This window comes from Pinus tabuliformis, chromosome 9, assembly GCF_031772625.1.
Source record: "Pinus tabuliformis cultivar Carrire ecotype Pingquan chromosome 9, CPIR1, whole genome shotgun sequence".
Taxonomy (NCBI): domain Eukaryota; kingdom Viridiplantae; phylum Streptophyta; class Pinopsida; order Pinales; family Pinaceae; genus Pinus; species Pinus tabuliformis.
The window spans coordinates 2001632239-2001704327 of record NC_142307.1 but is presented as its reverse complement, the minus strand read 5'-3'; positions in this window follow the sequence as shown (position 1 = coordinate 2001704327).

Sequence of the window (72089 nt, the reverse complement as noted above, 5' to 3'; positions counted from 1 at the left end):
ACAACTTTCAAAGTCATATAATATCCTAGGTGACTTGAATATGGATTAACAACAAATTCCTTCAAGATAAGCTTCTTGAGTTCACTGTTATATGACACATAGATCATGTTCCTAAATCTCACCAAACCATCTACCATGAGATGATAATCCTCATGTTCATCACCTATATCCTACTATTGTAACATGTGCTTAAGTTGTTGGTACCTATCATCCTGTTGTCTATTGAGTAGTAAAAAGGGTCTTTTTAACCTCTATTTACCCTACATTAATCATCAATCTAGGTACGATTTTTTATTTCAAGAGTGTACTCAGTCTGAGGCGGTCACTTGTTCAAGAGTAATGCTAGTAGTATAGTGCTTTTACAAAAGTAAACAAATGTTGGAAACAAACTCTAATTGTAATGGCAAGAAACTTAAATGCTTTGTAACTAGATCATTCACTTAAGAAACTACATCAATCATCAGTCAAGGATGTAGTAATGATAACTCTTTCCTTTGTAAACTGATGTAAATGAAAATCAATCAAAGACAAGATCTCCAATTTGGGAACTAGACAGCAGTAGTCAGTGTTCGCTATAGTTGTAGATCTTTCTGTTCACACCAAAGCAAATGCTGGAAATAACAATTCAATTAACAGAAAAGGAACAAAAACTAATCTATTGAAAAGATCGAACAACAAAGCTTAATCTACAGGAATGAATTAAGCAACAATCTTAACCGAAAGGAATTGAACTTTAACTAATAAAGGAATTTGAACAACAATCTAGAAAGGAACAGTAAGTCTACGAAATATTGAACAACAAACTTAATCAAATGTAAACACACAATGACTGTAGAATCAATAACTTTATTCTAGCATAATAAGTATTAACCATAGTTATAAAGGAACGGAAATTGCAATGATAATGGAACAGTAATTAAAGGAACAATAATCGCAATTGTAAGTGAACTGTAGCTAAATGAACAACAATACCAATCTGTAAATGAACAGTGATGTCAATCTGTAAATGAACAGAAATATCAATCTGTAACAGCATAACAATATTAGATAATGCAATACTATTTCAGAATGAACAACATAACATTTCTAGTTGCAAATAATAGTCTTGCTATTCCAATTACGAATTCGATATAACAGAGCAAGTCATAAATTGTCTAGGAACAGAAGATCACTAAATAAACCAAAAAGGAAATCAAACCACACATGACTTGTAATCGGAAAATAATGATACAGAAAGCAAGTGATCCACTAGGGCCGGGACCTTAGCCACCAGGGACGCACTGTTGCGGTTACTCCAAGATCAGATAACGGAACATCAATGAAGTTTATGCATTAATCATAAAAAAAGAGTTACAGTTTGTTATCACTCAGGTTGTCCTTAAGCTCCGGAAAAGGATACGGCCGAGGTAACCACAGACCAACTTTGGACTACAGGTTCTAGCCAACCTGCAATCAGAGAGGGCTCTCTCTTTTAGATTTAGCTTTGTTGAAAAGGATTTTAGGCTAGGTCTTGAGTCCAGAGGGTTTTTGTTTTGTTTTTGGTGGGAAAATTGGTGTTTTTAGACAGAGAGGCAAGGCATAGTCTGGAAGTTTCAAACCATTGGGCGTGGAGTCGAGGAGGGGGACTGCTGTTGCGTTTTTTCTTGGTCACAACAGAGGGAAAATGGAGCAAGATAGTTGCGCATGAAACAATGTTTCAGTTTTAGGTGATGGAATGAAATGCTAAGTATTGAGAGGCAGTTAAGAATCTCTCAATCAGCTTAACAGATGGAGGTAACAGAGCTCTACCTAGGGGCAGTGAAGAATCCCTAGATAATTGGCCAACACAAGTGAATCGGGGTAAACATGAGCCAGGAGGAATTCATATTCATAACCAATTCAGTCAGAGGAAAACATAAAGAAATAGCAGAAATTGAACATAGAGAGTATTTAAACTAATTCTAGGCTATTCTTTCTTTCTGCTATTTAGATAGTGGTAAACAATAAACAGATGTAAGATGCACTTATTGCTTCAGGTTGTAGCACAATAATTCCATATTCATATCTCAAAAAACATTCATTTACAACAGTTAGTTTTCTCTCCAAGCTTTCAGCAGTCTTTGATTATAGAAAAACTCAGGTATACAATGCGAGTCTCTAGTCAAACTTCTCAATTAACCAACCCTTGAAACAATGTAGAGGGCGGTATATATACGGAAAACTCTCTACAACTGCTTTTATTACAACTTGACCTAAATAGGTCTGAAAGAAAGATGATTACTTAACCTAATCCTATCCAGAAATAAATGCAAAAAAATATCTCAGGCTGCGCTCAGGGCTGTCGTATCAAACTAAGTAAATGATGTAGTCCTTGGCGGCTTGGTGCAGTGTTTTCTGCAATAAATGTGTATGGGTTTCTGCTTTTTTTGCTGTCTGTCTGCATTTAAAGCTTTAACTGTGATTTGAGGGCAAGGATGGGCTTACGCCTCTTGATTTGACTTTCTGGGGGGCTCATCAATGTTCAGGTGCTTCGAGCCCCTAAAAAATCTTCGGCTGATACTCTTTGGCAATAAACCGATGTTGTTCTGACGTGCTATGGGTCTAATCACAAATTAATGGCCGCTGTTCGGCCTCTGTTTCCTTCAAAACTGTTTTCTGCTCCTTTCTGAGTGCTTCGCGAAGAAAAATGTTTCATTCGGTGCCTTTCGGGCTTCTTGGGGGCTGCAAAATGAAACGATTCCCTAAAGATTCCCCATTATGGCATAAAAAATCTAGCGATGACGCGCAAATCGCTCATCAAAAACTGCCTCAGGAACTGACTACGGGGCTCCCAAGTGCGATTTTTGCTCCTTCGCGCCAAAAAAGCGCTGATGACGTCAGCATGACGAGATGTTGTACGACGGGTGATATCAGCAATGACGTCAGCATGATGACGTGGTGGGATGACGTCAGGGGGTGAAGTCATCATGTACGGACGGTGACGTGGCATGTACAGTGGCAGGGTACGGTGGCAGGAGGCCACGTGGCTGGTGACTAGGCAGGGGGGGTGACGCGGCAGGTGACGTGGGGCTTACGTCATAGGGGAGGGCGGTAAGCGGTTTTGGGTGCACCGCCTTAGCGCCTGGGCGGTTTTGGTGGGAGGGGCTCTGCCACACCCAGAGTTGACGCATGGCAGGAGTACAGCGGTAATACTGCCCATCTCCCGGACGCTAAGCTTTGGGCAGTTCGGGGATGGGAGGGCTCGTCAGCCGTAGATCTGTGGGGCGGATGATCCAACGACTGGCGGCGAAGGTGAGTCGGCGGGGGTATACGGGCGGGGAATATGAGCGGAATATTCCAAATTTAATACGGCGCGGCAGTAGGGTTTTAAAACTTAGGTTTAGTGGGTTTGGGGGGTTTATGGAGTTTAAAAACGGGCGGGTTACGATATTTACAGTTAGGACTTAGGAAAGAGGGGTGGAACATGGGTTTTTTACACGCGGGTTTAATGATTTATGTACAAACTTTGGGTTAGGGGTGGAATAGAGGGATTTTTGAGGTTTTTAGGGCTAGGGGAGAGGTTATTAATCTGGCCAGGTGTCAGATTAATCCCTGCTTGGACACGGATGGGCTAAAAGCAGCCCCAGATGGACCATTTTTTCCCGGACTTATAAAGAATATGGCTATATTGCCAGGGAGGGGATATTTACATAGGGGAATTTTATATACAAAGTTGTAGTAGGGGAAGGGGGAAAACTGATAGGGAGTTATATACTAGAGTTAGTAGTTAATATGGAGATGATAAGCAGGTGCCAAGGTCAGGGACCTCAGGCTAATTTTGGGGAAAGGAGTTTGAAAGGAAATAAAATCCTTGAGTGAAGGAAATCTTCACCAAGGCAACTGATATGGAGGATGATGAAACTAAGAGGAATCAAGCAGATCTTGACCTCTTTGGAAAGTTAGTAAGTGACTTGGGAAATTAGAAGAAGGGGGAGTTAGTTATGTCCACCTTTGAGCTCCTTTGCATGAAAACTACCTGCACTGTGATCTGTAAAGATATAACACTTCAAAACACAAAATTTATCATAAATCACCATTCTGCAACCACACAACTACCTACCCTTTTTACAACACCTAGCATTTTTTGTTACTTCAGGAAAGGTGCACTTAGACTTGCAAACCCTGATTTCTTTTTCTCTTCAACTGCCTTCCTATCTAAGAACTACCCTTATTTCTGCCAGGGGCTCAGCTTGAACTGTTGAGCTCCCAAGATTCTCTACTTATCTACACATCTGCCAAGCTTGAACTGTTTGGACAGATTTTCTTTCTCTATTCTACAGCATCAATTTAAACCTAGGGAAACCAAGCTTAGGCTGTTTGGCTTTCCTTTAACTGAGAAATATTTCAAAAATGGAACTTTTGCAACATGGAAAAATGAACATTTTTGGTACTTCCACTGTCAATAATGAAATATGAAACCTGTTGCAACAGGAGGCTAACAGTGGCTCGACTTGGGGATGGCTTTTCCTTGTGAAAAGCCAAGAACAGCAGGTCAGACTGCCTTAGCTTTCAACGGCTTCTGTACTCTAAAAAACTTTCCTTTGCTGGGTACTTTATTGTATATAAAACAACAGGTTTGAAGAGCTTAGGGCCTTCACTTCAGGCATCAACTGCATCAAGCTGCTGTCTAAACAAAAAGCTGAAATCCTACCTACCTACCCTAATCAGCACTTGTTTGCTGGTTAGGTAAAATGAAACAGCGAGTGTAACTATTTTAGCAATTGTAGAAGAAAACAAACTGTTTGACTGATAGTTGATGAAATCAGGAACATTGTCTGGTCAAGTGCTCCCATAATCAAAATTGTGACATATGAAGGTATTTGCTGAATATCTTGGTCTTCATAGAGAAAATGTTTTGACGATTTTGAGTTGAAAATATCCTCCATGTAATCAGCTACAGGATCTATAAAATCATTATGTGGGAGAGTTTCTTCTAGGCCTTCTTTGTATGGTGGAACAGTTGCATCCTTAGTAACAACCTCTGCAGCCAGTACTTCTTTCTTTCTCTTGACAGCGTGATCAACTTTACTCTGTAAGTCAGAAGGTAATACAATTTCCCTATAACTTGGAGAAGGAAGCTTTTGAAAAAAGATTTTAGGATCTTGAAAATCATATGACTGGATTTGAGAATGCAAAAGTTCAATCTCATTTTCATGTTCTTCAACCACTAGGTCCAAAAAACACATTCTGATCTGGGGCTGCTCTATTGTTTTGACTTTTAATAGCACATATCTAACAAAATCTTCATCAAGCTCATATTCTGATAATAACTTTCTGAATTCATTTACAGCTTGTTGAACTTCATCTTTCACACACCCGGTCATCCTGACTGACTGTAAACACTTTGAAAATTTCTCTTACAGGTTTGTTCCTCCAGTGGAGTCTTGATTATGCAGATGGTGTGGAGTCGCCAGGTGGATGATCAACTTTGGAGTGCCTGATCTCTGTCCACCATTAAAGATCAGAACTAGACTTGTAAAAATGGTTGTGAAGGTCTGGTTCTTCCCCAGTGGAGCTTTCTTACCTTCTTCGTGAATTTATCTGAGGACAGGTCCCCAGTTGAGTTGCCATTATGTTATCACTCAGGTTTTCCTTAAGCTCTAGAAAAGGATACGGCCAAGGTAACCACATACCAACTTTGGACTGCAGGTTCTAGCCAACCTGCAATCAGAGAGGGCTCTCTCTTTTAAATTTAGCTTTGTTGAAAAGGATTTTAGGCTAGGTCTTGAGTCCAGAGGGTTTTTGTTTTGTTTTTGGTGGGAAAATTGGTGTTTTCAGACAGAGAGGCAAGGCATAGTCTGGAAGTTTCAAACCATTGGGCGTGGAGTCGAGGAGGGGGACCACTGCTGCGTTTTTTCTTGGTCACAACAGAGGGAAAATGGAGCAAGATAGTTGCGCATGAAACAATGTTTCAATTTTAGGTGATGGAATGAAATGCTAAGTATTGAGAGGCAGTTAAGAATCTCTCAATCAGCTTAACAGATGGAGGTAACAGAGCTCTACCTAGGGGCAGTAAAGAATCCCTAGATAATTGGCCAACACAAGTGAATCGGGGTAAACATGAGCCAGGAGGAATTCATATTCATAACCAATTCATTCAGAGGAAAACATAAAGAAATAACATAAATTGAACATAGAGAGTATTTAAACTAATTATAGGCTATTCTTTCTTTCTGCTATTTAGATAGTGGTAAACAATAAACAGAGGTAAGATGCACTTATTGCTTCAGGCTGCAGCACAAGAATTCCATCTTCATATCTCCAAAAACATACATTTACAACAGTCAGTTTGCTCTCCAAGCTTTCAGCAGTCTTTGATTATAGAAAAACTCAGGTATACAATGCGAGTCTCTAGTCAAAATTCTCAATTAACCAACCCTTGAAACAATGTAGAGGGCAGTATATATAGGGAAAACTCTCTACAACTGCTTTTATTACAACTTGACCAAAATAGGTCTGAAAGAAAGATGATTGCTTAACCTAATCCTATCCAGAAATAAATGTAAAAAAATATCTCGGGCTGCGCTCAGGGCTGCCGTATCAAACTGAGTAAATGATGTAGTCCTTGGCGGCTTGGTGTAGTGTTTTCTGCAATAAATGTGTATGGGTTTCTGCTTTTTTTGCTGTCTGTCTGCATTTAAATTTTTAACTGTGATTTGAGGGCAAGGATGGGCTTACGCCTCTTGATTTGACTTTCTGGGGGGCTCATCAATGTTCAGGTGCTTTGAGCCCCTAAAAAATCTTCGGCTGATACTCTTTGGCAATAAACCGATGCTCTTCTGACGTGCTGTGGGTCTAATCACAAATTAATGGCTGTTGTTCGGCCTCTGTTTCCTTCAAAACTGTTTTCTGCTCCTTTCTGAGTGCTTCGCGAAGAAAAAAGGTTCATTCGGCGCCTTTCAGGCTTCCTGGGGCCTGCAAAATGAAAAGATTCCCTAAAGATTCCCCATTCTTGCCTAAAAAATCTAGTGATGAGGCGCAAATCGCTCATCAAAAGCTGCCTCAAAAACTGATTTTGGGGCTCCGAAGTGCGATTTTTGCTCCTTCGCGCCAAAAAAGTGCTGATGACGTCAGCATGACGGGACGTTGTACGGCGGGTGATGTCAGCAATGACGTCAGTATGATGACGTGGCAGGATGATGTCAGCAGGTGACGTCATCATGTACGGACGGTGACGTGGCATGTACAGTGGCAGGATATGGTGGCAGGAGGCCACATGGCTGGTGACTGGGCAGGGGGGGTGACATGGCAGGTGACGTGGGGCTTACGTCACACGGGAGGGCGGTAAGCGGTTTTTGGCGCACCGCCTTAGCGCCTGGGTGGTTTTGGGGGGAGGGGCTCCGCCACACCCCAGAGCTTGACGCGTGGCGGGAGTACGGCGGTAATACCGCCCATCTTTCGGATGCTAAGCTTCGGGCAGTTCGGGGATGGGAGGGCCCATCAGTCGTAGATCTGCGGGGCGGATGATCCAACGGCTGGCGGCGAAGGTGAGTCGGCAGGGGTATACGGGTGGGGAATATGAGCAGAATATTCCAAATTTAATACGACACGGCGGTATGGTTTTAAAACTTAGGTTTAGTGGGTTTGGGGGGTTTATGGAGTTTAAAAATGGGCGGTTTACGATATTTTCAGTTAGGACTTAGGAAAGAGGGGTGGAACATGGGTTTTTTACGCACAGGTTTAATGATTTATGTACAAACTTTGGGTTAGGGGTGGAATAGAGGGATTTTTGAGGTTTTTAGGGCTAGGGGAGAGGTTATTAATCTGCCCAGGTGTCAGATTAATCCCTGCTTGGACACGGATGGGCTAAAAGCAGCCCCATATGGACCATTTTTTCCCGGACTTATAAAGAATATGGCTATATTTCCCAGGAGGGGATATTTACATAGGGGAATTTTATATACAAAGTTGTAGTAGGGGAAGGGGAAAAATTGATAGGGAGTTGTATACTAGAGTTAGTAGTTAATATGGAGATGATAAGCAGGCACCAAGGTCAGGGACCTCAGGCTAATTTTTGGGAAAAGAGTTTGAAAAGAAATAAAATACTTGAGTGAAGGAGATCTTCACCAAGGCAACTGATATAGAGGATGATGAAACTAAGAGGAATCAAGTAGATCTTGACCTCTTTGGGAAGTTAGTAAGTGACTTGGGAAATTAGAAGAAGGGGGAGTTAGTTATGTCCATCTTTGAGCTCCTTTGCATGAAAACTGCCTGCACTGTGATCTGTAAAGATATAACACTTCAAAACACAAAATTTATCATAAATCACCATTCTGCAACCACACAGCTACCTACCCTTTTTACAACACCTAGCATTTTTTGTTACTTCAGGAAAGGTGCACTTAGACTTGCAAACCCTGATTTCTTTTTCTCTTCAACTGCCTTCCTATCTAAGAACTACCCTTATTTCTGCCAGGGGCTTAGCTTGAACTGTTGAGCTCCCAAGATTCTCTACTTATCTACACATCTGCCAAGCTTGAACTGTTTGGACAGATTTTCTTTCTCTATTCTACAGCAGCAATTTAAACCTAGGGAAACCAAGCTTAGGCTGTTTGGCTTTCCTTTAACTGAGAAATATTTCAAAAATGGAACTTTTGCAACATGGAAAAATGAACATTTTTGGTACTTCCACTGTCAATCATGAAATATGAAACCTGTTGCAACAGGAGGCTAACAGTGACAATATTTTGTGTAATAGATTGCCCCCGAAAGTGCAAAGTCTGTAATAGATAGTATTTGTAATCTAAGAACAGTGAAGTACTTTATCATTTCGAGGATCATCTTGTGGAGAGCCTGGTTGGAACCTGTAAAAACATTCAATACAAAATATATATATGAGATCATATCATTGCTGAGGTAGGCGTTCCCATACTCAGATCAAAAATAACTAGAAAACTAACTAAACTGCTCTGACATAGGAATGATCTTGTAATACATCACAAGTATAGACATATGTAGACACAATATGGGTGCAGCCATGTGTTTGTGAATAGTCCACTGTATAATAAATAACAAAATTCCTCGCAGCCTGGATGGTGGAAACTAGATCCAGGCTCTTCATTTATACTTCCCGAAATAGTACGAATCTATCCATGTGAATGAATGTGTTGAAGTCGAACATGGTAGAAACCACTTGATTACCAGTCAATGATGTAAACTGTGAACAAGTGTGAGAGAAACCACCAGCAATGTTAATGGCTCTCAAATTACTCAGTACAATCCATGAAATGCGAATAGATGCGTTGATGTCGAACATGTCACGGAATCCTTTGATCGAAGGTCAATGATGCAACCTGTCGTCGAAGGTGAGAAACCTGCCATTGAGGCATGTAGATCCCCAAGGTACTGACAATTTCTAGATCATCTTTCTAGATAATGAGCTGAAGTCGATAGAAAGCGATCTGTCGTAGGCAAGCCCACAACACAAAATCATAGATCAAGTTTGAAGAAATATAGTTGCAAGGACTGACTCGAGGATGGTCAAGATGGATGACAGATATTTTGTAGATGAATGGTTTATTTGCACTGACCTCTTAAACACATAATGACACTGCAGATGGTTTGGTGACAATTGACCCAAAGCTAATACCCAAAAAGTGGCTGACGACTTTCAATATGGTTTGATTAACTGTTAGGCAAAGGATTTCCCAACCCAGGTGAACAAAAAGTGTCGTGTTCAAGAGTGGTTAAATGTTTTTCTAAGACACAAAGTATGACAAACAGGTTCATTTTTCTCTCTTTCCCCCACCATTTCTGGCAAGTACCTCTTTATTTTTGAAAAGCTTGAGGAGGATAACATTTGCTTGATTATAAGCTCATCCTTCGGATGAGTCCAACTTAGTTTAAATTCAAACCCTAAGAAGGAGTGGTCCATTCCTATTTGTAATTGAACAAGTCCTTTACTGTTAAATTTTAACGAGTCCAGTATAGGAGAAACTTGGCGTTTTTCAATTTTAGAGAGTCGGAAGAAAAACTTAAGAAAACTCCATAGTTGTCCTTTTTCGTAAATTTGTGTCTCCCAATCTCGAAAAAGTATAAAATAATACTTGAGAGAACCGCTTGACCATTACGATCAAGGAGTAATTTTCATCATTAGTTTCTCTGATCCCAAAATGTAAAAAAGTGACCAAAGACACGTCGTTTTATAACCAATATCGAATTTAAAACAACAAAAATCCGGCAATCTTTTCATGTTTATACAGTCAGAAAAGAGCTGTAAGTGGACCGTCTTTTTAATTCTGTTTTAACGAGATTAAAAATAAAAACTCGGCAATCTTTTCATATTTTAGGAGTCAGAAAAGAGCTTAAAGATGACTAATGTTTTTTTATCGAAAATGATCAATTTTGCCTGAAAAATCTGATATTCTGCACAAAAACTCAAACATTACTCATACCTGTTTAAAATAAATAAAAATGCTTCAAAAGTTACCTCTTTAAAGTGAAAAATAAACAAATTAAAAATTCATTTATTCAAAAAAGCTTATAAAAAGGGCTTTTGTAAATTCATTTTTACCGTTTGACTTCAGAGTGAGAAAGAGAGCTTTTGGGTAAGAAACTTCTCGTGAAGATTGTGGAAAATTCATCTGTTGGAATCGAACATTGTCACCTCCAGGTAATCCACATCACTTTACTCTTGCATTTCAACCGTTTGAATTTTGTTTTTAGGTTTTTATTTTGATTTTTAGGAAGAATTTTGTTTAAAAGTCCGCCCGCGAGGGTCCGCAGATGGAGCATGTGAAACCTGCGAACCCCGATTTTTTCCTACACAAGAAAGAGCTAGGGGCCTACACCTTCTATTTGGGTAGAGTGCGGACCTGCGCACTATCTCTAACTGGAGAGTGCGGTCCCCGCGGCATAGGTTTATAATTCCAAATTCTTCAAATTCCGCCCAAAAACTTTGATTTAAAATGTTCTAATCCGCCTTTTCTTTCAATGTAGGGTATACACCATGCTTAGTTGGCGGGAACGGGAGCACGAAGATGTGGACCTCGCTGCAATCAATCATCAACCTTCAATTGATGCATTAAAGGCATGTGGGTTATTTAAATTCTGGGCCATACCTGGCATGAGGGCCCAAGTAGACTTTCTGCAGTGGCTGGTGGACAAGTGGAATGTGCAGGACTAGTGTTTCATCATTGGTGGCCACTAGCTCGAAATGGAGCCAAAGGACATTTACTTTTTGACTGGTTTGCCTAAGAGAGGTGAAAAATTGACTCTATTCGGGACTAGGCTAGGTGGCGAGTCTGTCGATATCCTCCAGCTAGAGTTTTGTAATGACCAAACCAAGGACAAAGGGATTGACATCAAAACCATCTCCCGTCCTGAACTCAAAGTGATTGCATTTACTGTAACCAAACTCTGTAGAAGCGCATCACTACATATGGCCACCGGATCCCAAATGTGAATGGTAGTAAACTGTTTTTGAGGCACCGTCTTCAACTGGTGCGAAGCTGTGTTGGCTAATGTAAAAGGCCAACTGACTAGAGCAAAGAACAGACAACTGAAAAACTTTAGATATGGTTTCTTAGTTGTGAGCTTTGGTCTAGAGAGGGTCCCAATGTTGGTCCCATAGCATCTTTCCATTGAAGTTGGACTTCCCCAAGAGCCCAAGCTGATGCATTGGGTTGCAGTTATGGCCCGTCATCCTAAGGAGGGTTCAAAGGTTATTCGATTTCCTCCTAAGTATTTTCGTTGGTTAGAGAACCAAGTTTTTGCGATTCTGGATTTTCCTTATGCTGTGATGGATTATAATGGTGACCCAGACATGGATCTTCCACCAGGAGAGCAATGGGATGACTCAGGTAAAATCATTTTCAACATTTTCTAATTTAAATTTTTATTTTTATTTTTATTTTTAAATCGTCCCAAAAATGATAGTAAAAGTTTCAAATGCAGATGTAGGTCCACGGTGACCAGCCACTCTCCAGCCTTATGAGAGGAAAGAGCCAGCTGTAGCAGCACCAGCCCCATGGGACGAATCTACAGAGACCCTGGCCAAATTGGAAAACCATCTAGAGTGTTTGACAGCAGACATTCCAGAGACTAGCATAGATGACATTCCTCTTAGGCTACAGGGCTATGTGATTGGGGTCCCAGGACCTTTCAGGAGGTTCCTTTGTAGGGTGGCCCGTACAATGGTTTCTTATCATGATCATCACCAGTGATAGGATGATCGCCTTTTGTAGACTCATATTACATTTTTTGTACTATCATTTTGCCGATCATAAGGTGTTTTCCAACCTATGATCAAAGACGATGTATATTTGACACACTTCTATGCTATGCTATATCACTATTACTGGCTATCTTGTAAAACATGTTATGGAATATTTTTAAATTTACTTTTTGATTATTGCAAATGTCTACTTAACATTCCAGAAGCAATTGCATATCTGCTAATGTATTTAAATATCTTGGAATATGCTGATATTCAATATAGTCAAATTCACGTTCCAAGAGACGAACTCTCAAAAATAATCTCAATAACACTGGATTTCTAATGGCATAAACTCTATTAAGCTGCAATACAACGAGTTCAGAATCTAACCTCACAATCAAACTTCGAATCCCAAATGAGATGGATTCAGATAATAACTCAATCACTACACTATATTCTACAATGTTGTTCATTGTTTAACCAAGGCTTACCCCATGCATAGATTCCAAATCATCAGAGGGTGAATAGATAACCCAAGCTACGGAAGAAATGTTTAGTGTATTATGACAAGCACTATCAGTGAAACCAATGTATGTTTGAAGAGACGTCGACATCTGTAATATCAAGAGTAAAATCAAGATAAGCAGGAATAATGACAAAAACACTCTCTAAACTAAGCACACTTTTCTAATCTAAAACACACCAGCTAGAAAGAAAACTAATCTAACTAAAATCTCCACACCCAGATTTAAGCATAATATCTTTTCAGGTAAAGACCGTTTCTGGGTTTACCTAAAGAGACACCGTCAAAGTCTACTAATTCATAGGCCCCTTTTGCCAGTTTTTTCTTAACAACATAAGGACCATGCCACATGGGTACGAATTTTCCAACGCCTAAATTATCATTTGCTTGATCGTACAGTAATACTAGGTCTCCTTCCGAAAAATTACGAGGTGTAACATTTCGATCGTACTGAGCTTTAATACGTTTGGCATGAGTTTCGAATGCTAGTGCAGCATCATGTCGATTCTCATCTAGCTGAGCCAAGTACAACAAACATTTCTCCTCTTTGGAAGTGGCTGGAAGTAATTCTATGGCCATTTGCAATGACGGGATTTCGCATTCAATGGGTAACACAGCTTCCAAACTGTAAACTAGTTGGAAAGGAGTGAAACCGGTTGATGTTTTTACTGAGGTTTGATACGCCCAAATCGCTGAAAATAACATGTTATGCCAATTCGACCTATGAATCCCAATGATTCGTCGGATCATAATGACTAGAACTTTGTTGATGGCTTCAACCAAACCATTAGCCTGTGGGTAATATGGAGTAGAACTATCGTGACGTAGGCCAAGTTAATCTGTTAGTTCAGTCATCATGATGTTTTGAAAATGATGCCCATAATCAGTGATAATCACTTGTGGAACACCGAATCTAGTAATTATATGATTGAAAATGAAAATCGCAGTAGTTTTTCCATCTGCCGAAAATGTAGGCATCACCTCAGCCCACTTTGTGAAATAATCTACCTCAAGGATGATATACGCATGCCCCTCGGCCGAGTGAGGGTTACATGTAATAAAATCGATACCCCATTTCACAAAAGGACCGACGACAATTATAGGGTGGAGAGGAGCAGGTGGAGCGGGCATCTTTCGATAAAAAAAATTGGCAATTGTGTCATTTTCGGACCGCGTCAATACAATCTTTAAACAAAGACAACCAGAAATAGCCAACGCGCAATATCTTTTGGGCTGTGGAAAACCCAGACATATGACTGCCACACGCTCCAGAGTGACAATCATTTAGAACCCTTTCAACTTCCGCATGAGTTAAACAACGTCAGAAAATAGAGTCCGCCCCACAACGATAAAGTGTATCTCCAATAATTTTTTATTGTTGGGATTGGAATCATATTTTCCGATGCTGAGATATTGAAATTTCAGGCTGAAAGGATTAGGTTTGGAGATAAACTATGATATCTCCATACCATGGATCAAGAGTGCTGATTAGAAACAAGGATTCGTCTGCAATGGGCTCTTCTGCCACAGTTTCAGTATCAGCAAGCGGGAAGTCACACATCAACTCCACAAAAACTAAAGATTTCTTTGACTTATATTTTTCAAACTCCAAGTCAAATTCCTGTAGGATAACAATCCATTTGGAATACTTGCCCCCTAGCAATTGTTTGGTCAAAATATAGATCATAGGGTTGCAGTCGAAAATTGCAGTAGTTTTGCGTAGTAAAATGTAATGACGAAAACGTTGGAAAGCTTGAATAGATGCCAAGGCCAATTTCTCCACACGTGAATATTTTAACTCAGTCGGATTCAAAGTTCGACTAAGGTAATAAATTACATGTTCACTACCGAATTCATCTTCCCAAACTAACACCATTCCAATGGTGGATTGAGAGGTGGCGAGATATAAGAAGTAGTACTGGTTGTAGTTGGGAGGATGCAATAATGGTGCATGGGTCAACGCGTGTTTAAGTGCATCAAAAGATTTGTCAGCTATGTCATCCCAAAAGAATGGAGTATTCTGTTTCAAAAACCTGGTAAAACCCTTTGTTATCTCGGCGTAGTTAGGAATGAATCAATGTAAAAAGTTTGCTTTCCCTTGCAAACTTTGGAGTTGGCGAAGATTCGAAGGAGGAGGCAATTTGACAATAGCTTCAACCTTCGAGGGATCAACACGAATGTCGGCTTTCGAAACAACAAATCCCAGTAAATGACCTGTTTCTATACAGAAAACACGTTTTTGTGGATTCCACCTAATTCGATAATGCCTACATATCATAAAGATTGCTCGTAAATGAATAAGATGATCAGCTCTATGTAATGAATGAGCAGGTAAATCATCGAGATAAGGCTGCACAATGTGCTTGATTTCATGAAACACGTAAGACATAGCTCTTTGAAAAGTTTCTCCGGCGTTCTTCAGCCCAAAAGGTAATTTGCAGTAAGCAAACGTCCCTCATGGACAAATGAAAGCCTTTTTTGGTTGATCAGCAGGTAGAATGTTGATTTGATTATAACCGGAAAAACCATCCATAAAGGAGAATATTTCGCTATCTGCACAATCATCAATAATTTGATCGATATAGGGAGTTGGATAATTGTCTTTTGGACAGGCTCGATTAATATCCCTATAATCGATACATATTCTTATTGTACCTTGCTTTTTGTTAACAGGAACAATATTTGATACCCAATCCGTTAAGGGAATTGGATAAATGAAACCTGCTTTAAGTAATTTTTCAACTTCTGCTTTAATAGCAGCAGCTTTTCGCGGGTGAATCTGATGCAAACGTTGCCGGACGGGTTTAGCATCCGGGTAAGTTTTGATTTCACGAACAATAATTGCTGAATCAATTCCTGGAATTTCCTCATATGACCAGGCAAACACATCGCGGAATTATTGAAATAGGGCCTTATATGTTTTAAGTTCATTTTCCGTACAAGAGGCACCTATATGAATGTTTTCAACAATTCCAGGTTTAACCGAAATGTCAATAGTAACTGTTCGAGAAATATTTCCCAAATTTAACTCAGAATCAAGATTTTGCAATGGATTCTGTGGTTCCTTGACATAATCAATCATAAAAATAGATGAAAAATCATTTTCAAAACGATCAATCTCAGATAAGAACGAAGATCTATGATGAAGATCTTCCCATGGTAAGTCATCAGCAGACAAAACATTTCACGAATCTACTCATCAGTATGAACAAGTTCAGAAAAATTTGTTGAATCTGAGTTTGATGTTGAAAGTGATTCTTCATGGACCACATTCATTAGGTCAATTTCGGTTGAAGAAGGATCGGAAAACAACTGTACATCCTTATACGCAATTTCATAGGGACTCAAAGGCATAGTATCACCAAATGAATCCATCTCAGATTCGTAAGGTATGATCCAAGGATCATCATAAACAATAGTGTCTGATGAAATCATATGAATGGTTGCAGTAGAAGGCGATACATTAGGAGGAGGAAAGGAAAATATTCCTAGTAAACTAGAATTTTTAACTAATCCTACGCCAACATCCTTATAAGGGATAGTTTTTTTGCCAACATTCTGGATACTTTCAAAAGAGGCTGGGTCAGATGAATAATAAGTTAGCTGGTTTATAGTTACGATCTTTCCATTATGAGGAAACTTTATAAGCCGAAAGACCAATGAAACAACAGCAGTCATAGCGTAAGACCAACTACGACCCAAGAGAAGGTTGTAATCTAGAGGGGCATCAACCACTTCCACATCTAGATTAACAATTTTGCCTTCAACCCCTATAGGTAAATCCTGTAGAATTCCAAAAGGATGGAAACCATGGCCATCAAAAGCCTTTAGAATGTCGGTAATTGATTGAGTGTAGGAGAACCAAGCGATCTCCAACACTGAATCGATATAATACACGTTGAAGCTCCCTCATCAATTACAGTCCTATAACAAGGTCTATTTTTTATTAACACTGGAATCTGGAAAGCCATTTGATGAGGTAAGCGAGGTGTACTATTTTCTAAATCGAAAATTATAAGGTTCGAGTCCTGAATATCAACAGCTCCTATAGCCGACAATAGCAATTTACGCCATGCTGGACATGATTGCAGCACCTCCAAAGCCGACATTGCTGAAGGTGAAATAGCTAAATCTTCAACAATGTTATAGTTCTGAGAAGCTCTCGCATGTGGATTGAAAGCTGACTTTCTAAGTATACCTTTAGCAGGCAGTTTGATTACTAAGTCTGAGTTAGGTTTCTCGATCTGTAGCAGATCGAAACCGGGAGTTGAAGTTGATGGGTTCTGTTATCACTCAGGTTGTCCTTAAGATCCTAAAGGATACGGCCAAGGTAACCACAAACCAATCTTTGGACTGCAGGTGCTAGCCCACCTGCAATCGGAGAGGGCTCTCTCTTTATGATTTAGCTTTGTTGATGATGATTTTAGGCTAGTTATTGGGTTCAAGGGGTTTTGTTTGAGTTTTGGTGGGAAGGATGATGCTTTCAAGTAGAGAGGCAGGGATAGCATGAAAGTTTTAGAACCATTGGGCGTGGAGTCAAGGAGTAGGACTTCTGGTGCATTTTCTTGGTCACAAGAAAGGAATATGGAGCAAGCTAGCTACACATGAAACAATGATTCAAGCTTAAAAGGATGGAATGAGGTCCAAGGAATGAGAGGCAGTTAAGAATCTCTCGTTTAGCTTAGCAGAGGGAAGGTGAATGAGCTCTATCTAGGAACAGTGAAGAATCCCTAGATAACTGTCAAACATGAGTGAATTAGGGGAAATATGAGCCACAGGGAATTCATATTCATTACTAATCCAGACGAAAACATAAAGAAACAGCAGAAATTGAGAATAGAGGGCAATTAAACCAAGTCTAAACTATTCATTCTTTCTGATATTTTAGATGGTATATCAATGGAAAACAAAGTTAGGGAACACTTATTGAGTCATGTTGCAGCACAAGAATTCCGTATTCATCCTTCAACCCTTAAACACACAACAAACAGTCATTCCTCCAAGCTTTTGAGCAGTTTCTGATTAAGTAAAACATTAAGTATACAGAGCGAGTCTCTCTTGGAGCTATACAACCAACCAACCCTCTGAACAGTAAATTAGGGTCGTTTTATAAGAAAAATATCTACAAAAATCAGATCTTAGATAGATCTGCTGTAATAAGTGTGTTTAATCTAACATATGTCTGAAATAAATGCAAGAAAATATCTTCGAGCTGTGCTGGGGGCAGCTATATCAAAAGGAGTTAATGTGTTGTCTTTATGGCTCTGTGCTGGCATTTGGCCATAACTCTGCTTTGATCTCTGACCCATTGGTGTTCGGTGGCTTTAAATGCTTTAACTGCGATCGAAGAACCTTGATGGGCTTTCACCGTTTTCTTTGACTTTGTTGGAGGCCATTCAATGTTCAACTGCTTTGGGAAATGAAGATTTCCATTAAAACATTTAACTGATACTCTTTGTCGCTTCTTTAATATGCTTTGGCACTGAATGTGCGCCTTTTCTATCTTCTAAATGATTTAAACTATCCCATCGACCTTTTATGGCTGCTGTTCGGCCCTCTGCTGCTTTAAGAACTGTCTTTTGCCCCTTTTCTGAATCCTGCGCGAAGAAATTCCTGTGATTTTGCGATTTTAAGCGCCTATTGGTAGCCGGGCCATGAGGGGCTTCCATTTTGACCTATTTTCCTTATCGATGCGCGATTAGCGCTAAGCGCTAATCGCGCATCGAAAACTGCCTTAGATTTTCATTCCGAGCTCTCTTTGCTACAATTTGCGCCCTTTTTGACGATGATGTCAGCATGACGTCAGAGGTGGGTCAAAGTACGGCGGTGACGTGGCAGGGTGATGTCAGCATGGTGACGTCAGCAGTACGGTCGGGTGATGTGGCGGTACGGTGGAGGTGATGATGTGGTAGTACGGTGGCAGCGACGTGGCAATGATGTGGCAAGGACACAGTGGCATGGAGGTGACGCAGGTTGATGACGTCATGGGGGAAACGTGGCGGTGACGTCACACAGGGGAGGGTGGTATCCGCGGTTTCAGGCGCACCGCTTTTGTGCGCAGACGGTTTCAGAGGAGGGGGCTCCGCCACAACCGGGAAGGCGACGCGTGGCAGGAGTACGACGGGAAAACCGCCCATCTCCCGGACGCTAACCCTTGGCATATCGGCGTATGGAAAGACCCGCCCACCGTTGATCTATGGCGTGCGAGATCTGATGGCCGACGGGACAGACAAGGCAGCGGAGGGTTAGGGACGGGGCCCGCGCGTATATAAAACAATATTTATGCCAAAAAGGGGGCTAAAACTTTGGTTAACGCGGGTTTTAAGGGTTCGTAAGTGGGAGTGGGTGGTTATTAATTTGATTGAATATCAAATTAATCCCAGATGGAATGTACGCGTGGAGGATATTAGTGTAAAGTTTATGTGTGGGGGGGGGGGGGGGGGACTGTGGTTGTTAATTCAACCGAATGTCAAAATTAACCCCGGGTTAGGACGCAGAAGGGCTAATGCCAAGCCCCAAATGAACTCATCATTTCCCGAACTTAGGAAATATGGCTATAGTGCCAAAGGGAGGGGCTATTTAATATTTTTGGGGAGTTTTATAGCTTTTTTGTATAATAGGGGATAAGGAAATGATATAGGGAGCTAGATAATAGAGTTAGGAGTTAATATGAAAATGACAAGAAAGCGCTAAGGTAAGGGATCTTAGGCTATTTTTTTTTTTTTAGAGGGGAAAATGACTCAAAGAGTGAATTAATAGTACTCCTAAGCAAAGTGGACCTTTACTTAGGAAAATATAGTGGAAGATGATGAATTCAAGAGTTGTCAAGTAGATCTTGACCTCTTTGGGGAGGTTAGTGAATGATTTGGGAAATAAGAAGAAGGGGAAGTTAGAGATGTCCAGCTTGAGCTCCTCCAAATGAAAAAACTACATCATAACTGTGATATGAAAAGATATAACACTTGAAAGCTGAAATGGATCACACAACTTGATTCTGCAACCACAACACTACTTACCCAGCCTACTTACCTAACATTTTTTCTTTTTTCTTTTTGCATGGGTGCACTTGGACTTGCAGACCCTGATTATCCTTTTTCTTTTTGTTGTTCTCCTATCTAAATCTACAATTATTTCTTCCAAGGGCCCAGATTAAGCAGTTGGGCTCCTTTGTTTCTCTACCTATCTAAAAATTTGTCAAGATTAAGCTGTTTGGGCAGATAATGATTCTCTATATTCTAAAACAAGAAATTGAAACCTAGGGAAGCCAAGATTAAGCTGTTTGGACTTCCCTTAACAGAAAGTTCTTCAAAAATGGTTAACTCATCAAAATTGGAATACAACAGTGGCATTTAGACTGGCACACTTTCATGCCTTCTTCGTTGGCCTTTTTTGGAAATACGGAGCATTGCAGTATGCAAAGTATGACATATTTGGCACTTTCAACTGTCAATCATGAAAGATGAACACTTGTTGCAACAGGAGGCTAACAGTGGCTCCACTTGGGGATGGCTTTTCCTTGTGAAAAGCCAAGAACAGTAGGTCAGACTGCCTTGATCTTCTATTGTTTCTGTACTCTGAAAACTTCCCTTTGCTGGCTACTTTAGTTATGTATATGACAACAGACTTGAAGAGCTTAGGGCCTTCACTTTGGGCTTGAACTGCAGCAAGCTTGCCATCCAATCAAAAAACAAAATCCTACCTACTTACACTAATCAACCTTCTGCTCGTTGGTTAGGTAAAATGAAACAGCCAGTGCAACCACCTAAGCAATTGTAGAAGGAAACGAACTGCTTGATTGACAGTTGGTGAAATCAGAGACATTATTTGGTCATGTGCCCCCATAATCAAATTTGTGACATATAAAGGCCACTGTTGATATTCTTGGCCCTCATAGAGAAAACATATTAAAGATTTTGAGTTGAGAAGATCCTCCATGCAATCTGCTATAAGATCCACAAAAGCATTATGTGGGATATTTTCTTTTGGACCTTCTTGGTCTGATGGAACAGCTACATCCTCAGTAACAAACCCTGCAACCAATACTTCAGCCTTTGTCTTCAAAGCAAGATTATCCTCAATCTGTAAGTCACAAGGTAGTACAATTTCCTCATGACTTGGAGAAGGAATATTTTGGAGGAATTCTTTAGGATCACGAAAATCAAATGACTGAATTTGAAATGCAGAAGTTGAATTTCATTTTCATGTTCTTCCACAACTAAATCAAGGAAATACATCTTGATTTGAGGCTGTCGTATTGTTTTAACCTTTAACAACACCAATCTCAGAAAATTTTCATCAAGCTCATATTCGGATAACAGCTTCCTGAATTCATCTAAAGCTTGATCTATTGCAAGATTTCCCACACACCTAGTCATCCTGTCTTGACTATTAATTCTTTGGCATATGAACTATTTATTTGTAGTCTTGATTAAAAAACTTGAAGCTCTGGATCGTATCTCTCTTTTAGGTTCGATCCTCCAGTGGAGTCTTGATTGAAAATGAAGTGGAGTCGTCAGGTGGATGATTTATCTTTTGGTGTGTCTGATACCTGTCCACCATCATAGATCAGATAACAAGATTTCCTCTTTGAAGCAACCTTCCAAGTTGTTTCTTGGATTTTTCTAAGAAGTTTCTCATTGGAGCTTTCCAACTTGATTTGTGAAACTAACTGAGGATGTTCCCCAGTGGAGTCGCCATTATGTTATCACTCAGGTTGTCCTTAAGCTCCTAAATGATATGGCCGAGGTAACCACAAACCAATCTTTGGACTGCAGGTGCTAGCCCACCCGCAATCGGAGAGGGCTCTCTCTTTATGATTTAGCTTTGTTGATGATGATTTTAGGCTAGTTATTGGGTTCAAGGGGTTTTGTTTGAGTTTTGGTGGGAAGGATGATGCTTTCAAGTAGAGAGGCAGGGATAGCATGAAAGTTTTAGAACCACTGGGCGTGGATTGAAGGAGTAGGACTGCTGGTGCGTTTTCTTGGTCACAAGAAAGGAATATTGAGCAAGCTAGCTGCACATGAAACAATGATTCAAGCTTAAAAGGATGGAATGAGGGCCAAGGAATGAGAGGCAGTTAAGAATCTCACGTTCAGCTTAGTAGAGGGAAGGTGAATGAGCTCTATCTAGGAGTAGTGAAGAATCCCTAGATAATTGTCAAACATGAGTGAATTAGGGGAAATATGAGCCACAGGGAATTCATATTCATTACTAATCCAGACGAAAACATAAAGAAACAGCAGAAATTGAGCATAGAGGGCAATTAAACCAAGTCTAAACTATTCATTCTTTCTATTATTTTAGATGGTATATCAATGGAAAACAAAGTTAGGGAACACTTATTGAGTCATGTTGCAGCACAAGAATTCCATATTCATCCTTCAACCCTTAAACACACAGCAAACAGTCATTCCTCCAAGCTTTTGAGCAGTCTTTGATTAAGTAAAACATTAAGTATACAGAGTGAGTCTCTCTTGGAGCTATACAACCAACCAACCCTCTGAACAGTAAATTAGGGTCATTTTATAAGAAAAATATCTACACAAATCAGATCTTAGATAGATCTACTGTAATAAGTGTGTTTAACCTAACATATGTCTGAAATAAATGCAAGAAAATATCTTCGAGTTGCGCTGGGGGCAGCTGTATCAAAAGGAGTTAATGTGTTGTCTTTATGGCTTTGTGCTGGCATTTGGCCATAACTGTGCTTTGATCTCTGACCCATTGGTGTTCGGTGGCTTTAAATGCTTTAACTGCGATCGAAGAACCTTGATGGGCTTTCACCGTTTTCTTTGACTTTGTTGGAGGCCATTCAATGTTCACCTGCTTTGGGAAATGAAGATTTCCATTAAAACATTTAACTGATACTCTTTGCCGCTTCTTTGATATGATTTGGCACTGAATGTGCACCTTTTCTGTCTTCTGAATGCTTTAAACTGTCCCATCGACCTTTTATGGCTGTTATTCGGCCCTCTGTTGCTTTAATAACTGTCTTTTGCCCCTTTTCTGAATCCTGCGCGAAGAAATTCCTGTGATTTTGTGATTTTAAGTGCCTGCTGGTACCCGGGCCATGAGGGGCTTCCATTTTGACCTATTTTCCTTAGCGATGCATGATTAGCACTAAGTGCTAATCGCGCATCGAAAACTGCCTCAGATTTTCATTCCGGGCTCTCTTTGCTGCGATTTGCGCCCTTGGCGCCCTTTTTGATGATGACGTCAGCATGACGTCAGTGGTGGGTCCCAGTACGGCGGTGATGTGGCAAGGTGACGTCAGCAGTACGGCCGGGTGACGTGGTGGTACAGTGGAGGTGATGACGTGGTAGTACGGTGGCAGCGACGTGGCAATGACGTGGCAAGGACACGGTGGCATTGAAGTGACACAGGTTGATGACGTCATGGGGGAAACGTGGTGGTGACATCACACACGGGAGGGTGGTATCCAGTTTCAAGTGCACCGCTTTTGTGCGCAGACGGTTTCGGAGGAGGGGGCTCCGCCACAACCGGGAGGGCGACGCGTGGCGAGAGTACGACGGGAAAACCGCCCATCTCCTGAACACTAACCCTCGGCATATCAGCGTATGGAAAGACCCACCCACCGTTGATCTGTGGCACACCAAATCTGACGGCCGACAGGACAGACAAGGCGGCAGAGGGTTAGGGACAGGGCCCGCGCGTATATAAAACAATATTTATGCCAAAAAGGGGGCTAAAACTTTGGTTAACGCGGGTTTTAAGGGTTCGTAAGTGGGCGCAGGTGGTTATTAATTTGATCGAATATCAAATTAATCCCAGATGGAATGTATGCGTGGAGGATATTAGTGTAAAGTTTATGTGTGGGGGGGCGAAACTGTGGTTGTTAATTCAACGGAATGTCAAAATTAACCCCGGGTTAGGACGCGGAAGGGCTAATGCCAAGCCCCAAATGAACTCAGCATTTCCCAGACTTAGGAAATATGGCTATAGTGCCAAAGGGAGGGGCTATTTAATATTTTTGGGGAGTTTTATAGCTTTTTTGTATAATAGGGGATAAGGAAATGATATAGGGAGCTAGATAATAGAGTTAGGAGTTAATATGAAAATGACAAGAAAGCGCTAAGGTAATGGATCTTAGGCTGATTTTTTTTTTTTTAGAGGGGAAAATGACTCAAAGAGTGAATTAATAGTACTCCTAAGCAAAGTGGACCTTTACTTAGGCAAATATAGTGGAAGATAATGAATTCAAGAGTTGTCAAGCAGATCTTGACCTCTTTGGGGAGGTTAGTGAATGATTTGTGAAATAAGAAGAAGGGGAAGTTAGAAATGTCCAGCTTGAGCTCCTCCAAATGAAAAAATTGCATCATAACTGTGATCTGAAAAGATATAACACTTGAAAACTGAAATGGATCACACAGCTTGATTTTGCAACCACAACACTACTTACCCAGCCTACTTACCTAACACTTTTTCTTCTTTTTTGCATGGGTGCACTTGGACTTGCAAACCTTGATTATCCTTCATCTTTTTGCTATTCTCCTATCTAAATATACACTTATTTCTTCCAAGGGCCCAGATTAAGCAGTTGGGCTCCTTTGTTTCTCTACCTATCTACAAATCTGCCAAGATTAAGCTGTTTGGATAGACAATGATTCTCTATATTCTAAAACAAGAAATTGAAACCTAGGGAAGCCAAGATTAAGCTGTTTGGACTTCCCTTAACAGAAAGTTCTTCAAAAATGATTAACTCATCAAAATTGGAATACAGCAGTGGCATTTAGACTGGCACACTTTCATGGCTTCTTATTTGGCCTTTTTTGGAAATATGGAGCATTGCAGTATGCAAAGTATGACATATTTGGCACTTTCAACTGTCAATCATGAAAGATGAACACCTGTTGCAATAGGAGGCTAACATTTCAAATTAGAAGATTCTGCTTCCTTACCACCAATAGGACTTTTACTTCCATAATATTGCGATTGCGTTGCAATCCTAACATGGGACATCATCATTATGGGTTCTTCTGAGGCATTTGAGGAAGAACCTATCATCTTACTGTCTTGAGTAGGAAAACAATCCTTCAAAACAGCAGGTGTTTGAGAACCTTTGACGATTTTCACAACCTCAGCTCAATGAGGGTAGTCTCTTTTAAAATGCTCTTCGTCACAAATGAGACAAGGATAACGAGGTTTACGTTTCTCATCAGTAGATTCCATTTTATCTAGTTTCTCTTTCGAATTTTTATCTAATTTATTTTTCTTCTTCCCCTTCTTCTTACCGCCGGATTTTGATTTGGCCGTAGATGACTCTACGACATGAATATCGGCAGAAATTTCAGCGGAAGAGTCTCCTGTCGGGGAATCTGGTAAAGTTATAATAGGAGAAGAATTCTTGGAAGATTTCTTCTTACTTTTGGTGTTAACTGAACCAATCATACCATCAACGGCATGAGACCCTGAAGGAGCTGCAGTTATTTGATTTTGTTTAGGAAGGTCGAGGATTTTCTCGTGTAAACTACCCGACTGCGTATAAACAAGGTCAAGGTACTGAGCTTGAGCAATTACTTGCTCTTCAGTAACAACTCTTGCCTTAGCTACATCCTCAGTGCTTTTAAGTAATAATGATTTAACAAACCATTCTGCTAAGATCTGATCTGGAATAAAAACTTTCACTAAATGTCGTTGACGTCTCCATTCATGAATGTGATCTGAAATATAAGTGGACGTTGACTATTTTAATGAAGTTAATAATTCCATGCCATTGTTATATCTGACAAGAAACTAAAAATGAGTTAAGAACGAAGTGGCTAGCTGACTAAAGTTATAAAAAGTGGCTCGCGATAACTCAATGTACCACTTGGCCGCAAGACCAATTAGAGTGCGTTGAAAAAGACGTAAACAAATTGAATCATCTGAAATAGAGTTAGATGCATACCAGAGGTGATAAGTCATCACATGGTTTGACGGATCCTCTCTTGATTTACCTTCAAACTTTGGGATATTGTTGGGAAACTTATTCGGCATTAGCAGCCAAAACTGAAGATAATTTATCAGATCATTCGTAAGGCGCGATAGATTAGGCAAGTCCAAAGTTGCAATGAATGGTAACTAACGATTAGGGTCTCGAAAACCCTGGGTCATGAGACCAGCCCTAGGAGGAGGATATCCAGGATAACTTGGAATTGGAATTGAATTTTGGATATTATATCCTCCCAGAAAACCAGGATTAACTGAACCGTACTGGGGTTGTTGAGGTTGCTGATAAGTATATCCAGGGTATGGTTGATACTGATAGACTGGGTTCTGCACAGCAGGACCGAATTGGTACTGTCCTTGGTACGGTTGATAAGTAAATTGAGGTTGACTTTTGACAACCGTACTTGGACCAGGTTGTCCTACAGGCATTTGAACCGAAGTTTGAATTGTAGGTCCACACTGAGGTAAAGATGCTTGAGGAGTTGATGCAGGAACAATAGAAACTTGAGCTGCCGATACTCCAAAAGTAGGTGGGGTAGATGGAATAGATGTTGCAGTAGTTGCAGCAGTTGTTTGAGGCGGAGTTCATGGTGAACTAGGCCCAGGTTGAGAAACTACACCACGTGCAGAAGTTTGAATAGTAGGCTAGATAGGTTGCTGGGTTGAACCAGAAACCAAGGTTTGTCCAGATTGAGATGACAACTGCACATTCGGTTGCAAGATCTATTGAGATTGAGATGGATCCCACACTACGTTCATTCCGGGGTATGGACCCATAGAAGGTTGAGCATATTGGGGACCATAACCGGGTTGAGGGTAGGGTTGATAATTCAAAGGTACATTTCTTGCTCCTTGGACAAATGATTGACCTGAAGGTGGTTGGAAACCTTGGGTTGGGTACTGACCTTGAGGTTGATAACCTTGAGGCACGTACTGAAACTGGGGTTTACCTTGAGGTACATTTTGATATTGGAGTTGACCTTGAGGTACGTACTGAGTCTGGGGTTGACCTTGAGGAATGTATTGTCCTGAAGGTATGTATTGTCCTTGAGATTGCCCCCTAGGCAATAACTAGGTACCTTGAGGTTGCCCCCTAGGCGATAATTTAGGACCTTGAGGTTGCCCCCCAGGCGGGAACTAACTACCTTGAGGTTGGGGATTTGGAATGGTACTTGACATCATAAGAATGTCTTCTACACTCAACGGTTTAGTTCCGTTATTACCAGTTAATAACCCTTGTTCAACAGGTTGAGGAGATGCTCCTGAAAAAGTACCAGTAAGTGATTAATACCTAGAAGGAACAGAAGGACCGCCATATAAAAATGTTTTTGGAGATTGAGAACACATGGATGACTGTCTCAACATATTCAAAGGAGGATAATAACCTCTAGGTGTGGGATGAAAAGGAATGCGAGGTGGTGAAAAATTTAGTCCCAGGTTTTCTAGAAAATTGGTCAATGAAAGATACCAAGCATCCCTCCTAGATGGACTGTAAAAGATCGATTCATGCTCCCTAAGTTCTATAGTTGGTTGATTTTCAGGGATAGATATACCTTCTTCCGGAGTAACAAGTTCTTCAATAGCAATAAGTCCAGAAGGAAGATTTTGGGTAACGACTCTTCCTACCCTGGGTGAACTAAGACCACTGGAAGTTGGAGAAGCAAATCCTGATGATGGAGTAGCAGCAGATTCAATTTCAGGTTCAGAAATTTCAGGTTCCTCAGCTAATTCACTAGTAGAAGAAAAACTACCAGTAACTTCGGAAAATGAAATAGGTTCAATAATATACTCTGGTGCTTGAACTTGATATTCAGGATGCACAACTAAAGAAGATTCTCCTTCTTTTGGTGACCCAACTCTACTGTCACTAGGAGTTATAAGAGCTCGTAGCCCTTCAAGTTGGCTTGGTGAAAACTCAAAAGGTTGGCCCCGAAGTCTACGGGACTGCCTCGGTAATTCAGCCACGATTAAATATTTTAATTACTTCACACGCAAACAAGGAAAAAACTCAATGAAAACCACCCAAAGTCTCTAAAGAACCAAACAATTTGAAGCACACGCCTAAAGAATCTAGGAGTTCAAACCACACACAAATAGTAACTTTCCGTACCGAAAACACTAGTTGGTGATGAAATCCAACGTCGCAGAATTCAATACAGAAATGGCAGTTGGAACAGTTACCACGACAACTTGCTTAATGAAACAGACTGGCACAAGTTTCTCCACTAAACCATCTCGAGTGAAGAGAACCCCCCAGAGCCTTAGGAAATAATCCTATACATTATGGTCACTATGGTTACCAACAGAAACAAATATACCTGGGGGAACAGTCTGTGATCCGATACACACGCAAGGGCAGAGTAGCAAAGCTCAATCCCCTTGAAGGCTCCTTGACATAATCCAAGGTTTACCAACAAGTGACCCCAGGCTCCTCGACAATGGTTAATCCGAGGTTTACCGTTTTTAATACATGTATATCTACTATCGTTCCTAATGAGGAAGGATTGATTACCCCACTGGTTCGGATATGACCTCATGCTTGACTCCTTTAAGAGGAGCTTCCCAGAGCATAGATGTAACAATTGGAATTTATCTCTTACCGCAAGATACAGCTACTTGTTTGTTTTTACTATCTTGGAGAGTTAATTACTTCCTACTCCAAGATACTAGCCTAAGCACCCCTAGACTGAGACTCTCCTTATACAGAGCAAGCTTCAGCAGGCTAAACTCAATGATGATGTCTCACTGTTGGTCTGATATAAGTGCAGCCCTATGTTGGTGATAAAGAGCCCAAGAAATAAAAAGATTGCTAGATTGATTTTACTTTAAGCGTTATTTTTATGGTTATTTCTTAAGTCAAAAGGTGTGGAGATGAAACTTTATGGTGTGAAGACTCGACTCCAAAATACTAAAAATGCACCTAAGATGATAAACAATCCTTTTTCTTCAATGAAGTTCTAGCTAAAGAAAGGGTTGAGAATGCAAATACTTGAAAAAACAAATCTTTCGTTAACAAACAAATGAAAAGAAAAACTTTTTTGTCTTTTTCAATAAACTAAAAAATGAGACTACTAATTATGCTCACGAAAAAAAATATATCCCTTTCTTTTCAACACTCAAATACTACAAAAACAAACTTTTCAAAAGAGATTTTTTTTTTTAATTTCTAGAAAACACTCAAAACTATGAAAAATATAATCTTGAGATCTACAAATTCTAAAAACCTAATTGAAGTAAAAGCGTACAAAATTTCTTTTCGAGGATTTTTTACTTAGTTATCAGCGAACTAAGGACTAATTTGTTCATAATAACAAATTAATCAAAAAACAACCAGCTTATGTTTTCTTCTTTTTTTAAGTGAAATCCAAAACTTTCAAAACAAGTTCTTTCGAAGCTTTGCAAAGAGAAAAACGAGATGTATTCCTCACCATAGGCAGATTTAACAAATCGGTCAAACTCATAAAGAAGACCAGCAAAAACCAGGGTGATCTGAGGTTTCTAAGGCTTCTAAGCTCTGAGTTACTACAAAGACCAAACGAAAATCAAGCCAGGCACACAAAACTTCTAGAAATTCACTTAAAACCTAAATGCCAATGGTATTCACCTACAAAAAGTTTCTGACAGGACACGTGCAGATCTGGGTAGAGGCTAAAACACATAAACAAATCCTAAACTTAACTAAATGAAAATATTTTAAGTTTATCAAAATTTTGACAGGGTCTGCAGGCCCCCAATATAACCAGGTGCGGTACCGCTCTATGTAGTAAAGCAATAGTGTGGGGATGTTCGCACTGTGTTACAACCAGAACGTGTGGTCCTCTATCAAAAGCGTGAAAAACAAAAACAATTCACAATCTAAAGAAACCACCCAATCCCACACACATCAAGCAAAAACCAGAAACAAAGAAAAATTTTCTCAAGTCAAAGTAAAAGCAAAGGCAAAAAACGAAAATTCAATTGCCCAGTGGAGTTGCCATTTTGTCGAGTGGATAAATCATTCTTGTGGACAAGACCGATCTCCCTAGTATCTATTGATATCTAGCGACAAGAAAGACAAACAAATTCTATCTTTCTCTAAATATTGTGATCTATAAATAAAATCCAATAGATGTTTTATACCCTACCTCAAGTCCAATGCCAGTTTGTGGAAGCCATGCTCCATTCATCCAAATGAGCTCCCTTTTAAATAACCTGCAAACACAAATAGGCAAACATCAAATAACACCTGCATAGCCAATAAAATAAACCATATTTATCATGATGATCAAGGAATTCATGAAATAGACCATAGAAGACAATTTATTGAGAAAAATGAATCTAATTGTATTAAGTTTAAACAAAGAAGAACTTTACAACCTTGGTGCCTTGATGTTGTACAAGCTCTTCCCAGGATCCAGCAAGAATGTCCTCTACTTTGACAAGCTTCACTCTCTTCCTAAGGAGATGAAAAGGTATGTAATCTTTCCTCTCAAGCTCAATTAGGAAGTCTAAATTCCAACAGCATTTACCCTCAAAAATATTCAGCTTTCAACCTCCCTAGCAACCAACCCAATGCCTCATTTTATAGTGCAGAGGAAGGAAGTTACCAGGTCCACCTTCAAAGGGATAGAGTCCTCCTTCAAAGGGATAAGCTCCTCTCATCAAGGGGTTAGCTTCTTTAGTTATGGGATGCATGAACCACCTAGGAGCGAACTTGCCACCTCAAGATTCCTTCTAGAAGCATCCAAAATTAACCCAAAGTGAGTTTTTAATAATAAACTTGTGCATTTTTTACTTTTACAGGGGTCTGCACCCTTTCCTTTAGAGACAGAGCGAGCAGGTCCGCAGGAGACATGACCAAGGGGTACGGGACCGCAGGTAATGCTAAGAGAAAGTGTAGAACCAAAGTTTTAGTGATTTTCAAGGACTTTCTCTCATTTTTAAGGCTTGACATGAAGAGCTGAGGTTTAAGACTTGCATAGGAGGACAGTATGAGTGGTGATAGGCTCACACTGACTGCAAAAAGTCATGGTGACAATATTTTGTTTAACACATCGCACCTCCCGTGTGTTGCAGGTGAGATGCATCCATGTTTCCTTGTGTTACAGGTGCGATGATTGAATGAGACTGTTTTTGCCTCCAGATTTTGGTTTTTTCTTCATTGTCTTCAGCTTTATTCAGTAGTTTTGTTGTCTATGATCAGTATATCTTTGTTGAAACCAACTTCCTTTGCATTATTCAGCCTCCATAAAAAGGAATTATGAATGTTTTTTATGTATTTTTCATCATTTACAGTTCTCCTTTGCAAATAGTAGCTTAATCGAATTGTCGTCTTTTGATTTGAAAGTGTCGCAAGTGTCGTTTTAAGTCAAGAAAAAGAGTGTCACAAAGCATTCCTCTTTTAGATAGTCGATTACACTTTTTCCATTGTATTTGATTTGAATCATTAGTATTTCAAGTGTCGAAAGCAATTTTAAATTCGAAATCGCAAAGTGTCATCTTGGCTTTACTTTCGTTTAAAAAAAAAAAAATTGTTAGTACTGTTGCTTTGAAAGAAGATAGTTCAGATCTATACTTCGTTTTCTTTTTGTCATTCTCACATTAAGGAAACTGAAAAACAATACATGCATGTGCATTTGCATTAAGACTACATGCTGAAGTTGATTTAGGAAAAGTGCATCTAGTGTGTGCTCTCTGCTCTATGTTGAAATAATTTCATTTCTCTTTCCTTAGTAGCTAGGATTTTCATTGCAAAAAGAAATTAGACGACTGTTTATCAACTTAGATTGCATATTTAGGAATTGTATATCTACATCACGCAGTGAACCTTAAAGGCAAACTTCGTAAGAAATATCAACTGTAAAATAAACTTCAATGAACATCAAAATGCTTTGGAACCTAACGCACAACATTTAGAATTCTAGGCTAGAGAAGTATTCCGGCATCGTAAAGCCTGGTAACTATCGCTTTCATCGTAGCTTGGGTGATTCCTCCTCTTTGAGACGACAAGTGCCAGTATGGACTTGTGCTCCCACGTACCGTCGAGTATATATTGGGAGACCACAGTAGACTACATCCTTTATCCTTAAGAAGCCGTGTCTGCCGCCCTATCGATCGCAATGCACTGAACACAGCGTTCAGGAAGATTGACTGCCATACCGTAAAAAGTATTCTGTAGTTTTGTAATTGATTTGGTAATCCCTTTGTCTAGATTTCCAGAGTAATCACTTTCGTTCCTTTTCAGACTCCTTAAAATAAAAGGTCCATCTGAGCACTTGTCACTTCAGGCTCATTAAAAATCGAAGGCGACTAGAGTCATCTTTAGCTTTTTCTAACGACTCTTAAAAATTGAAAAAGCAATTTGTGTCAAAGCGTCATAAAATTTATTTTAATCGGAATAAGGTCATTGTTCCCTCATTGGTCTTTAGGTTGAGAAATGGAGTCTACCAATCAAGGATTTCCCCAAAATCCTAGTCCCTTCTCCTCTTGGGGCGATGTTGGTGCTCCACACATGGCTTAAAATCTAACATAACTTCCCTTTACAAAGGGGATACATGGAAGGAGAACTGTCTTCTCAAAATCTTAAGGATAAAAATTGAATCAAACTTAGTCCTGATGATGGAACCCCTTTGAGGTTTGAAACATCGACATAATGAACATAATATTGTGGATAATCCGGATCATGCTACTCCAAAAAACTACCACAGAAGCTTAAAATCTAACATAACTTCCCTGTACGGAGGGGATACATGGAAGGAGATATGTATTCTCGAAATCTTAAGGATAAAAATTGAATCAAACTTACTCCTGATGATGGACCCCCTTTGGGGTTTGAAACATCGACAGAATGAACACAATACTGTGGATAATCCAGATCATGCTACTCCAAAAAACTACCACATAAGCTTAAAATCTAACATTACATTGTCCCTCCCAAGACTCACAATTGGCCTGCCAGTATGGCTTTTCTCGACCTCTATCGTTCAAAACACCGCAATTCCTCAGCAATCCAATCAGCAACTAGATGAAGTTGCTCCCCAACCTTCTACTTCGTATGTTTCTCCCTCTCCTTCTTCCTCTTCGCTTGGTGAAGCTAGTAACGCTAAAAACTAAGTGACTGAGAAGAAGAAGAAAGGGAAGGAGAAAAATAAGAAGAATCCAACCACGAAAGGGGGTAACCATGCATCGTCTGGCAAAAATCCACACACTACACCTTCCAAACCTAAATCTCCATGTGTCATTTGCAAGGGCGACCACTATCATCGAGATTGCCCTTGTATCCCACGGATCCTGAGGGATTGGTCTCCCCGTTTGCACAATCCGGTGTCTTCGACCGCTGACGATCATGTTGAGAGCGCACCGTCAACTATTGAAAATGAAGTCAATGAAGAAAAAGGAAGATCCAAATTTCCTTGTAGACTATGTGAAGGAGATCATGCCCTCCACCGTTGTCCCTTCCTAGACGAAGCTAAAAGAGTCTTGCATGACCGTCCTGCATCACCACAGCGACTTCCTCCTAGATACAAGAAACTCTTGCTAAGTCCATCGCTAGTTGAAAATCCAACTGACACACAGTTGTTTTCGGTTGAAGCAACTATCGTTGAAGATAAACCCTCTGAGTCAACACTAGACCAAAGTCAACAGGTCGAGACGGCAGTCAACCCAATCTTGTCTTCAGAGGGCCCACCTTCAGATGATACTGTCACCAAAGAGAATGAGAACGACACTGTTCAAATTCTCTTCGTAAACACAGACTCCGATGAACATGGGGGAAATCTACCCATTCCTTTACCGCAGGAATGAAGTTTGTCAGAGATTCATCCAGCTGTTTATTCGGTCCCACCTCCAAGCAACCTAGTCGTTTCCTTCGATTGGAATCTACTAGGCAGACCCCGCCTACCATCTAATGTACCATTCTGAATCATAGTACAAGCTTAAAAAATGATTATGGTTGGTACTATTATAGATGAAGGGGCTTCTGTGAGCATCCTTTCCTCAACTGCTTGGAAAGCGCTTGGTTCGCCATCACTTCTTCCTGAGATTCGAAATTTGACAAGCTTCAACAGAGGAACCAGTTGACCGTTAGGGATCCTTCCAAATTTGCCTCTAACTTTTAGAAGGAAAACCATTCATCTAAACGTGATGGTAGTCCAAGTACCTCTAGATTACGATCTACTCCTTGGGTATGACTACATTTATAGCATGGGATCAATCATTTCCTCACTCTTTCAAGTGATGTGTTTTTCACATGAAGGCAGAGTGGTTCAACTCATAGACCAGCTTTCGTTCCCTGGTTCAAACATAGTTATTAGTCAAATGCCATCCCTAACTGGTATTTTTACATAAGGAATGTTTAATCAATCTCCAGTTCGTCCACTTGATGATCGCGAGTGATTCGGTGATTGTGATTGAAACCCAGGAGGCATGCACCCTGGTCTACTTCGGCAGGAAAACCCCGGATATAAGGTAGGTTTCCACGTGGGAATATGACTAGTTTGACAATCCTGTCCATCTAGGAAAATGGATCAGACTGGAAAAGGATTCCCTTGTCAAAGGTTATGTGATTGGCACTGACAACAATCACCTTTGTCCATTTCGATGGACATCGCCAAGGAAGTGTTTTCTCTGTGACGCGGATGGAACAATCTTGCAAATGCAAGAACTTCCATATGGTGACCTAGAAACTCTATTTTATACGTGGGGGCATGCAAACCTTTTTGCATGCAAGTGAAAAGCAACCATTTATTTTCTTAGTTTGTAGGCTCTTAACCCTTTAAACGCATAGGTTGGTCGTTCCTAGCTTGCATAACGAAAGGCTCCGGAGCAAAGTTTTGAATGGTGCAAGCCCTAACAAATGAACCTATCGGTGAGACATCCTTATTATACGAGTGTCACGAGCAGTTTTATGCAAAGTTCAAGCTCATTAAAAAATAAACCTAGCCATGAGCAATTTTACGCGAAGTTCAAGCTCGTTAAAAAATAAACCTAGCAATGAGAAAGTGTTCCCATAGAGTTTATGCTCATTAAAAAATGAACCCCACCTTCGGTAAATAACCATTGCAATCGCGCAATTATCATCTTTTGAACCTTGATCGTGTTCTTACCATCACCTCCACTCTTCTTTAGTCAATCATACGCCTTCGTTTGGTTGTTTAACCTTTTGAGGAATAGCTGCGACGAGTGATTCTATTAGCCACCTTCTTTACATTGTCGTGATTGAAAAGTTCCAAACCTTACTTGGAACCAGTTGCTATCCAAAAACATTACTCATTCCTCAAAAAACGAGTCTCCTTTAAGCTCTTTTCATTTGACTCGTAAAATATGAAAAGATTGCTGAGCAATTGGCCTCTCCAGCTTGTTAAAGGGATCGAAAGTGCCATCCCTCCTCTATATTTTAATCTTTTTGGACCTGAGGGATTATTACACAAAAATATCGAGCGCTTGTCTTGTTCGGCTCATTAAAACTATCGAAAATTCATCCCTTTCATATTGTTTTACACTTTTTCGGACTTAAGGGATTACATTACGAAAATGGACCACTGGAGTTGCCTTTCCATCCCTTTTTAGACTCTCTGAAATTGAAAAGGACTGAGTTATCTTTGTCGTTAAACTCGTTAAAACAATAGCAACAAACTTGTCCATGCAGACAAGAGCGAGTTTCACTGTCGCTAGGCTCGTTAAAACATAGCGATAGGTTTGCCTGAAGGGAAAATTATAGAACAAGCATATGTTATCCTCCTCAAGCTTGAAAAAAATAAAGAGGTACTGGTCAGCAATGACTGGGGAAAAAGGAAAGAAAACTTGAATAGCTTCATTGGTAGCAGGTCGCTCTTGAACATGACACTTTCACTCCGTCACCATGATTGAGTCGAGTTGGGTTATTTCGTTCACCGGTCATATCACCATTGGTCCACTGTACCATCCACCTTGGGGTTAACACTACCAATCCATTTCAGTGTCGCTGGTATGTTCAAGAGAAGTCGCTTAGAGAATTCACCAACCTAGCTAACGCCTCATCCACTGCAATACCTTCACTCTCCATTTTTCATGACCACCACCCTGAACCTTGTATCATCAAATCGTTTTCACCTCCACAAAATCATTTTCTTCGTTCTGTGTCATAGATGTGGGATTCATTAAGGCCCTCCTACGACGGGTCACTTCTTGTCGACATCAGCTCATTATCCAAGAAGTTGACTTAGGAACAACCCTTTCATTACTTTGAAGTTTGCATGCCTCTGTCAGACTAAACAATGCGCACCGGAAATAAAATTAAACAAACATACACAGCACATTAAAAAACACAAAACCATAACACACAGATTTAACATGGTTCACCCAACCAATCTGGGCTACGTCCACCAGAACAGAGGCATCGACAATCTTATTATTCAAAGGAGATTACAACAATTCTAATTCTTCACACATACTCTCAGCTCACCCTATTTTCTCTAAACTCACTACACATTCTCAATCCTCTACGGGATTACATTTCTATATAGCTGGAGTATAAAACTGAATCATAAATTCCCTCACAACAAATATAGGATGCATTAACTCCTCCTCAAAAAATATTGGAGCTAATATAGCAACTAATCCTATTGTTGTCACATACGTGAGATTTTTTCCCAAAATTAATTAACAGAAAAATCTCAACAATCTCCACCTTGACAAAAATTAGCCTGATACCCTATTAATTTATTATTTTTATCTTTTCTTCAAGCCAAGAGAAGCCAGACACCAACGTAGCTTCTCTAACAAAACTGGTTTCGTGAACATGTTTGCACAGTTTTCCTTCGTATGCACCTTTTCAAGAGAAACACCCCTTTCAGTGATAACCTGTCTTACAAAATGGTACTTGATAGGTATATGCTTAGATTTACTATGATAGGCCAGATTCTTAGCCAAATGAATTGCACTTTGACTATCACAAAATAACTTGATGTTGTCCTATAACCTACCAAACTCACCAATCAAACCTTTCAACCAAACCGCTTCTTTGCAAGCATGTGAAGCAGCTATGTATTCTGCTTCAGTAGTGGATAAAGCAACAATATTCTATAGCTTTGACATCCAGCTAATAGCTCCACCTGCAAGAGTAAAGACATACCCTGAAGTTGACCTTCTCTTATCCAAATCACCTGCAAAATCGGAATCAACATAACTGCAAACAAATTCACTACTTCTGTTATAAGTGATACAATAATCACTTGTGCCTCTCAAATACCGAAGCACCCATTTCAATGTTGACCAGTGTTCTTTTCCTGGATTTTCCATATACCTGCTGACAACCCCAACTGCATGTGAAATATCTGGTCGAGTACAAACCATCGCATACATTAAACAACCTACTACATTGGCATATGGAATTAGAGACATATATTCCTTTTCTTCATTTGTATTAGGACATAAACTTGAAGAAAGCTTAAAATGGGAAGCTAAAGGGACTGAAACAGGCTTCACATTGTTCATACCAAACCTCAAGAGTATTTTCTCAATATACTTCTGTTGTGATAGCCACAGCTTACCATTGCTCCTGTCTCTGAAAATCTCCATGCCCAAAATTTGTCTTGCTGCTCCTAGATCTTTCATATCAAATGTCCTATCCATCTGAGCCTTTAACCTGTTGATCTCTGTTATGCTTTTGCTTGCTAAAAGCATTTCATCAACATACAACACTAAGATAATGAACATGACATTACTTAATTTCTTAAAGTAAACACAATGATCATATTCACTTCTTATATAATTTTGACTCAACATGAAAGAATCAAATTTCTTGTAACATTTTCGAGGTGATTGCTTCAGACCATACAATGATTTATTGAGCCTGCAGACAAATTTCATGTTGCGATCTTGAACAAACCCTTCCGGTTGTTCCATGTAAATATCCTCATCTAAATCTCCATGTAGAAATGTAGTTTTAACATCTAGTTGTTGTAATTCTAAATCAAGTAAGGCAACTAATGCTAATACAATTCAAATTGAAACAATTTTTACAACTGTTGAAAATATCTCATGAAAATCAATGCCTACTTTCTGAGAAAAACCTTTCGCAACCAGCCTTGCTTTGTACCTATCCTTTGAACCATCAACACCCCTTTTCAATTTGTACACCCATTTACATCCCACAGTTTTTCTGTCTTTAGGAAGTTCTACCAGATCCCATGTGTCATTCTTGTGTAATGCCATCATCTCATCCTTCATAGCTTCTTTCCACTTTTCACTTTTAGAACCTTCTACAGCTCCCTGATAGCACAAAGGTTCATCATCGTTAGTGGTTAAAGCAACTGAAGTAACATAATCATCATACCTTCTAGGAGGACATTTAATTCTCGTGGACCTCCTTAGAGATGTTTCTGGTACTTCCACAATTTGCTGATTATTATCTATAGGAACTTCTTCATGATCTGCATCTGAAACATGTTCATGATCTACATCTGAAACTTGTTCATGATCTACATCTGAACCATGTTCATCTTGATCATCATCAATATTTGGACTGGTTTCAAACTGAATGTGTTGAAGCTTAGATACATTATCCTGTTTCAATTTATCATCTACATCTGAATTTTCAAGTGAGGATTCATTAAATTTAACATCTTTGTTAATGATGATCTTGTGAGTAGTAGGATCCCACAATCTGTATCCCTTAGTCCCATCACCATATCGAACAAAGATATATCTTTTTGATTTAGGATCTAATTTAGAACACTGATGTTTTGGAACTAGAGCATATGCATCACAACCAAAAACTTTCAGTTTAGAATAATCACAAGGATGACCTTTCCATACCTCTTGAGGAATTTTGCATCCTATTGCAGTTGATGGTGATCAATTTATCAAATAGCAAGTTGTAGCAACCGCTTCTGTCCACAATTCCTTCTGCAAATTGGCGCTACTCAGCATACTTCTTGCTCTCTCTAAAAGAGTCTTGTTCATGCGTTCAGCAACTCCATTTTGCTGAGGAGTATACACAGTGGTTTTATGTCTTTCGATCCCAGCGTCCTTGCAATAATTATCAAATTCCTTTGAAGTAAACTCACCGCCATTGTCAGTTCTTAAACATTTAATAGTTATTCCAGTGATGTTTTCAACTAATGCTCTAAACTGTTTGAAAATTGTAAACACATCAGACTTCTTCTTTAACATGTAGACCCATACTTTTCTAGAGAAATCATCAATAAAAGATACAAAATATGACGAAACTCCATATGAGGTTGTAGGAGACGGACCCCAAACATCAGAATGGATATAATCAAGGATTCCCTTACTAGTATGTTTTCCAGTTTGAAACTTCTGCTTGCTTTGTTTCCCAAACAAACAATGTTTACAGAAATCTAACTTAACAGACTTTAGACTAGGAAGTAACTTACGATCAGATAAAATCTTTAAACCTCTTTCACTCATATGGCCCAACCTTTGATGCCATAAACGAATAGAATCACTGTCATTTTCAGACACTATAGAAACATGATCTAACTCTGTTCTTCCTTCTAAATGAAAGAGATTTACAACCTTCTTTGCTTTCATTACTAGTAAAATTCCTTTATAAATTTTCATTACTCCACCTTGAACAAAGGTTTTATATCCATTTGTGTCCAGTACTCCTAATAAAATGAGGTTTTTCCTTAGTTCAGGTACATATCTTACATTAGTTAAAATTTTATTTGTCCCATCAAACATTTTAAGCTGAACAGTTCCAATTCCCACAATGTTACACGTGACATCATTTCCCAGGTAAACTACTCCGTCATTGATTGCTAAACCATTCCCTATGAATACACATGTGATTTGATGCACCAGAATCTAACAGCCAATGTTGATCATGACTAGACAAATCAACTGATAACACTTCATCACTCATAACTGTCTTGGAGGCCGAACCTGTATTTGTCATGTTTGCTTCTTGATTTGTTGTTGAAGAGTCTTCTTTGGATGCTTGCTGTCTCTTCCAACAATCCTTCTTCAAATGTTGCGATTTGCCACGAAACCAGCACTTTACCTTACTCTTCTTCCCTTTCAATTTTGAACGCGAGTCACTGTGCTTACCAGAGCGTCTTTCTCTCGAACGACCTCTAGCCATCATTGCTTCTGATGTAGAGGTTTCAGAATTTGACCTCTTCCTTGTCTCTTCGGTCAACAAAGCTCCAACAACATCATCAAATTCAAGGGTTTCTCATATATTTAGACTTATAGAAGTAACAAAATGATCCCATGACTCGGGCAACGAGCACAATAAAGTTATAGCTTTATCTTCTTATTCAAATTTTACTTCTATACTTTCTAATTGCACCAGGAGAGTACTAAAGACATTCAAATGATCAGTGATAGTTGTACCTTCCTTCATGTGCAGACTGTACAATTGTCACTTCAGAAGAATCCTATTGGTTAAGGATTTTGTCATGTACAGCTTCTCAAGCTTTGTCCACAAACCAGCAGCAGTTTTCTCTGACACGATGTTAAACAAAACATCATCCGCCAAACACAGTCGAATACCGCTCAGAGCTCCTCCATCCAAATCATTCCATTCATCATCTGTCATGGTGTAAGGCTATTTGGATTTTCCCAACAGTGCCTTCGCCAAGCCTTGTTGCACAAGCAGATCATGCATCTTCACTTTCCAGATTTCGAAGTTATTTTTGCCATTGAACTTCTCGATCTCAAACGAGCACTTTGAGTTTTTGCCATGTTGTAAGAAACTAAATCTACAATTCCAACTTAATAAATAAAGTTAATATCTAACAAAAAATTCCTTTGCCTTCTACTGTGCTACCTTTACCTTATCATACAATCTCTCTGCTGTATAAACTGCAGTTTACAAACGAAAAACAAATAACAAAATTGCAGTTTTACCAAAGCGATCCTTGCTTGGTGCGTTGGCGCTTCTTTGACAGCAGACGATCTGCACCAGAACAAAAAATTGGCGCACTTAAACCCGTCGATTTCATGCCAATCGAGATAATGGAGCTCTGACGGGAGCATTAAACTCGGATCCGCGCCAATTGGCGCGTCTGTTCCAAAATAAAACGCGCCAACCCGTTCACTGTCATAAATTGGCGTGTCTGTCTCTACCGAAACCGTGCCAATTTCCAAAACTCCACCTTTAGCATCTCTGTCACACGCACCAGCTCCACAGCCAGAGACCTGTAGGTTATGGGCCCTCCACGCTTCTGCTGTGCCGCTCTGATACCACTTATCAGACTAAACAATGCGCAGCGGAAATAAAATTAAGCAAACATACACATCACATTAAAAAACACAAAACCATAACACACAGATTTAATATGGTTCACCCAACCAATCTGGGCTACGTCCACCAAAACAGAGGCATCGGCAATCTTATTATTCAAAGGAGATTACAACAATTCTAATTCTTCACACATACTCTCAGCTCACCCTATTTTATCTAAACTCACTACACACTCTCAATCCTCTACAGGATTACATTTCTATATAGCTGGAGTATAGAACTGAATCATAAATTCCCTCACAACAAATATAGGATGCATTAACTCCTCCTCAAAAAATACTGGAGCTAATATAGTAAATAATCCTATTGTTGTCACATACATGAGATTTTTTCCCAAAATTAATTAACAGAAAAATCTCAACAGCCTCAATGGCAAGTTTCTCACTTTCGGCGACAGGTTTACATCAATGGCCTTCGATCGAAAGATTTTGCGTGGTGTTCGACATCAACTCATGTATTCACACCACGTGAATTGTACTGCAGTACCTTGAGGGTCATTATCATTATTGTTGATTCCTCTCGCGCCTATTAACAGCTTACATCATTGGCTGGTAATCAGGTGATGTCTTTCCATGTTCGACATCAGAACATCTTCTCACATGGATCGACTTATACTTCGGGTGAAGATTGAACGAGTTTGAAGACCCCGGATCTAGTTTCATCCATCCGGGCCGCGATATATTTAGGAAAATAAAGAAATCAAATGTACATCACAGCTGCACAGATAATCATCCAAACTAAAGGATGATGTCTCTACCAGAATCATCAGTCTGCCACACAGACGATTGTCTGTCTTATGTACATGAGTATGAATTTATAAAGTTGAGCATGGGAATTCCCACCTCAGCTAGATAATGAAAATATTATGAAGATAATGTATTGTATTATATCTTATTATAGGTCACCATCCAGTTTGAAAAACCTCGGATCCTCATTATAAAGCATCTCACCCGACATCAAAAGGATTTACGACCTCATGCTTTAGGGGGCAACTGTTATAGACATATTTGGGAACTGCAACTCCAATCACATATGTCCATATACCAAGGGCTTCTAAACCCATAAAAGTGTTGTTTCATACCCTAAAGGAACAAGGTGAGTTGATTACATCATCTCCCAGAAGTTCTCCATGAAAAACTACTCAGCCCTGGTCAAAACAGAACCATACAGACTGCTCCATGCATAGGGTGCGATGCATCTCACCTATTACACATGGGGGGTGCGATGCATACTGGAAAGCCCTTCTGTAGGGTGTGACGAGTGAGAGCAGGCAAATGGCAGAAGCAATTTTCTAGGTGGAAACCCAGAGAATCTTCTAGAAATTGCTCATATGACACTTTCCTCTCTGAATTCGCCCAGGGATGAGTAAGAGATCTGAAATATCCAAGTGGAACCAAGAACTATCAATGAAATGAAACTAATCAAAATCCCAGAAGCTAACTCACTCTCCTGTAAACATCTATATATGGATCCCTCATCCTAGAGATCCAGGGCCTGGAATTTTGTAATTTGCAAAGAAGTATTGTTGGTTTCTCTTTGAAGACATTGTTGGGTGATCTTGCTTTGTATGAGGTGAAGAGGGCTTTCATGCTGGGAGGATGATGTTCGATCAGACATCCTGGTTGTAATCCTCTCTTCTACTACTTCTATCAATAAAGCTATTTGAGTTTTCCTCCATATGCTTGTATATCTCTAAATCTTGTTTGTGTATGCATTTATATGGTTAATGTACATCTGGTCCTACATTATTTATGGTTATAGATCTCTATGCTTTGATGGAATTTTGCTGCCTTGAATCTACAGGTGTTCTTTGAAGCGGGACAAGTGAGAAAGGAGTGGTGAAAGCTCTATCAAAGGAGAGAGGAAACAATCAAGGAGACTAGTGAAAGACTGAGGTTGGTACTCTCTGCTTCTCTCTCATCTATCTCTCATAAAGGAAAACACAAGTGACTTTAGTTTTTTTGTTTCTAAGATAGTTACCCATCTTAGTGGGACTACAACTCTGAATGGACACTAGTTTTCCCAATAACAAAATGGCGACTCCACTGGTGAGTGAATAGTTTGTTTTTTTTGTTACTGTTGTTTGCTTTATAAACCACAAACGGAGCCTGAAGCTAAGCCAGCTAACCTTCGAATTGCTTTTGCTATGCAATTGCAAAGTAGATCAATGCTGCTTCAGTCAATCTCTGGGTTGGTTTGTGAACTGAACATCTAGCTTGCAAACATCCTAAGTGCCTTGGTGGTAGCTCGAATAACCTCATTAGATCAGCCCCTATACTCTATGTTTACTGACTATCATTAGCTAAGCTTAAACCCCTGAACATAGCTGCAAACTATGAGTGAAAACCAAGCACAGTCTCATCCCTGGACCATCGCATTGTCTCTTCTTGGCAACCTAGATGCATCGCACCTCCCGTGTGTTGCAAGTGAGATGCATCCCTGTTTCCCTGTGTTACAGGTGTGATGATTAAATGAGACTGTTTCTGCCTCCAGATTTTGGTTTTTTCTTCATTGTCTTCAGCTTTATTCAGTGTTTTTGCTGTCTATGATCAGTATATTTTTGTTGAAACCATCTTCCTTTGCATTATTCAGTGTCCATCAGAAGGAATTGTGAATGTTTTTATGTATTTTTCATCATTTACAGTTCTCCTTTGCAAATAATAGCTTAATCGAACTGTCATCTTTTGATTTGAAAGTGTCGCAAGTGTCATTTTCAGTCAAGAAAAAGAGTGTCACAAAGCATTCCTCTTTTAGATAGTCGATTACACTTTTGCCATTGTATTTGATTTGAATCATTAGTATTTCAAGTGTCAAAAGCAATTTTAAATTCGAAATCTCGAAGTGTCGTCTTGGCTTTACTTTCTTTTTTTGAAAAAAATTTGTTAGTATTGTCGCTTTGAAAGAAGATAGTTCAAATCTATACTTCGTTTTCTTTTTGTCATTCTCACATTAAGGAAACTGAAAAACAATACATGCATGTGCATTTGCATTAAGAATGCATGCTAAAGTTGATTTAGGAAAAGTGCATCTAGTGTGTGCTCTGCTCTATGTTGAAAGAATTTCATTTCTCTTTCCTTAGTAGCTAGGATTTTCATTGCAAAAAGAAAATAGATGACTGTTTATCATCTTAGATTGAATATTTAGGAATTGTATATCTACATCACGTGGTGAACCTTAAAGGAAAACTTCTTAAGAAAGATCAACTGTAAAATAAACTTCAATGAACATCAAAACGCTTTGGAACCAATGCACAACGTTTAGAAGTCTAGGCTAGAGACGTATTTCGGCATCGTAAAGCCTGGTAACTATTGCTTTCATCATAGGTTGGGTGATTCCTCCTCTTTGAGACGATAAGTGCCAGTACGGACTTGTGCTCCCACGTACCGTCGAGTATATATTAGGAGACCACAATAGGATACATCCTTTATCCTTAGGGAGTCGTGTCTGCCACCCTACCGATCGCAATGCACTGAACACAGCATTCAGGAAGATTGACTACAGTACCGTAAAAAGTATTCTGCAGTTTTGCGATTGATTTGGTAATCCCTCTATCTAGATTTCCAGAGTAGTCACTTTCATTCCTTTTCAAACTCCTTAAAAGAAAAGGTCCATCTGAGCACTTGTCACTTCAGGCTCATTAAAAATCAAAGGCGACTAGAGTCATCTTTAGCTTTTTCTCGACTCTTAAAAATTGAAAAAGCAAGTTATGTCAAAGCGTCATAAAAATTATTTTAATCAGAATAATGTCATTGTTCCCTCATTGGTCTTTAGGTTGAGAAATGGAGTCTACCAATCAAGGATTTCCCCTTGGGGGAAATCCTAGTCCCTTCTCCTCTTGGGGGGATGTTGGTGCTCCACACATGGCTACATTGTCCCTCCCAGGACTCACAATTGGCTTTCTAGTATGTCTTTTCTCGACCTTTGTCATTCAAAACACCGTGATTCCTCAGCAATCCAATCAGCAACTAGATGAAGTTGCTCCCCAACCTTATACTTCATTTGTTTCTCCGTATCCTTCTTCCTCTTTGCTTGATGAAGATAGTAACGCTAAAAACCAAGTGACTGAGAAGAAGAAGAAAGGGAAGGAGAAAAAGAAGAAGAATCCAACCACGAAATGGGGCAACCACGCATCGTCTGGCAAAAATCCACACACTGCACCTTCCAAACCTAAACCTCCATGTGTCATTTGCAAGGGAGACCACTATCATCGAGATTGCCCCTGTATCCCATGGATCCTGAGAGACTCATCTCCCTGTTTTCACAATCCGGAGTCTTCGATCGCTGACGATCATGTTGAGAGCACACTGTCAACTAGTGAAAACAAAGTCAATGGACAAAAAGGAAGATCCAAATTTCCTTGTAGACTGTGTGAAGGTGATCATGCCCTCCACCGTTGTCCCTTCCTAAACGAAGCTAAAAGAGTCTTGCATGACTGTCCTACATCACTGCAGCGACTTCCTCTTGGATATAAGAAACTCTCGTTGAGTCCATCGCTACTTGAAAATTCGACTGACACACCGTTGTTGTTGGTCGAAGCACCTATCATTGAATATAAACCCTCTGAGTCCACACCAGACCAAATTCAACAGGTTGAGATGGTAGTCAACACAATCTTGTCTTCAGAGGGCCCACCTTCAGATTATACTACTACCAAAGAGAATGAGAAAGACACCGTTCAAATTCTCTTTGTAAACAAAAACTCCAATGAACATGGGGGAAATCTACCCATTCCTTTACCGCAGGAAGTAAGTTCGTCAGAGATTTATCTGGCCATTTATTTGGTCCCACCTCCAAGCAACCTAGTCTTTTCCTTCAATTAGAATCTACTAGGCAGACCCCGCCTACCATCTAATGTACCATTTCAAATAATAGTACAAGCTTACATAATGATTATGGTTGGTACTATTATAGATGAAGGGGATTCTGTGAGCATCCTTTCCTCAACTGCTTGGAAAGTGCTTGGTTCGCCATCACTTCTGCCTGAGATTCGAAATCTGACAAGCTTCAACAAAGGAACCAGTCGACTGTTAGGGATCCTTCCAAACTTGCCTATAACTTTGAGAAGGAAAACCATTCATCTAAACGTGATGGTAGTCCAAGGACCTCTAGATTACAATCTACTCCTTGGGTGTGACTACATTTATAGCATGGGAGCTATCGTTTCCTCACTCTTTCAAGTGATGTGTTTTCCACATGAAAGGCAGAGTGGTTCAGCTCGTAGACCAGCTTTCGTTCCCTTGTTCAAACACAGCTATTAGTCAAATGCCATCCCTAATTGGTCTTTTTACACAAGGAATGTCTAATCAATCTCGAGTTCATCCACTTGATGTTCGCGAGTGATTCAGTGATTGTGATTGAAACCTAAGAGGCATGCACCCTTGTCTGCTTCAGTAGGAAAACTCGGGATATAAGGTAGGTTTCCACGTGGGAATATGAATAGTTTGACAATCCTGTCCATCTAGGAAAATGGATTATAATGGAAAAGGATTCCCTCGTCAAAGGTTATGTGATTGGCACTGAAAACAGCCACCTTTGTCCATTTCGATGGACATTGCCAAGGAAGTGTTTTGTCTACGACGCAGATGGAACAATCTTTCTAATGCAAGAACTTCCATATGGTGACCTGGAAACTCTATTTTATACCTAGGTGTTACACAGCAATTTGTCACTGTCTTCCTGTCAGTCAACCTGCTGTGCCAAGAATTCACACATAATCAAGTTCATGCCTTCTGAACTGGCCCAAAACCCACTTTTCCAAAGTTTTCCTCATCAGCGCGTCTGTCTCTAAAATATCCGCGCTGACCGGCGGCTCTTAGTGTTTTCAGTGCGCTGCCAGCGCGGAAGCACACGACTTTTCCGCGCTGGTCGCCATCGCGCCTCTACTTGTATTGAGTCGCGCTGACATGACTTTCCCAGTTATTGAGGCGCGACGTCAGCGCGTCAGTTGCCTTATAATCCGCGCTGATCCTGTTTGGGCGAATTTGTTCCAACAGCCAGCCTTCCAGATTATTCCAGGCCTGGTTGTTGGCTTTGTGAGTATCGACTCCCTTCTATGGCATGTCTGTTCGACTCTTTGCAACCACTTCCCTCAAAGATAAGCTCATCCTTCCACCTTTTTAGGAGGCTCCTTCTCCTATATAAACTGCCACCATTACCATGAGCAGCTAGTTTTTGAATAGCTTGGATTGTGTAGAGCTTATAGTGCTCAGATAGCTGCTACTATAGGTGTTTGGTGTGCTAAGTGTGGGAGTGATTGATAGCCTAGGGAAGGTTGTTTTGTGTTGCTAGTGTGAGAGAGAGTTTCTTGTCTTGGGAGAATCATTTCCAAAGGTGAATGCTTGAGACGCTTGCTGACTGGCCCCTCCTGAGAAGGATACCGACGTCGGAACATTTGGTTGTACTCTTCTCTATTTTGATGAATAATAGATGACTGCTACTATTGTTCCATTCTCATTTGTATATGCGATGGTTAAATGTGAATTACATCTTTTCTGACTGATGTATGGTTGCTTTTACTAGATTTCACGCTTGTGTTTGTTTCCTCTTCTTGTGTGCAGGTATCTATTCGCGGGGATCGCGGAGGAGTGTGACCAGCCGAAGTGAAGGAGCGAAGGCAACATCTCTTCGTCAAACGACAGCGCAGGAATCCAAGTAGGTGCTCTTTACCTCTTGTTTAATTTTAATTAGGAACATGCATAGCAGCATTGTGTGATTGTTGCTAGACCCTTGCTGGGCTAGTAGGGATCGCCTCTATCCGTAGAGGGGATTTACCTCTCCAACAATTTGGCGACTCCGCTGGGGATCAGCCTTCTTGTCTCTTGAGTCCATCTTTGTGTTGGAATTTGATTGTTCTCGTTTGTCGAGATTCTGGGATTGTTTCTCTGCCTGCAAACTTTCTGGGTGCATCTGAGAAGTGTTTTAACTGTCAAAAGGTCTTTACCTTTGGTTTGGGAAGTTTTTGTTTTGGCTTTATTGGTTTTTGCCCTCAGCGCGCTTTAATTAAAAACAGACGTGCTGACGTCGCGTCCCTTCTTCGGTGTTGCCTTTGTCATCGCGCCTGTATCATCCATAGTCGCGCTGACCTCGTTTTTAGAGACAGCGCGTTTTATACGTGTGCTTCCGCGCTGACGTCGCGCGCTTGCTTCTTTGTCTTTCCCGTCATCGCGTCTGTGTGATTAATACCCGCGCTGACCTCATTTTTCCGAGACAGCGCGCTTTATCCGTGTATTTCCGCGCTGACGTCGCAAAGTTGCTACGGGACCCCTCCTGTCAGCGCCAAGTTGCTGAAGGCCACCCGCGCTGATCTTGTAAAATTTGATTTTGTCCAGATCAGCCCACTGAACCTACTCCGTTAACTTTCCCCTCTTCTCTCCCCTTGGTTTGTGGCTTGTTTTTCACTATTTGAACTCTGAGCTGCTTGCTTACGAAGTCTTGTTCCGCAGGGTTTCGTTTTGCTCATCTTTTCGGTTTTGCAAATACCTTCCTCTTTGCTGTCGCTGCTTGGTTTGTGTTTCCATCATTACTTTTATAGTTGCTGGATTGTGTTGAGTCTCTAATTGACTGGTTGTGACTCTCATCCTTCGGGTGTTTGCTTTTCTCCATTGATTTCGCACTCTAGCCCTAGGGCATCTAGAGGCCGTGTGTGTGTCAAGCCTTCCGTAGGGATCTTGTTTGCTTGTTTGACCAGCCAATTTCAGATTTGTTTATGCACTTGTTCAGTGATTGTTGAAGTGTTTTGGGTTGTGTTTCCGAGTGGTTTTCGCTTCCTCCTTGCTTGCAATCCTTGCTTGTCTTGCCGAGCTTAGATCACATAGCTCGTGCAGAACTTAGTTTTCCTTTTGATTTGAAAGCTTTTGTTGGGTGTTTTGGGAACTTTGTGTGCTTTCATTAAGTAATTTGCTTGGTGTTCCGGTTCCTCCAAATTCATTTAGATGCTTTGTGCCATTGAAAGGAAATCAAACTAGTAGCTTTGCTTTAAAAAATTGAAAAGGAAAAGAACATTTCGTTGATTTGCATTTTCAAAAGAAAAAGTTTCCTTTCCTCGCTTTAGCTGCATTAAGTTGCTTGTTTGCTTGTATTTGTTTTGTTTGGTCAAGATTCTTTACCTTCTCATAGCTAGAATTCATCGAACAAAATGAAATTCTTTGGCATGTAGTTTGCATCTAGGTAATTGTGAGAGAACATACGATAGAGCCTGAAATCGAAACTTAATCTCAAGATCAACTGTAAAATGAACCAAATGAATCTAAAAACGCATTGGAACTAAACGCAAATATCTAGAGGTCTAGGTTAGAGATGTGTTCCGGCGTCTTTAAACATAGTCACTGTTGTTTCACATTAGGTTGGGTGATTCCTCCTTCTGTGACTCGATAGTGGTCTAACACGGACTGTGCTCCCACGTACCGTCGCGTATATAGGGAGACCCCACTAGGCTTTTATCCTTTATCCATAGGAAGCCGAGTCTGCCGCCTTGTGAACCGTAACGCACTGAACACAGCATTCGGGAAGATTGACTGCAGTACGGAAAGTCCTTGGCTCTCATACGATTGCTGAGGTGTATAAGCAGTTTTACGGGTTGCTTGGTAAACCTTATACCTAGAGTCTCCAGAGCAGTCACTTATGATCCTTTTCGGACTCCCTAAATGAAAAGGTGCCTGTGAGCGTCTTGTCACTTCGTGCTCATTAAACATTCGAAGGAGACTGGAGTCATCTTTTCGTCCTTTTCTCGACTCTCGAAACATGAAAAGGTCAAGTTTGGTTCTTGTGTCTTAAAATTAATTCGGCCACGATAACATCACCCGGTTAGATCTTGTGTACGTTAGCTTGAGTAGGTTTCGTTTTCGTTCGCTATGGCAACTTTTCCAGGATTCACTAACCCAGGTTCCCCCTCTGATGGGAATCCAGGACAATTCCCTCCTCTTGGGAATGTTGGTGCTCCGTATATGGCAACGTTGTCCCTACCTGGGTTAACTATCGGGTTGCCTGTGTGGTTGTTTTCAACCTCTTTGGTCCCTACCGTATCGGCTGTTAGTCCATCAGTCCCTCCACCTGAACAACGTCATGTTGATCCTAAGGTGGATCTCTCCCCTTTGACGCCTACTTCTACGTCGTCCTCTTATACTTCGCCTGGTGAAAGTCTCGATTCGCATAACCAGGTGGCTAAGAAGAAGAAGAAGAAGACCAAGAAGAAGAAGTCCCCTAAGGGAGAGCCTACACACACAGTCCCCCCCTCAAGTCCAGCTATCCCCTCCAGTATACCTGAAGTCGGGTCACCTTCTGCTCCTCCGCGGAAGGTCAAGTTTCCTTGTCGATTATGCAAGGAGGACCATCTCCTTTGTGATTGCCCTGGCATTCCCAGGGTATTAGAAGTTTGGTCTCACGATCCAGCCCGCCCTCCATCGTCCACTCATGATCATGGCGATGCTACCTTATCAGTTAGGAATGGTAAGGAGAAAGGGAAGCTTCGAATCCCCTGCCGACTTTGTGAAGGAAAACATCCCCTTCACCTTTGTCCACTCATGGATAAAGCCTCTGTTGTGTTGGAAAGTCTTGCTGCTCCTCCGAATCCATTTCCCGCTGGTTATCAGCGTCTTTCTACAGCTGTAGATCGCGCCCCTGTTCACAAAGAGATCGCTTCAGATTCTCCTTTCGTCCAGGCCCCTCTTCCCGAACCTGGCTGTTCCCAGCCTGTTCCAGACCCACCGTTGGTCGGAAAGGGTGTTGATTCGAGTTCACCTCCTCTCAACCACTCTGTTTCGGAAGAGAAAAATTCTCATGTTCTTCTCGTCTCCTTGGATTCTCCTGAGCTTGATAAAGGTTCTCCTGAAACCTCTCCGGAGAATTTAGATTTGGTTCTTTCCGAGCAGGGGGGCAACCATGTGGTTCCCCCACCAAGTAGTTCGGTCATCTCCTTTGATTGGAGTCGTTTGACTGCCCCTCCCCTTCCGTCCCATGTGCCTTTCTGGGTCACCGCCTATGCTTGCAATAAGGCGCTGCCCGGCACTGTGTTAGACGAAGGAGCATCGGTTAGTCTCATGCCCGTTACTACTTGGCGAGCTTTGGGTTCCCCATCGCTTGTACCTGTCGCACCGCATCTCACCGCATTTGACGGAGGAACGAGTCAGCCTTTAGGGATCCTCCCAAAGTTCCCTATTACTTTGGGAGGCAAGACTGTCTATATAGACATCTCAATTACCCAAGGTTCTTTAGACTTCAGTCTTCTCCTTGGTCGTGATTATGTGTATGCCATGGGAGCCCTTGTTTCTTCACTTTTCCGTGTGGTCTGCTTTCCACACGACGAAAGAATCGTGACATTCGATCAATTATCGTTCATTCGTCCACAAGCCCCTCCTGCGCATTCGTCTTTCCCTCCTGGCTTTCATCCACAAGTTGCATCTGCCTCGCCGCAAATCAACTACGTGGCCACCCACCCCATGCCCATACCCAGTAATGACACCATCGTGCATAGTGTCCTGGGGGCATTAGGTCCTGATTTCCAAGATGTTGGCCTCCCCTCTGGAGCCACTTTCTTGGGGGCCTCCACTTCTCGTTCATTACGATGAAGTTTGTTTGGAGCACAGTTCCTTGTCTTGTGTCAAGCTCGCTAAAAAATGAAACACGGCGTTCCGAGGATAGTTTTGCTAATGTATCAACCTCGTTAAAAGAATCAAATCACTTTGTTCCGAGGACAGTTCTTTTACCTGTGTCAACCTCATTAAAACAATGAAACATAAGCTCGTGCAATTCGAGCGCAATAACCTTTTTGTCAACCTTCAACCCATTTTCAATGGCTTGAAGCTTGGGGGGCATGTACCTCCAATTGAGACACGACGCTGGGGGCATGCCCGTCCCTTTCCCATCAAGCATAGTTTGCATGTATATACGTGCCTTTAAGCTTGCATCAAAAATAAAATCCATTGTTCAAAGCATAGTTTGCATACGTGATTATCATGTGTGTTTTCAAGCTTTCATAAAAATAAAATATGTGCATATTTCACGATGGGTCGTTTGTTATGCAAGTAGATACATCAGATCACATGTGTGTCGAACAGTCGCATAGCATATAAAACACATCATCATATGTAAAAGATCCATCTAAGAATAAGCATACGTTAATTTTCTCAAGCATAGTTTGCATGCGTGCTGTGTGTGCTTTTAAGCTTGCATTAAAAACATTAAAAATACATGGGTCATCTGTTGTGCAATTCATACATAAGATCACATTTGTACTGAACATTTGCATAACATAAGCAAAGCATCATCACATGTAAACAAGATCCATCCAAAAAATCGGTATGTATATATATATATATCGTGTGGCGCACTAAGGCGCTCAAAAAATAAGTGTATGTGTCAAAGCATAAAGTCACTGTTCTCCATACATCGAGACAGATGTCTCGCAAAACATCAAAAAGAAACCTAGGCGACTACTGTGCTGGGTTGTGCTCTCTATAGCACACAGTTGCTCGTGCCACCCGCCTCAACAGGCGGTGCACCCTGGGTGCTACCCCCACTGTATGGATCTGGTGCCCTATGGGAACCTCCTCGACTCCCTGATAGCCTGGCACGCCCACCAGCAACCCCTCAAGGTTGCGAGCTATGGTCTCAGAAGTATCTACTCCTGGAGGGACCAAGGCAAGGACATTAGCTCCCTGCCCCTCTCTCCGTGCCTCTGGGGCTAAGCCGACGGGTCTGACAGGTCCCACATCTGCACACGGCGACATTTGTTAAGACATATGCATTAAAATCAAAAAACAATTAAAAAACTCAGAAAAAATCAAAGTGTCATACCTCCATCATCCCAGTGGTCTCCCGGCGGTAATGGCATGTCTGGATCGTTGCGGAAATCCATACCTGCGTATGGCCAATCCTCAACGAAAACAATCTGATGCTCTAACCACTCTCGAAAAACCACTCCCCAATGAGCTGGCCGGCCACCACCCCCGCGTGGCATGATGCGAGCCCATCGAGTGGCCCGCGTCTCCTGAGGACTCCTGGGAGGATCCACGGCTATAGTCTGCAGCCGCATGACTGGTACCCGCTCCAGAATGAGTGGGAGTAGGAGCGACCCATAGCCAAACTGTTTCGACTCTCCGCGTCGACAGTTGTTGAGCTGCCTCTTCATGCTGTTGGTCACCGCAGTGGCCCAATCAAACACTGTAGGCTGTAGACAGTCAAGAGCTAGCAGCAGGTGGGTCTTCGAGGCCTCATGGTTGGCCAAGCTTCCCGCTGCCCGGGTCACCATAAACAGGATGGTGCGAAGAACTATGTCTCTCACCGTGGGAATCGACACCTTCCCACTCCGCGTCTTCACGGCCTCTGGACATACTCGAGCCATGAGTTCGTCGAGAGTCTCGCCGCTGGGCCGCTGCCCCTCCAGAATGGGCCTCGCACCCCGGCGTGACAAACCGGTCAAGAAATATATGTCCATGAAGTCGAACTCGATATCTTTACCACGGATGGTAAATTTACCGTCTATATGGTTCCATGACCGGATCAGGAACTCCAGTAAGTCGTGATGAGCTCTCAGGCGTGGAGTCAAGAAGAATTTTAAAAATCCACATGCCCGCATTGCATCTCGACAATCCGCTCTTGCAAAAGCGGCGATATCCTCAACATCATGAGCCCTCTCTTGCCACTGGAAGGCCATTGTGTCCTACATAAACAATAAGAACAATTAGAATGCTGGTAGATAAAAATTTCACGTCCAAATTATTAAAAACAATATTTGGCTGCGCCAGCGCGGCTGTTTCTAAAACAGACGCGCTGAAAATGGCGGCCCTTTGTATTTTCTTCAGGTCAGCGCGGAAGAACATGGGTTTTCCGCGCTGACCCGAAATTTGGTATGTGTTATTTTCATCGGTCAGCACGGTCCCGAGCGGGAAACCCGCGCTGACCAAGAGCGCACCCATGGCTCAAAAACTTGCCCAATTGGGCCAATCCCACCGTTAAATTACGAATGAAAATGCTCAAAAAAGGGCGCGTGGCAAGAGGAACCTACCTGGAGCAAGCCGTTCGCCAAATGGTGTCCACACGAGGAAGAATTGGCTCCGTCAACTTCACAGCTTCACAACGTTCTCAGAGGCTCAATTTGGTAACAATGGTGAAAATGACTATTTACCTTTCCATTTATAGTAAAAATGGCTTAATTGACTTTAATTTTTGCGAATATGGGTTTATGGTCATGTTTTTACCATGGATTTTACGCTTCTGTACTATTTCATACATGTTTTAATATGTTTTTAACATGTCGAACGGATTTATGCGGGTGTTTTTTGTTGTGTAGGTCCTTCGAAACGGTGAAAATCATAATGATCTTAAAATCACTTGATCGCGAACTGTCGTCTTTAAGCTCTTTTCCGACACAAAACAAGAAAAGATGGCCGAGTCTCCTTTCAGCTCGTTAAAGGGAATGAAAGGCGGTCATTTTAAGCTCTTCTTCTGACCGTGTAACTTAAAAAGATTGCCGGGTGTTTGTCGTTTCGCACTCGTTATCGGCTCTAAAACGACATGTTTCCGACCGCTTTTTTACTTTTTCAGGTCGAAAGCACTATTTACGAAAAGTACTCCTCGATCGTAATGGTCGGGCGGTTCTTTCGGGCATTGTTTTATACTTTTTCGGGCTCGAGAGACACAACTGCACGAAAAAGGACCCCCCTGGAGTCTCCTTTTCCGCTGTCTTTTCAGACTCTCTAAATAAGAAAAGACGCCGAGTTTTTCCTTTGTCAGGCTCGTTAAACACTTGATGACATCGGACATTGTCAAAATGACACTCTTCAAGCATATGCTATCCCCGTCAAAGCTTGTCATCCAAAAATAATCGGGGTACCTGCCAGAAATGGTGGGGAAAATGGAACTATAATAGTAGTCGTGTCAGCAGTATGTCGCTCTTGAACATGGCACTCCTCTGCTTCGTGTCTGGGTGGGACCATCTCATCTCGCTTTTCACTGGCTTCCGTGGGTTTGGGTTATCCTATTTGGCTTATCATCTGCTCATTGCCATCATTATCATACCCTTTGCTCATTTGATGTCAAAATACTGCCAAATCCGCTATAGTGCCGCCGATATGTTCAAGAGAAGTTGACCCCTGCAACAATACAACCTCATCTGCTATCTCACACAAATCATGTTACCTCTGTCTCGTGTCGATGATGTGGGAAACATTATGGCCCACCTTCGGTCAAGGTCACTTCCTGTCGACTTCAGCTCATCATCCGGGAAGGTGACCTAGAGACTCCCTTCAGGTGCCTTAGAGCCTGCATGCCTCAATGGCAGGTTCTTCGTGTTCAACGCGAGGTTTTCATCATTGGCCTCCGATCGGATGATTCCGTGGGTGTTCGACACCAGCTCATTGATTCACACTCCGCGGATTGTGCCTATAGTACCTTGAGGGCCATTGTCATTACTGGTGGTACCTCTCGCGTCAGTTAACAGTTTTCGTCATTGGCTGGTAATCAGACGATGTTCACGCATGTTCGACTTCAACTCATGTATTCACATGCTTGAACTTGTACTTTGTTCGGGTCGGGACGGAGCGCAAGACCCTGGGTCCCTGTCTGTTATGGCCCAGGCTGCGATTTTGTGGATGATCATTACATGACTCATTGATGGATGGCTGCGCCCATACCTGAGTCTTCATGGATGGCTGCGACCATACCTTATCATTATTCTGGTATCCTTAGCTGGGTGGCTGCATCCATTCCACAGACCTTTTTCGCATGTCTTTTGGATGGCTGCGCCCATGCCTAGACTGCATGTACTTGATTATCAGAGATATTCGGTCCTTCCTGGTGGTGTTCCAGTTCAGCAACGTGTTGTAAAGCATTTCACCCCTCCCACTCTCTCGGTCCTCATGCTTTAGGGGGCATCTGTTACACAGCAATTTGTCACTGTCTTCCTGTCAGTCAACCTGCTGTGCTAAGAATTCACACATAATCAAGTTCATGCCTTCTGAACTGGCCTAAAACCCACTTTTCCAAAGTTTTCCTCATCAGCGCGTCTATCTCTAAAATATCCGCGCTGACCAGCGGCTCTTAGTGTTTTCAGTGCGCTGCCAGCGCGGAAGCACACGACGTTTCCGCGCTGGTCGCCATCGCGCCTCTACTTGTATTGAGTCGCGCTGACATGACTTTCCCAGTTATTGAGGCGCGACGTCAGCGCGTTAGTTGCCTTATAATCCGCGCTGATCCTGTTTGGGCGAATTTGTTCCAACAGCCAGCCTTCCAGATTATTCCAGGCCTGGTTGTTGGCTTTGTGAGTATCGACTCCCTTCTATGGCATGTCCGTTCGGCTCTTTGCAACCACTTCCCTCAAAGATAAGCTCATCCTTCCACCTTTTTAGGAGACTCCTTCTCCTATATAAACTGCCACCATTACCATGAGCAGCTAGTTTTTGAATAGCTTGGATTGTGTAGAGCTTATAGTGCTCAGATAGCTGCTACTATAGGTGTTTGGTGTGCTAAGTGTGGGAGTGATCGATAGCCTAGGGAAGGTTGTTTTGTGTTGCTAGTGTGAGAGAGAGTTTCTTGTTTTGGGAGAATCATTTCCAAAGGTGAATGCTTGAGATGCTTGCTGACTGGCCCCTCCTGAGAAGGATACCGACGTCAGAACATTTGGTTGTACTCTTCTCTATTTTGATGAATAATAGATGACTGCTACTATTGTTCCATTCTCATTTGTATATGCGATGGTTAAATGTGAATTACATCTTTTCTGACTGATGTATGGTTGCTTTTACTAGATTTCACGCTTGCGTTTGTTTCCTCTTCTTGTGTGCAGGTATCTATTCGCGAGGATCGCGGAGGAGTGTGACCAGCCGAAGTGAAGGAGCGAAGGCAACATCTCTTCGTCAAACGACAACGCAGGAATCCAAGTAGGTGCTCTTTACCTCTTGTTTAATTGTAATTAGGAACATGCATAGCAGCATTGTGTGATTGTTGCTAGACCCTTGCTGGGCTAGTAGGGATCGCCTCTATCCGTAGAGGGGATTTACCTCTCCAACATTAGGGGCATACAAACCTTTTTTCATGCAAGCGAAAAGCGACCATTTATTTTCTTAGTTTTTAGGCTCTTAACCCTTTAAACTCGTAGGTTGTCCGTTCCTAGCTTGCATAATGAAAGGCTCCGGAGAAACGTTTCGAATGGTACAAGCTCCCTAAAAAATGAACCTATCGATGAGACATCCTTATTATATGAGTGGCACGAGTAGTTTTACGCAAAGTTCAAACTCGTTAAAAAATAAACCTAGCCATGAGCAGTTTTACGCGAAGTTCAAGATCGTTAAAAAATAAAACTAGCATTGAGCAAGTGTTCCCATAGAGTTTAAGCTCATTAAAAAATGAACCCCACCTTCGGTAAATAACCATTGCAATCGCGTAATTATCAGCTTTTGAACCTTGGTCGTGTTCTTACCATCACCTCCACTCTTTTTTAGCCGATCATACGCCTCCGTTTGATTGTTTACCCTTTTGAGGAACAACTGCAATGAGTGATTCTATTAGCCACCTTCTTTACACTGCCATGATTGAAAAGTTACAAACCTTACCTGGAACTAGTTGTTATCCAAAAACATCACTCGTTCCTCAAAAAATGAGTCTCCTTTAAGCTCTTTTCATCTGACTCATAAAATATGAAAAGATTGCCGAGAAATTAGCCTCTCCAGCTCGTTAAAGCGATCAGAAGTTCCATCCCTCCTCTAGATTTTAATCTTTTTGGACCTGATGGATTATTACACAAAAATATCGAGCGCTTGTCTTGTTCGACTCGTTAAAACTATCAAAAATTCATCCCTTTCATATTGTTTTACACTTTTTTGGACTAAAGGGATTACATTATGAAAAAGGACCACTAGAGTTTCCTTTCCATCCCTTTTTAGACTCTCTAAAATTGAAAAGGACCGAGTTATCTTTGTCATTAAACTCGTTAAAACAATAGTGACAAACTTGTCCATGTAGAGAAGAGCGAGTTTCACTGTCGCTAGGCTTGTTAAAACATAGCGACAGGTTTGCCCGAAGGGAAAATTATAGAACAAGCATATTTTACCCTCCCCAAGCTTGACAAAAATAAAGAGGTATTGGTCAGCAATGACTGGGGAAAATGGGAATAAAACTTGAATAGCTTCATTGGTAGCAGGTCGCTCTTGAACATGACACTTTCACTCCGTCACCATGATTGAGTCGGGTTGGGTTATTCCGTTCACTGGTCATATCACCATTGGTCCACCATACCATACACCTTGGGGTTAATGCTACCAATCCATTTCAGTGTCATTAGTATGTTCAAGAGAAGTTGCTCAGAGAATTCACCAACCTAGCTAACGCCTCATCCGCTGCAATACCTTCACTCTCGATTTTTCATGACTGCCACCCTGAACCTTGTATCATCAGATCGTTTTCACCTCCACAAAATCATTTTCTCCGTTCCGTGTCATAGATGTGAGATTCATTAAAGCCCTCCTATGATAAGGCACTTCTTGTCGACATCAGCTCATTATCCAAGAAGTTGACGTAGGAACTGTTAGTTCCAATCTTCGAAGCCTGTCACTAGGGATCAACATGAGCTCTTACTATGTCTGGTTTTGTTAGATGTTTTTCACATGATGTTCAGCACAAAACATGTCACAAGTGTGTCCATCAGAAGAAGCTCAGAAAAATATTTCCAACGGTATATCACGCTTCCATAACTGGTTTCTAGATTAGAAGATATGATCGAAATGAATGAGTGATTCTTGGTTATGCATGTTTTGAGGTCAGTTGCTGCGCACAATGACAAGTTTAGTACAAAATCAGTTTATGAAAGAATGGTAAGGAATTTTTCAAAATTGAAAGATTTTTTTGTTAATAACATATCATATAACAAAAACCTCCTTCAGTTTATGCACAGGTGCTACTATGTGGGAGATATACAATGATATTTGGAGCCTACATTTAAACAAAGCAAAATTTTCATATTTTTTATTGTTTTAGTCATTTTAGTGCGGGGCCATTTTACAACAGATGGAAAGTAATTTTTAGAAACCCAAACAGGTTTTTGTTAATCACAATCCATTTAACAAAAACCTCTTTTATTTTATTCATAGGTGTCATGGATTGGGATATGTGACTAGATATTTACAACTCATTTTCACAGATTTAAATTTTTAATAATTTTATGTTTTAGAGATGATTTTGTGGAACAGAGTGCGAGCAACTGGAAATGAATTTCCAAAATTTGAGAGAGGGTTTTCTCCAGAATAACCTTATCTACAAAATTGTCTTTTAGTTTTGTAACAAGTGCTATGGTTTAGGAGATACGAGTTCATATTCAACACCTATTTTCAGAAATTCGGCCCAAGTTTAATGTAACTAATTCTATTTTGAAGAAAATGGTTGAGCTCAATCCGTTAGTAAAAGGATGAGAAAATGTATATATTTTATGAATTTTATAGTGTAGGTGTTGGATTTTCGTAGAAGGTTGGACTTTTGAGAAAGCCTTTAGCTTCATTGTACACTCATATCAGCATTTTGGCTACGGAATTGAGATCAGGGTTTGCAACACTCTTTGGGATCCCTGTGGCATTTGTTTTCGTTCAGTGATTTTCTTTTGTAATTGTGAATTTGCTTATGTGTTATGTATGCCATTCTCTATCTTGTTTCTTCTTAACTAAAGAAACAAGAGTGTAAGTAGAATCCATTGAAATTGCAGTGCTCTACTTGAAGTTTGTTTTAGTTTCTTGATATTTTCAGTTGTTTGGAGAGGATCCATGACTTTCCTTGCCCTCTTCAACTCCTCACCTGTCTAATCCCTCCATATCATTCGATTTGAAGTGCCAAAAACATTTTCCTACCTTACCCCATTGATATCTCTGCAAGACTGAGCCTCAATCCCTGCACCCAAAATCTACCTTTCCATCTAAGCCAACAGAAAACATCTTTAAATTCAATCAAACTCTTTTGCACACATACCTAGCCTAAGATCGGTATTTCTATCATTCATCTCAAGCCCTCATCGATTATAATTTGTTGATATTGACCCAGAGAGAGCCCTCTCCCGACCTTGTAGGGCTAGCTACTAGGTTAAGCATGGTTTGATGTTGGCCCTGGATCCTACCTTCCTCAGCCTAAGGTAAATCTAGGCACTAACATAGTGGCGACCTTACTGGGAAGAAATTGTTTGTTTATTAGTGTTCTTCATTTTATAAACTACAGACGGAGTCTGAAGATTAGCCAAGTAGCCTTCAAAATTCTTTTGCTTTGCATTAGCGCAAGTAGATAAAAGCTACTTCAGTCAATCTCCAGTCTAGTCTTATAAACAGAATATCTAACTTGCAAATTTCCCCAGTACAATTTTGTAATCAAGTTCAGATCTGATTGCTGATGGTGGACAGTAGTCAGACACATATGAAGGCTGAAATCATCTACCTGGTGACTCCACTGTTCGAAGTCCCGAGTTTCAAAGTATTGATGGTGGCTCCACTGGCTAAATGAAGGACTCAAATGTTGCTTCTATTTTTTCAAGGTATTCATGTATCGATTTTTCTAATCTTCCTAGTTTTCCTAATCAATTACCAAAGGATGCATACATTTTGAGTAATGGCCCTAAATTCAATGGGAAAAATCTGACTTTAACTCTAGAACATATAGAAAATTTTAAAACATTTGTGGACATTCTTAGAGTTAAAAAGGAAGATGTCTTCATCAGATTATTCTTTGATTCATTTCAAGGCAAATGTAGAAAATGGATTGAAGGTTTTCCTATCAGATCTATTGAATCCTTTGCATATTTTTGGCATATCTTTCTTGAAACATGGATGGAGAAAGAGAAAGAATTCAAAATAGAGGTTCCCTCTATTCAAGGTTTTAGAGAATGGGAAGATATGTGCATGGATGATGAGGTAGATGAGAACTTTGCTTCATCTCTTTCTTATTATCTGAAATCCTGTCGATGCAGCCATGAAGTTAAGCTCATTTTTTTGCAAGAGTTTTCCATCAGAATTGAAGGAGATCTAATTGAATTGGAGACCCAAATATAGTCCCAGGATCTGGACTATCGAGTCCCATTCTTTGGGGACCTTTTTCAGCAGAAGGAACAAAAGGTAAGGCTGCCCATGGATATTTGCATTGATAGTTTGTAGCTGGAAGCATGTATTGAGGAGTTGGGGTATCAAACAGAGTCTAGTTTTTTTATTCTATTGCAACATACATGGAATTTTTTTTCATTTTGAATGATAGATCAAATTGTCTTTTACACAACCAGACTCGTTATGTACATGTATGGCTATCAGCATTTACATTTGTGTCCTGGTTGAAGCACTTTCAAGCAGCATCCTTGTCAAAGGTACCTGATTGGTTGATATGGAATTACAACATTACTTGATCTATCAATTTTGCAGCAAAGTGGGTTAGATTTGTACATAAATAAGCTACCCGAGGCAGCATTTCAGTTTTCGGTATTTGTTTATGTACATGTTGCAGAATGTATAGGATTTTGGATTGGTATGAGTTGTTTTGAGTTTGCAGCTGTTTGACTCCATGACCCAACGGATGAGGCACTTGGTATACGGTGTTCTTGACACCTCCAAGGAGCTGCCATCCCCAATGGAGCCGATGTTAGTTCCAGTCTTCGCAGCCTGTCACCAGGGATCAACATGAGCTCTTACTATGTCTAGTTTTGTTAGATGTTTTGCACATGATTTTCAGCACAAAACATGTCACAAGTGTTTCCATAAGAATAAGCTCGGAAAAATATTTCCAACGGTATATCACGCTTCCATAACCAGTTTCTATATTAGAAGATATGATCGAAATGAGTGAGTGATCTTGGTTATGCATGTTTTGAGGTCAGTCGCTGCGCACAATGACAAGTTTAGTACAAAATCAGTTTCTGAAAGAATGGTAAGGAATTTTTCAAAAGTGAAAGAGGTTTTTGTTCATCACATATCAAATAACAAAAACCACCTTCAGTTTATGCACGAGTGCTACTATGTGGGAGATATAAAATTATATTTGGAGCCTACATTTAAACAAAGCAAAATTTTCATATTTTTTATTGTTTTAGTCATTTTAGTGCGGGGCCATTTTACAACAGATGGAAAGTAATTTTGAGAAAAAAAAGAGATTTTTGTTAAGCACAAGAAATATAACGAAAACCTCTTTCAGTTTATTCATAGGTGTCATGGATTGGGACATGTGACTAGATATTTACAGCTCATTTCCACATATTTAAATTTTTAATGATTTTCTTTTTTAGAGATGATTTTGTGGAACAAATTGCGAGCAACTAGAAATGAATTTCCCATATTTGAGAGACATTTTTCTCCAAAATGACCTTATCTACAAACCTTTCATTTTTGTAACAGGTGCTATGGTTTAGGAGATACGAGTTCATATTCAACACCTATTTTAAGAAATTCAGCCCAAGTTTAAAGTAACTGATTCTATTTTGAAGAAAATGGTTGAGCTCAATCCCTTAGTACAAGAATGAGAAAATGTATATATTTTATGAATTTTATAGTGTAGGGGTTGGATTTTGGTAGAAGGATGGACTTTTGAGAAAGCCTTGAGCTTCATTGTACACTCATATCAGCATTTTGGCTAAGGAATTGAGACCAGGGTTTGCAACACTCTTTGGGATCCCTGTGGCATTTGTTTTGGTACAGTGCTTTTCTTATGTAATTGTGAATTTGGTTATGTGTTATGTATGTCATTCTCTATCTTGTTTCTTCTTAACTAAAGAAACAAGAGTGTAAGTAGAATCCATTGAAATTGCAGTGCTCTACTTGAAGTTTGCTTTAGTTCCTTGATGTTTTCAGTTGTTTGGAGAGGATCCATGACTTTCCTTGCCCTCTTCAACTCCTCACATGTCTATTCCCTCCATATCATTCGATTGAAGTGCCAAAAACGTTTTCCTACCTTGCCCCATTGAGATATCTGCAAGACTGAGCCTCAATCCCCGCACCCAAAATCTACCTTTCCATCTAAGCCAACAAAAAACATCTTTAAATTCAATCAAACTCTTTTGCACACATACCTAGCCTAAGATCAGTATTTCTATCAGTCATCTCAAGCCCTCATCGATTATAATTTGTTGAGATTGACCCGGAGAGAGCCCTCTCTCGACCTGGTAGGGCTAGCTACCAGGTTAAGCATGGTTTGTTGCTGGCCCTAGATCCTACCTTCCTCAGCCTAAGGTAAATCTAGGCACTAACAGGAACAACCCTTTTAGTACTTTGAAGCTTTCATGCCTCAATGGCAAGTTTCTCACTTTCGGCGACAGGTTTACATCAATGGCCTTCGACTGAAATATTTTGTGCGATGTTCGACATCAACTCATGTACTCACACCACGTGAATTGTACTGCAGTACCTTGAGGGTCATTATCATTATCGGTGATTCCTCTTGCGCCTATTAACAACTTACATCATTGGCTGGTAATCAGGCGATGTCTTTCCATGTTCGACATCAGAACATCTTCTCACATGGATCGACTTGTACTTCAAGCGAAGATTGAACGAGTTTGAAGACCCTGGATCTAGTTTCATCCATCCGGGCTGCGATATATTCAGGAAAATAAAGACATCAAATGTACATCACAACTGCACAGATAATCATCCAAACTAAAGGATGATGGCTCTACCATAATCATCAGTCTGCCACACAGGCGATTGTCTATCTTATGTACATGAGTATGAATTTATAATGCTGAGCATGGGAATGCCCGCCTCAGCTAGATCATGAAAATATTATGAAGATAATTTATTGTATTGTATCTTATTACAGGTCACCTTCCAGTTTGAAAAACCTCGAATCCTCATTATAAAGCATCTCACACGACATCAAAAGGATTTACGACCTCATGCTTTAGGGGGCAACTACTATAGACATATTTGGGCACTGCAACCCCAATCACATATGTCCATAAACCAAGGACTTCTAAACCCCTAAAAGTTTTGTTTCATACCCTAAAGGAACAAGGTCAGCTGATTACATCATCTCCCAGAAGTTCTCCATGAAAAACTACTCAGAACTGGTCAAAATAGGACCATACAAACTGCTCCATGCCTAGGGTGCAATGCATACTGGAAAGCCCTTCTGTAGGGTGTGATGAGTGAGAGCAGACAAATTGCAAAAGTAGTTTACAAGGTGGAAACCCAGAGAATCTTCTAGAAACTACTCATATGACACTTGCCTCTCTGAATTCGCCCAGGGATGAGTAAGAGATCTGAAATCCCCAAATGGAACCAAGAACTATCAGTGAAATGACACTAATCAAAATCCCAGAAGCTGACTCACTCTCCTGTAAACATATGTATATGGATCCCTCATCCTAGAGATCTGGGGGCTAGAATTTTGTAATTTGCAAGGAAGTGCTGTTGGTTTCTCTTTGAAGACATTGTTGGGTGATCTTGCTTTGTATGAGGTGAAGAGGGATTTCATGCTGGGAGGATGATGCTGGATCAGACAGCCTGGTTGTAATCCTCTCTTCTACTACTTCTATCAATAAAGCTATTTGAGTTTTCCTCCATATGCTTGTATATATCCGAATCTTGTTTGTGTATGCATTTATATGGTTAATGTACATCTGATCCTACATTATTTATGGTTATAGATCTCTATGATTTGATGGAATTTTGCTGCCTTGACTCTACAGGTGTTCTTTGAAGCGAGACAAGTGATAAAGAAGTGGCGAAAGCTCTATCAAAGGAGAGAGGAAACAAGCAAGGAGACTAGCGAAAGACTGAGGTTGGTACTCTCTGCTTTTCTCTCATCTATCTCTCATAAAGGAAAACACAAGTGACTTGAGTTTGTTTGTTTCTAATATAGCTACCCATCTTAGTGGGACTAGCAGCTCTGAATAGACACTAGTTTTCCTGATAACACCAAGGTCCTAATCTAGCTAATGTTGGTTTGCTCAAAAAAGAGTAACTGATTGATTTTAATGTAAATTTTAGTGTACTTTCTTATTTGTCTTTGGTAGGGGTGTTGACATATGAATATGATGAGACTCTCGACTCAATAAGCCATGCAGAACAATGCTTTGAAAAAAAAATCAATTTCTTATGCAAGCAAGTCTTATTCTACACATGTGTCATTTCACATATTCATGGATTCGTCAGTGCATCTAAAGCCATTCAACACTTTGCAAACCCGAAAGTTTCTCTTCTCAATATTCCCTAACAACTACTGAACCAAAATAAAGCAACCTACAACTATTTCGACAGAAGGAGATATATAGTTTATTAGCTTTTCTTTCAACAAAAATTTCTTTTATGAGAGAAAAACTAAAACATTTTCTTAAAAATGAATTTTAAGACACCAAATTTGTTAGCATGATACTGTTGCAGATCTTACTTTAGCCCCTTAGACAAGTTTCCCCCCCTTTTGGTCCACAAAATCTTTTGAAAAACATGGAAATGGGAGACTAACACTTTGTCTGTGTGTAAACAAAGCTTTAGTTTGGCCACTAACGCTCCCTGTGCACAGTCAAAGAGCTTTATAAAGCTCTGTGTAGACCAGCAACCTGCGTTAGTGAGGGAAATAGCTCAAAAAGAGGGCTTTTGGGATCAATTTCTGAGGAGAATGCAACTTTGCAGGATGCAACAAGTTAGATGGTGGATCAGAAAAGGATTTGAAGAAGCGGGAAGCTCATAGAAGAAAGAGAAGATCTGAGAGGAGTCCGGGTAACCAGGAACTAGATGTATAGTCCCCAGTGGAGTCGCCAATTCTGCTATGGGGTAAAATGCACGGGATGAAAACTACCCTCAAAGGCCTTCCCAGGACCTTTGACAGACCGTAAGGTTATCTGCACAAGCTACCTATTACACACGTGTTCATTTATCAAGCATAAATTGACAGGGTATGGAAAGAGGTTCACCTTTGGTTCCTTCTAGATTCACTTGGGAATCTCCTTGCGGCAAGAAGAACTCCTTCTAAATTGGCTCCAAGTTGATTCCTGCACAAAGGACAATCACAGCATACACTTCTGAAAACAAATGTAAGAATTTGTAACAAACATGTATTAATGTATAACTTATCTACTCAACTTGACAAGCATCAGAATGAAAAAATAAATGGACAATATCACCGACACTTGGAGTAGGGAACACAACTACACTCCTATATTCAGAATGGAAGAGTGATTACAACAATCCGTTGTATCAGCCTTCCTTACCCCTTCTTCCTCTCTCTCTCTCCTTCTTTCAACTAGCTCCTTCAAGAATATGACAGTTTCACAACAACTCTATAAGCTATCCTTCTAAATTCTCTGACCCCTTTTGCAATGGCCCTCTCATTGCTTATATAGTAATCGAATTATGGCTGCCAAGCTCCATCTAGAGTTCATTAGGGTGAAAACCATGAACCTGCTCTGTTTACAAGCTTTTTCCCATTTGCCTTCATTCTCGAAATAGAATTTCTCCAAATATCTTGACTTGTTGGAGTTTCCCTACTTTTCTTGCACAAATTAAGGGATTTAATATCTAGATATTTTATGAGTAGATTCATTGGCATAACCTCTTAAACATCACTTAAGTTCACTAACGCCCCCCCTGGTCTAACAACATGCGTTAGCAGGCTGACTAACGCTCCTTTATGCTTGGTAACAAGCTTTATAAAGCAGGTTGTCAGTGTATAGAGAGTGTTAATGTGGATTCTGGGCCTGCAATTGTGGTCATTGTTTCAATCACCTTGTCTTTCACCTCTGTGTTGATGAGGAGGTCAATTTGTCCTATAACATCCTGCCCTGGTTATCGGGAATGTCCGACCACCGATCGTTGATCGCTAATATTGGCATCGGTCGATCGCGTCAGCATCCCACACATATATCACCCCGGGTGTTCGATAGTGGTTCCACTAATCCGATCTGATCGTTGATCGCACCCTGCTACCACCAATATGCATATAGGTGATACCTCCGATTGCAATTTCCTCCAATCCACCGATCCGATCTGATCGGAGATCGGCGATCAGGGGTTCCACTGCCCAAAGCTTAAGTCCGCCTCTATGCAACCTTCGATTGTGATTTGGCCTTACATGCTTAAGACTCATTCTTGAAGGAAATCCTCATTTTCTTAAGGATTGAAGAACCCTTATTTGTGCGATAACTTCATCATCCGGACTCGGATTGAAGTACCATTTGCACCATTGGAATCAAGAAGACGAGATCTCCACTCTGGTCCTAAGTTGACTTCATTATGCTCACTTTGAGTTTTCTGAGTTTTTCCATGCCATTGTATCTAAATATCCACTTGGATCAATCATCCCTATTGAGGAGCTTTTGGACTGCCAAAAGCTTTTCATTAGTCAATTGGCAAGTGAGGGAATTGTTCCCTCACTTTCCCTTTCTCTAGCCATCTCGCCTTTGTTGGTCACTTTAATTGCTTAGTAATTCAAACAACTAAGTGCTACATAAATTATCAACCCAGGGAAGTCTGTTTATTTCAAAGGCAACTACGCACTGTATGTGCTCAATCTCAAAAGCAATATAAGTTGTAATAATAAATAAATTGGTCACACCTTGCTCTAAGCAAACTGAAGCTCCACTCAAAGCTACAGCACAAACAATCTATTGCAGACAATCACCAAAGAATGCTTAATTTCATTAAAAGAGTAATCTAATGGAAAAGGAGTCAATCTGCAAAGGAAAGCACTAGCTATGCTGTAATAGAGAACAGGACCCTATTCCCAAAGCAGGGATCTTTAGCACCTGCTTTTTATTACTATGCTTGCCAACTCACTCTGTAAACTCAATTGCCAATGGAACACTCATGAATTAACTGTAGATGAACTAAATAATGCAGCAATCAATTGGAAAAACAGAGTTCAGAAACAATGCATAAGCACATTCAGTAAACAGAACTTTTAACAAGGTATGAATAGGAAACACTCTTAACACACTACAGAAATATAATGGGTGAATCTTGGGATGAAGGTGGGCCATGTCCTTCTCACAAGATTCGCCAGGAAACAAGAACTAGAAAAAAATATTCAGAACAATATTTTATTCATCCATCAAAATGTCATGTTACAAAAAGGTTCGAGTTCTTCTCCTTCAGCTAAAAAACCCTTCCACAATCTATTCATCCCCTCTAATGTAGATGTCTCCTCTTTTTAAAGAGGAGACATCTATTACAATTGATTACATTGTAAGTCCTCTCTTTAATCCAATATACCAAAATAAGGAAATCAGTTTTCCCATTAACAAAATGTTGTTACAATGGTTATGGTAATGCTGACTTTGGAATGTGGTAGTTACAGCCAATGTAGCAGCTCCTTCAATGATCTTCTTCTGTTGCTGTCAAATCTAGAATGCAAATCACGACTTCTTTAGCAATGGGATTTGCTCCTTGTTCTAACTTTTACAGCAACATGACCTGTAATAATAGCCCTGCGGTTTTCGAGCTATTTCAACAACGTAAACTGCAATGGTAACTGTTTCAACAACTATCTGTTTCAATCAATAAATTATGAAAGTAATGTAATTGTATGTAAAATAAATTAAATATATAGTAATGAGAAGAAATATTGTATACCTTTGGAAAAGTGGGTTAAAGAAATAACAAGGACTTTAAATATGGGTTGAAAACGGATGACATAATAGCAAAATATATGGTCAAAAAGGGACAATATGAGGTCCTAACATCCCCCCCAACTGAAAGGGTTGCATGTCCTCATGCAAATTTTACTCTGAATCTGAGTCCGAGTACTGGGACTTGCAGTGAAAATTACTTAGGCAGTAAGTATAGAAGGTGCTATCAACCAAGTCTCTGAAACCATGAACATTCTGTAATCTCTGCCATGCTGCTAGCTCCTCCTTTTTGGACAACCTGAAGTAAGCCTTATATTCTTGTGCTGGTAGCCATAGAATAGGGAAATGAAAATGATACCCTAACCATTTTTTGGCACACTGTTGAATGCATTTGACATAGTTAGGTAGCTATGAAATTGTTGTCTCAAGATTAAGAGGGTTAAAAGGATGATATTCCTTCCTTTCCTTAGGAGACTATTCCCAAAATAGGTTGTTTGCCTGTAAGGCAAGGGCTCCCTTGGCTTTGACATAATGTTGGCAGTCTTTTAAGACTGCTGCCTGTAACTGTCTAATATGCTCATTCATTCCTGGTTCCTTCAAAAACTGACGATATTCAGCAACAAAAATGGCAGCATTCTGTGGCTCAAATCTAATCCACAAAAGGCGATTATCTTCATTGTGTCTTGCTGAAAGGAAGGCATTCTGCCACGTGAGATGATTGGCAAGGAAAGAGACAAAGGCTCTAATTTGAATGTCACCAACCAGAGGGTTTAGATTGAGTTTCCTATCCTCAGGGATGGCTTCACTATGGAGATACAGTTCACAGAGTAAATTTTGTTCACTGGGAGATGCTTCTGCGAAGGTTTTCACAAACTATTCAGGTGTAGATACCTCATGAGGTCTACCATATCTAATTTCCTTTATTTGGAAGAATGCTAAGCGTTCTGTAAGAAAGAGAGAGTAATTGGAGGATGGTTTCCTGGTGGCCAGTAATCTTTGAACCAAATTAAACATGAGGAGAAATCTAGTTTTTAACTATTTATTTTCCCTGTTCTATGCACGAGACTGTTCCAAAACTTCCCAATTTGCATATATATGATTTTGCCATGATAATTTGTGCTCCTGCAAGATTGTTTCTTGCGACATAACATATTCCTTCTTCCATTTATCCATTTTTGTTTGAGTGCTGCTGGTCTGAGTGAAGACAGTTTTTGTAGGCCGGGGTTCAGTCTGAGTAAACATAGTATTTGTAGGCTGGGGTATAGGACTTTCGGTTTTAACAATCACAGTAGGCCGAGGTATTTGTGGTTTAAACTCTTTTTCAAAAATCTTTGAAGGCCTTGTTGGTTCTTGTGTAACAACAGGGCGTTCCTCTTTAATTGTAACAGAAGTAGATGCAGGGGTGGCTCCAGGCAGTGGAACTTCAACTATTTTATAACTAACTTGAAGATAGATATTACGACATTGGCTGCACATATATTCATTATACCGGTCTTTCTTTGTACTCTTCTCAGCTGTGGATGTTGCATGAGCTAAAGTATACAAATTAAGTTCTTTGTCATAGGCTTCCCTTACCATTAATTCCTATTTGTAAGCTTCAAGTTCTGATTTTAGAAACTCATTTTCCTATAGAAGGGAAGCCAAGGTGATTAGGCTTTGTGTAGCAGTGGCCGTTTCAGTAGCTGATTCCAGTCAATGAAATACCTGTTGTTTCGTAGCAGCTTCATCATTTGGAGCCTCAGCAGTTGGTTCTTGTGTGGCAACTGCTGAATCATCGGCTGGTTCTGTAACAGCTTCATCATTCTGAGCATCCATATTTTGCATATCAGTAGATGGTTCTTGTGTGGCAACTGTTGACTCGGTAGTTGGTTCTTATGGGACAGCTATGGTTTGTGCAATGTCCTAGTTATCTATGTCTTGCTCATCAGCAGTTGGTTATTGTGTAGCAACTGCTAAATCGGTAGCTCGTTCTTGTGGGGCAGCTACATCTAGGTCGTCTGTTTTCTGTTCATCAACAGTTGGTTCTTGTGTGACAACTATTGGATCAGTAGCTTGTTCTTGTGGGGAAGCTACATCTAGGTCGTCTATTTTCTTTTTATCAGCAGTTGGTTCTTGTGTGACAAATGCTCGATCAGTAGCTGGTTCTTATGGGCCAGCTACATCTAGGTCGTTTGTTTTCTATTTATCAACAGTTGGTACTTGTGTGACAATTGTTGGATCGATAGCCGGTTCTTGTGGGGCAACTACATGTTGTACATCATCTTGGTTACCTAGATTTGGTGGATCAACAACTGGTTCTTGTGTGGCAGCTGTTGAATCAGTAGCAGGTTCTTGTGTGGCAACTACATTCTCTGAAAGAAATGATGTCACAAAATCCTGGGTATTTTTCATTTCAGTACTCGACGGTGAGACAGGTAAAGATTCAGGGCCTTGGGACTGTGGTGGGGTATGGGGTTTTAGAGTAATAGGTGGGGAATTGGGGATGGTAGTAACATTTTCTGCTTCGGTAGACGTCCTTGTTTGTCTTTGAGGTAAAAGGCAGGGAAAACAGTGGTTTTTCTTTTGTGAGTGGTTTTCTTTAGAGGAGGAGGGTCATGAGGGATAGTAGCTTCTTTGGTTGAGGCCCTTGTTCGTCTTTTTGGTAGGGAAGCAACCTTTTCTTGCCTTTTTCTTTTTAGCTTAGTAATGGGAAGGTTATCATCAGAATCATCACTAGGAATGTGAACAGTGGAAGTGGATGATTCTGCTAAATTATGGGATGGAGTTAATGTGGTGGGATGGTCAATTGGATTAGCTGATGCAGGTGGTGGAATTTCTGGGGGGTCAGAAATGCTTCCTGGTTGCTGTTCGGAAGGATTTTCAACTTGCTGAGGGATTCTAGGAGTTTGTTGAGGAATTTTGGCTGCTGTTTGTGGAATTTCAGCAGCTTATTGGGGAATTTCAGCTGTTGCTTGAGGGATTTCAATGGATTCTTGGGGTTCTAGGGGTGGATTGTTAGGTGGGGGAGGGTTCTGTTGGACCAAACCTCTTTGAATTAATAACTAGACAAGACGATGATGGGTGAGGGAAAGGAGTGGGTATTTTGCATTCATACAGTAATGTGACATATTCTTTAGACACCCAAGTAGATAATACAACATATTTAACAGTCGACCATGTCTCAAATGATTTAACAGGAAAAAATCATGCTGATAGACTACCTGGTAGCGACCTTCACATGTGAGATAGTGCTTGACAAATTCGTCAACCTTCGGCCATGGAAGTGGTAATGAATGAAGTGCAACACCCCTGCCTTTAGGCTCGACCCGCTCTCCTGGTAGAAGAAAGTCCTGTTGTGCATTAAGAATGATGTGTTTATGACTAAACCATCGGGTGCCAGTGGCTGGTAGGCCTGAAACCTATGCTATATTATCCTCTGAAACTAGAATTCGAACTCCTTGAATGGTACAATAGCCATCTCGTAAATTACATGCAAATTCAAGGACTTGTTGTGGATCAAATCCCTGGAGCCTCCGAAAATAATCTACCCAACCGGCACGCTAAAAAATCTGATATACCTCTGGGTGTAATTCTAATAAAGCTACCGATTTGGGCTCATAACGAATAGCAGGTCCTCCCATAGTTACCAGCTTCAGTAAAATGCACAGTGACAAACCGAGTTACGGCACTGAGACAGAGTAAATTTGCAAATGAGTTCATGGAATAATAA